The 70206-nt window shown below is 51.4% G+C and overlaps 2 protein-coding genes across 2 annotated transcripts in view; both read right to left on the bottom strand.

The window, feature by feature from the left end:
* The window catches only part of FOXN1 (forkhead box N1), a 12914-nt gene extending 3028 nt beyond the window's left edge, over nt 1-9886 (bottom strand). Inside the window, exons 1-5 of the mRNA XM_065897513.1 lie at nt 9764-9886; nt 8914-9372; nt 6491-6601; nt 4563-4693; nt 3117-3213 (exon numbers count right to left, since the gene is read on the bottom strand). Of these exons, the coding sequence (XP_065753585.1) occupies nt 3117-3213; nt 4563-4693; nt 6491-6601; nt 8914-9372; nt 9764-9886 (921 nt within the window). The remainder of the gene's footprint in view (nt 1-3116; nt 3214-4562; nt 4694-6490; nt 6602-8913; nt 9373-9763) is intronic.
* A 19662-nt stretch (nt 9887-29548) lies between these two features.
* SLC13A2 (solute carrier family 13 member 2) lies at nt 29549-51206 on the bottom strand. The gene is made up of 12 exons (XM_065898166.1): nt 51046-51206; nt 37792-37920; nt 36876-37012; nt 36566-36780; nt 35830-36010; nt 35606-35728; nt 33538-33756; nt 33237-33325; nt 32828-32949; nt 31535-31696; nt 30764-30901; nt 29549-30271 (listed from the first exon to the last, which is right to left on the bottom strand). Exons 1-12 carry the CDS (start codon nt 51145-51147, stop codon nt 30101-30103), a joined length of 1788 nt encoding a protein of 595 aa, XP_065754238.1. The 5' UTR covers nt 51148-51206; the 3' UTR covers nt 29549-30100.
* Between the last annotated feature and the right edge of the window lie 19000 nt (nt 51207-70206).

The raw sequence follows: 70206 nt of genomic DNA, 5'->3' as shown, positions 1-70206 counted from the left end.
CTATCTGGGCACAGAACTGCCACCCACTCTGGGGCTTGTCGTCCTCGTCAGCACCCAGCCCACACTCGGTACCCTTCAGTAGTGGGGCAGGGGTGGGCAAGAACCTTGCTCACAGTTATTAGCACCTAAAATCTGCCTTCGTCCTACTCCATGCCCTTCAGAGACGGCTGTAGGTGGTTCATAAAGGAAGGGCTGGTGGGCGCTACGGACGGCCCCGCCCCTCCCCAGCCTGCGGTTGGGCCGCTCCCCACTGGGTCCTCAGGCCTGTGCGTGGACCCGTCTGTGGAGAGGGACTCGCTACGCTGAGCTCTCCCTGCTGTGAGTTTGTCTCTGGGGTGTAGGTCTGTGGAGTCCTCTGAGTATGAGGGCATGTGTGTCCCTGAGAAATGAGTATGTGTGAGAAAGTCTCTCTGGGTGTGTGTGTGGGTATCCATGGTTGTCTGTGTGTGTGGCTGTGAGTGTTCATATGTGTGTGCCTGGGGGGCGTGGCCTGATGGGGAGGCCAGCCCTCAGGCGGGCGGTGCTCATGCCAACAGAATAAACACCCATTAGGAGGCCTGGTCATGCCACCAGGGCAGTAATTGCGCCCAGGGAGGGTTGTAAAAACTATTAGGCTGACTCAGTTGGGTGAGAGGCAGTGGCGGGGGTGCCAGGGGGCACCCCTTTTCCCCCCACCTCCAGCTCTGTCCCAGGCTCTGTGACAGCCCTGGGCCCAGCAGGGGTGACTGTGGGCAGAGTGCCTGCTCTGGCTGGTGAGGTCCCTCTACCCTCGCCCCTCGGCCCCTCTCCCTTCCAGCTCACAGTTTCTGCTTAATGAGGGGCAGCCACTCCCTCCTCCCCAGCTCACTTGCCCCAGGGAGCAGTCAGGCTGAATCACGTCCAGCAGAACTGGGCCCTGATGCCAGCGTCGCTGCAAGTTGCTCGCAGAAGCTGCTGGAGCCTTTCTCAGGGGCCGCTGGCCTGGGTCAGGGGCCTGGTTGAGATGACCCTCAAGGCTCCCAAGGTCATGACAGAGAATTCTTGAGCCACTGGACCAGCCAGCTGGGGAATTCAGCTTCAACTCCCACGACAGTCCCTACTAGGAGTCAAGGCTGTGGGCAGAGTTAATGGGCACTGGGCCCTTTTATGGCCCCATAAGTCTGTGATTTGGGGGTGCCAGGGCAGCCCCCACCCCAGCCACTTCCTGTTTGGAAGAGGGGTGGTCAGCGCTAGCAATTATGTCCTGTGGCTGGAACTTCCCCAATCCCACATCTCTGACTCACAGGGCTTCAGGACGCCCATCTCAGCTGCCTTGGGCATGAGTGCTGCCCACCCTAGGGTCCACACTGTCCTTGCCCAGAAAAATGACCTTCAACTGGGGAGTGAGTGATAGAGGGGGCAGAGGATCTTTGAACTAATTTCTTAGGTGGGTCAGAGGGGAACGGTGAGAGTTGGAAGGAACTTACGCGCCAACAGGTTCAACCTGACCATTTTACAGACTAGGAAACTGAGGTCCAGAGAAGAAAGGGTCTAGCCCTAGATCACACAAGGAGGTGGTGACAGAGCCCAGACTCCAATTCTGTTCCCTAACTAAGGGCCCTGCCCAGCTCACCCCATAGGACTGCTTTCACCATCTGGGGCCTGACCCATCCTCACAGATGCTTTCTCTCTGAAATGTAAACTTGGGAGTGAGGGAGTGATGTAACTGGCTAAGAACAACAACTGGACCCGAAAAAAAAAAAGCAGTTAGACCTCTTCACTACTCAGCCCTACAAAACAGGGATTACACAGCTCCCAGGAAAAATAATTAAGCCAGGAAGATGAGACGTAGGGAGGGGCTGGGAGTTGGCGGGGAGGACAGGCTGAGAGGAATGGGGCAGGGCCCTCACTTCCCTCTCTCTGGCCTGGCTCCTTGAAGCCCTAGGGGACCCTCTAAAAGCGTTATAGGCCAGGGAGGCTTTGGTCCCCTGACTTGCTGGGGTAGAGGGGCAGCTCTGGATACTGGCTTTGATGCTTCTTGAATCCCAGTGACAACTCTCCTTCCTCCTCTCCCTTCCAGGACCTTTGATGGATAACCATACTTTTTCATTCTTGGCCAGAACTCTGACCACCTTGCCCACTCCTCATCTGATGGCAGCTCGGCAAGTACAAGCTTGTTTGAATATCAGCCTCAAATTACCCCCAGACAGCACAGCTGGGAAGATGGTGGGGCCAGAAATCACTGGCAGGTGGAGCTGTGTTCTGGCTTACCTGGGCCGCAGCTCCCACCTTCTGCCTGGGTAGAAGGTGAAACTGTATCCACTAGGGTGCAGGCCTTGGAGAAGGCACCCCTCACACACAAGCTCTGACCTCCCCTGCACCCACTCCAGAAGAAGGGGTTTTTGTTGGAGGGCCTGGGGAGCATCAGACAAGGGAAGTGGGTGGTGTGGGAAGCCAGAGAGCTTGAGCCGGCAAGTGGTCCCACTTGATGTTTGGCCTTGAGTAAATGGAGAGACGGGCATCTGTCCTGCCTCTAGGGAGGGAGTTTGCTAGAGCCCCAGAAGCCCCTTCTGTGGGTGATAGAAATTATTGGTAGATCCCGTCCATGGGAAGGTCGGGGGAACCAGCCAGTTCCCTAGGACACTCTAAGACCATGAAGCCCACACTCTGATTTCTGGCAGAACTACAGCTGAGACTGCCGCCCACAGAGGCAGATCCTAATCTCTCCCGGGAAGGTAATGAGTTCTGCAGCCCCAGCGTCCTGTGTCACCTTGGCTGGCCGGCTCCTACCCCAATTCCTCCAGTCCTACAGCATCCCGGGGGCAGCGGTGGGAACAGCCTCGCATTTCTTCCCAAGCTCTCTCTCCCCATCTGGGGTAGGTGGACGTTCCTTGAAGCCTATCAGAATTGCCACGTCCACCTTCCACCAGCATGAGGTCTGACTCCAGCCTGCTGTGTGACTTTTGGTGAATGGCTTGAGCTCTCTCTTCCTCACACAGAACTGTCCTTCTGAAGTGGAGACAAGGGGAAACATGTGGGGGACACACCCTCTCCTGGCTTTCACTCAAACTCATCTCCCACCTCCCAATGGAATCCTCTGGTTCCAGAGAGGCCTGGCTTGCCTGGGGCTGGTGGGGTGCAGTGGATTTGGGGCTCACCTTGAAGTAAGGAAAGTGCTCCGTCATAAAATTGTAGATCTCGCTGACGGGAAGGCTCCCGGTTTTACTGTTCTTCAGGGCCATGAAGATGAGGATGCTGAAGGCAGAGAAAGTTCTGAGAGTTTGAACCTCTGACCTGGCCTGGAGTCTTCCCCCCGCCCCCGCCCTGGCTGGAGTAGTCAAGGAAGGATAGTCTGCTGCAGAATTCACACGTGAGAGGCCCTGTGAAGTCCAGAGGAGAAGGAATGAGAAAGTGTCCACCGAAGTCGGGAATTACTGATGTACAAGGGTCTCGTGGCATCTGAGAGAGCTGGGTTACAATCCTGGCTTTGGCCACTCACTAGCTGTGTGACCTTGGGTGAGTGCCTTAACCTCTCTGAGCCTCAGTTTCCTCAGCTTTGACGTGAAGAGAGTAATAGCTGTCTCAGAGTCGTGAGGATTAAGCATGCTGCCTAGCACATAGAAGGCACTCATTAAATGGAAGCTGTCATTACCAGTCAGCCTTCAGCCGATTGCATGAGTGTTGGATAGTAAGGGAGGGGATTAAGGTTTTTTGAGTCCCTAAAAAGTGCCAAGCATATTCTCTCACTTAATCCATCCAAAGGCCTGAACATTGCAGTTCTCTCTCTCTCTTTTTTTTTTTTTTTTTTAACAGATGAATAAACAGAGGCTCAGAAAGATTAAGTAACTTGCCTGAGGTTTCACAGCTAATAAATTCAGAGCCTGGAGTAGAACCCAGTTCTACTGGACTCCAAAGATTGCATGTGCTCCTTTCTGCTCATCATCCGGCCTTCCACAAACCCCTTCTCTGTGCTCCTGGATGATGTTTAAGTTCCTTTTCCTTCTCCTGAGCTCATACTGGCTGATGACCTGACCCCATGAGGGGCCTGGCACACAGGAGGTCGAGTATCGATGCTGGTTAGATGAATGAAAGTTCAGATGGAAGGTCTCCCAGATGGGCTGGGTGCTGCTGGCCTGGTACTTATAGCCCCAGCGCCAGAGAAGTTGCACCAGATCTGGCAGATGCTGGATAACGGAGCCGCATCTGCAGACCTCATCCCTCACTTACTTCCAGCAGAGCTTTGGGGTGAAGCTTCTCTCTATATCTAGGGAGGGAGGGAGAAGGGGGGAATCATCCCCCCTAAACTCTCAGTTTCAGGCCCTGGGCCCCAGGAAGCTAGAACTTAGCGGGCTCATCCAGGGCACCAGCACCTGCTGAGTTGAGCCACAGACATGGCTCCCCAGGGTGAGATGAGAGGTCAGAGGTGAACTAGTCAATCCCCCTGCCCCATGCTGGAATCTTCTCTATAGCATCCTTTGGAAGTCCACTAGCTATGACTTCCACTCCCTGCCATTACCCTTATACCTCAAGGGATTCCATGTCTCAGTTTCCCCAGGGTCCTCTCAGCCCTCTTCCTTCTACCTCACGAGTGCTGAGAAACGTACCTGTAGGAGTAAATGGGTTTTGGGAAGAGAGACTGGTGCCCGTCGGTGCTGGCCTGGGGTGCAATCCGCTGGTATGGATAGTGTGAGGAGCCCAGGTAAGGTACAGGGTAGCTGCTGCCACCTGGTGAGTACTGTAGAGGTCAAAGGGGCAGAGTGGTTGCCATGGTAACCAGTCTTCCCAAGGAAGGGGGCTCCCTGCCCCCATTCATATACATCCAGAGAAGGAACTGAGGCTAGATTCTTCTCTCATGTGCTCCACCACAATGGTCATGGGCCCCAAAGAGCTATCTGAGGATGCTGGCCAAGGATGCAGCTATTCAGGGGCCTGTGAGGAGATCCACATTCCAGAATTCAGGGTCTAAGAGGCCTCAGAGCTCCCTTCCTCCAGCATCTTTCTTTCAGGTCTCTAAGTATTCTGGTTGCCATGGTGATACGACAGGAGTTGAACTAGAGAGTGTGAGGGGTAGCCCAGGCCCTTGTACCCTTCTGGGCAGGTGCTCCAGACCTCTCTGGTATCTCCTGGAGTGGTTGGGCTGGAAGTGGGGTGTCCAGCCTGGGCATTTGCTGGGCACTGCCACCTTTTATGAGTTTCAGTGGCTCCTTGAAAGGGCTGGTCATGATGGTGGGCAGGTGAGGGTAGGAGGTGGTTTTTATGGCAAAGGGAGTGGCTGCGGTGCCAGGGATGGTGTTTTACGAGGGTGAGGGTGGGTAGGAAACTCTGACTCCCCCATCTGCTCCAGGCCGAAGTGATCTTTCCAGGTCACCCGAGAGACACTCAGTGACTGAGTCACCTCTCTGCAGGTTCCATAAAGCCCTGGGTGTGGCTATCTTGTTCGAGGAGGGGGTGCAGAAAATAGAGGGCATCAAGACAGGGCTGGGCATGACGAGGCCGTCTAGGGTCTGGTAGTCCCTTAGCCCTGCTGTGGCTCAGTCCCTGTTGGGCCGGGCTGCCTCAGGGACATTCCTACCCTGGGTCAGACTGTGACCCTCAGGAGGGCTCAGCTATTCCAGCCAGGCTCGTCATGGAGTGAGGATGATCCCTCTTGTGTTTCCTCTGCTTCCCTCCTTCTCTTTCTTTCTCTGCACTAAGCAGGCAGTCTGACCAACACACCCCCATCCCCCGCCCACTTGCCTGCCTCCCTGGCTTGGCCAAGATCAAGGCCAATGCCAAAGAGCTGGGAGCAGAACCTGCTCCACAGGCAGGGCCTGTCTCAGTGCCAGGCTGCAGGTGGATGAAGCTGGGTGCTGGGCAGTCACTTGCTCTGTCTTGCCCAGCGACTCCTGGGAGCTGCTTGGCTATTCTAGGACTCTTTTCTTTCTCTTTTTAAAAACCTCCATCCCATGCCAGTATGGGTCAATTACTTGGCTTCCTGTACGTCTGGGAGGAGCTGAGGCTGGGCAGTGGGGTGGGAAGGGGGATAGGGCCAGAGATGATGGGGACCTGTAACCTCCAACTGGGAAGGCCCCCTAACTTCACTCCTGGTTCCACCCTGTCTAGGCTAAAGGGAAGTTTGAGGCCAAGGCCACATAAGATGGTGGCTGACCCAGACGAAAGCCCACTGTTCCCTGGTCTGCTCAGCCTTTTGTGTCACCCCATTTACTCCTTTTCTCTTTGCTCAGTCCTTTTCTAGCTCTCCTCTTCTCTCCCTTTTTGGTTCACATCCGGCCCTGTCCCAGTCTCAGTCCCACTCTCTTTCCTAAGACCTCTCAGGCACTGCCAGGGTCTCAGACAAGCCCCACCCCAAGAGAAGGGCGATTGCTTCCTTCCCCATGAACCCCTGTTCCCCACCCCAGGTGGCCCAGCCTGGGATTCAGGGCCCGGCTGTCCCTACCTGCCCATCCAGGTGTGCACACACACACCCACACACCACACACACATGTAATATCCTGAGACCCTGGGGAAAATTGCCCACCTGCCCCAGACCTACCTGGTGGAAGGGGGGCTGGGAAGGACAGTACATATGCTGCAAGGGGGGCTGGTAACAGTACATCCCTGGACCGCTCTCCAGAGGTGGGGGCTTGACCTCAACTTCTGACTCCTGCTGGAAGGAAAAAATAACAGATGACCGAGTTGGACCATATTTTTTCTTCCTTTTTCTCTTCTGTGTCTCGAACCTTACACAAAAGCAACCCCTACCTTGCCTCCCCCACAGCTTATTCCTGGAGAACAAATAGGGAATAGAGAAGGGCAGGGATTTTCCTGAGGGAACTCAGCAAGTTAGTGGTGGAGCTGAGGCTGGAACTGACAGGGCTCCCATCCCCCCACCTCCCTGCAGGTGAGAGACTGAGGCTGGGCTGTCTGGGGACATGGGGGAGACTTGTCATTGGTCACACTGAAGCTGGGGTAGGACCAGAGGTCTCCCTGGAATGGCACAAGGGTGCACTGCCTGACCCCACTCACCAAGCCCGGCTCAGGACTTGCTTGCTGGTTCGGAGCCACCAGCCCCTCAGAGCAGTCTGCAAAGGACCACTGCTCTAGAATTCCCATTGCAGAGCCATGGTGAGGGGAGCACAGGAAGTGGCCAGAGAGGCTGGTCCAGCCGGGGCCCCCAAGGTCCTGACACTTCCTCTTCTGCAAAGCCCAAGGGAACTCTGGCAGGCTCTCTGGAGGGGGCTAGCGAGTCCCCTCTGCTCTGGCCATCCCCAACTCAGAGCCTCTGCTCTCTGCTCTGGGGAGTCTACGCAGTTGCTGGTCTGCTGGAGCCCCGTGGCCTTTCTCACTCTGGCAGAGGGAGCCTGCAGCTGCTGCTGCTGGTGGTGGCCGGATCCTGGCCTCCCATGGGTTGTGAGCCCCACGTGGAGCCCCCAGGGGCCAGCATGGAGTAGGGCCAGATAGAGTGTGCAGCTAGGTACGGGAAGGTAAACAAGGCCAAGAGCAGGTGGACCATTCTTCCTGGGATTCCCAGGGGCCTTGGGAACCAGGATCTGGGCCCAGAGGGTCAAATTAGCTGTGAGCTCTTTCTGGGTGTGCCCGGGATTGCTGATGCAGAGATAACCCCAATCATAGAATCTCAGGTCTAGAAGGGCCACAACCACTATGTCCAGCCCTATCATTTGGCAGATGATGGGGCTGAGCCCATAGAAGGGAAGTGATGTGCCCAAGATCACTCAGAGTCAACCAGCCTGCTGTGGGTCTCTGGGCCCAAACTCTTCTCTACATTGTGTGTGTGTGTGTGTGTGTGTGTGTAAGAAAGTGGGCTCAAACCTCAGCCTCACTTCTTAGAGGCTGAGAGACACCTTGGGCAAGTCATTTGGTCTCTATGGAGCCTCAGTCTCCTCATCTGCAAAATGGGGTTAGTGGGAACTCTTTAGAGGGTTGTCGTGAGGATCAAACAGGGCACTTGAAAGAAAGCATCTGGCACAGTGACCATGGGCTGGCACTGAGTGGACATTTAGGGGGAAGTAACTGGTATGATGGTCCCTTTACTGGGGGCTGCTGCCACGTTCAATGGGCCTGAGGAAGACGCCGTCAAAGGGCCCCAGAACCAGAAGCAGACTCCGTCTTGGCCACAATTGGTAGGGGCCCAGCGCCTTCTCTATCTTCCACTCCTGGGAAACAGGCTTTTTTTGGGGGTGGCTTGTGGATTGAATGGGAGCCTGTTTGAAAGCAAGAGGTAAGGAGAGCTGGTGGGCATCTGGAGTAGGCACAGCCCAGGCTGGGGAGTGGGGAGCAAAGCTCCCTTTAGTCTTCCTCTTCCCAAGGCAACAAGCCTATGAGGCACTATTAACGATACTTTTCTGATGAGGCTCAGAGAGCTTAAGTGACTTGCCCAAGGTCACACGGCTTGTGGGTACGGCTACGAAAGGAAATGAGCTTTCAAGGTGCTTTCAAGGTATTTCTATGAATATACCCAGGCCTCACTCCTGGTAACGAATGGGACCAGAGTGTCCTTTGAGAAGAATTAAGTCCTCTCTCAACTCTGTAGGCTGATGCTGGAGAGAACATTGTGCCCTGTGGCTCCTCCCTAAACCCTTTCTCTTGGCCTCTGGAATGTGTTTTTCTTCTCACATTTGCATATGGGCCTGGCTGGAGATTCTTGACACTTAAACAGAGAGAAGCTACACACTGGAATCCTGACTCAGGAGCCTCTGGGAAGCTTCCACCTTCCTCGGTCTGACCGGCCTCCCCAACCTTGTCCCCTCCACACCAGGCCAGGGCAGCGACCCTTGCCCAGCTGACCTGGAGGCCCAGAATGAAGCCTAGAGTCCCCAGCTCTCTGAGCTTGCTGCTTTCCTGGTGCACACTGACCCTGAGTGGAAAGTTCTGGAAAGGGATGGTGGGGGGTTTGTTCTGGGCTGCCAGGAATTGGGATGGGGGTAGGTGGGATGGCTGCCGGCCACTGGTACTCACCAGGACTTGGGGGCTGTGCTCCCGGCTGGGGTAGGGGAGCCCGTCGCACCAGGCCTCTGCTGGGAAGCCGGGCAGGAAGGCCTCACGCTCCCCCACATCTGTGGGGATCTCCTCAAAGGCCTCCAGCGCCCCTGGGGTCTTAAAGGAGTGTCCAGCGAGGGCCAAGGCGGTCTGGGCCTCAGGGAAGATGTCGTCATGGAAATGCCGCTTGTACGGATGGAAGGGCACGTGGCCGCCCTTGAGGAAGCGCCCGGGGCTGCTTGCCGGGCCCTCCTCAAAGCCGAAGCCGGGGTACTTGTCTGAGGGTGAGAGCCGGAAGGGGCCCAGGCCAGGGCCAGCTGGGCAGTGGACCTGCTCGGGACCCGGTGACGCGGCGCAGGGGCTGTGTGGAGGCAGTGAGGGTGCCCTCTCTGGAGGGCCGTCGGGCACAAATGATGAGCAGCTGAAGCCGGCATGCTTCTGGGGTGGACAGAGGGTAGAGAGCCTGTGAGCGGAAGCTGCACCGGGACCCTACTCTGTGCGAAGGTAAAGGGTCTGTGGCTGAGCTCTGGTGAGACATGGCCTGCCCTTGGAAACCCCAATCTGACGAGAGCACACTGCTTCTAAACCTGGGTCGCCCCCAGCAGGATGGATGCACAGCCCTGCCCTGGGAAAGCCCCAGACTGAAGGGACAAGCAGAGGCCCAGGTCTGACACTTCTGGATCTGGGAGTCACTGGGTACTCATTTGCTGGTGGAAGGGACAAGACAGATGCAGGCAGGTCCCTGGGGGGTGGGGGGTGACAGTCCACCTGCTGCTCGTGCACCTCTCAGGTCTTGGCCTCAGCCTGGACCTAAGTGCCTGGTACTTACGTTCTGTGGGGCAGGGGAGCCTGGGACGCCCGGTGCCTGCATGTGGTCCCCTTGGGGCTCGCCCTCCAGTCTGGTGGGGCCTGGCAGCGTGACGTCAGACTGCTGCAGGAGTAGCGACACCATCACCCAGTCCTGGCCTCGAAGAAAGCCAGCTCTGATGAGTGTGAGGACCACCGTCCAGGGCTGACCAAGCCCAAGTCCACCACCTCCACTCCCACCCCATCCCCGGGCTGGGACCCTGACTCCAGCCAGATGTCTGATGAGAGGGGGAAACAGACAGACAGGGACAGATAAACAGACAGACTGAGAGCAACATTGGAAACAGAAGGAAGCAGATAAACAATGGGAGAGACAGAGTATGAAGGACAGAGAGGGAGAGAGAGGTTGGTGGACTCGAGGGGACTTGGATGCCTCGTGGCCCCGTGAGCCTGGCCGGCATCCCCCAAGGCACTGGGGATGCCACCACCGGCCCACTGTGGAACGTGTGGCACATTTGGTTTTCTCCTATGTCCTCCACACTCCGAAGTACCTGTGACTTTGTGCAGGCCAGTGCCCTTTCTGAGCTTTGCACTCACCTTTCGAAAAACTCAGGGCCTATACTAGGTGACATGGAGGGCTCTTGCTGTTCAGACCTTCTAGAATTATAGGAGAACTCTGTACCCAGCACAGTTGAGTGGTTAAGAGGACTCAGCTCAAAGCCAGCCTTTGCCTTTCCTTGCTAGCTGTGTTAGCGAAGCTTTCTGAGCTTCCGTATCAATCATCTGCAAAAACAGGGAGAGAGAGAGGGCCGCCCTCATGGGGATGCCGGATTAAGTGAAACCATGCACATGAAGAATTTAGCACAGTGCCTAGCATGTAGTAAGTGCTCAATAAATGCCAGCTCTCGTTATTAACATCATTATTAGTATGGTGCTTTTTGTTCAACATCTTTATTGGAGTACAATTGCTTTACAATGGTGTGTTAGTCTCTGCTGTATAACATTAGTATGGCTCTCACTACTACTACCCTCACTTCTCTGCCTTCCTTCTCCACCATCTGCAAAGAGTTTCTCCTGAATTTATTCCTCTTTGCCCAAGTGGTTTCTGAGAAAGGCCACCCTTTGCTGAGAGCCTGCTCTGGGCTGGCCACTGTGTAAATGACTAGGAGAATTTTCTCATTGGTTTGTCAGAATAATCCTGTGAGTGAGGGACATTATTAACCTCACTTTCCAGATGAAGAAACTGAGGCTCAGAGGGGTTAAGTGACTTGCCCAAGTCACATAGCTAATCCTTGATAGAGTCAAGTTTTGAACCCAGATCTGTCTGACTCTGAAGGCTACACTCCTCTCAGTCTCTTCATTTGTTGGGGGTCAGAGTGGGGGGTGCGTGGGCTAGGCGCCAAACAATAAGAAAAGCACGAGGTTTACACACACACAGGACCCCCTCCGGCAGAGCAGGAGAACTGCATTTCCCCAGCCCTGCTCTCCCAGGAGCTCTGGCGGGGAGGGAGGGCCGTGGTGGCCCCATGTGCCCAGCCTGGGGTTGGTACATCTTTGTTAAATAAGCTCTCTCCTTCATTTGACAAGGGGGTAGTGGGGACAAAGAAGGGAGGGCAATTGCCCAAAGTCCCTCAGAGGATCAGTGGCAGAGGGGGCTAGGAGCTGGGGTCCAGGTGGGGGCCTGGTGGAGGCTCTCCCGCCCCTTCAAGAGTCTCCACCGCCCCTTCTCCATGTCCCGGTGCCGCTCACTCGGCAATGCTAAATGTGGCGTGACCAGGGAAGCGCCGAGCTGGCCGTAACTGGACACCACGGTGGAGCAGGCCTGGGGCCCGAGGTGCAGGGCAGCCCATCTCTGGCTCTGCATGATTGCGCGGCCCGGCCCCTGCTCCCTGGACAGCCCCTGGACAGCTCGGGCCCGCCTGCCACTCCTGGCCCTGGTCCAGAGGTGCTTTCCCAAGGCCTTCTCCAGGCCTACCAGAGGCAAGCCTGGGCCCCTTCCTCCCCCAGGTCTTGGGCTTTGTAACACGTGGGGCGGTGGTCACTCTCCTCTCCAGAGGCAGAAGAACATATGGTTAAGAGCAAAGGTTTGGGATCTGGGCTGACCCAAGTTTGAGTCCCAGCTGTGTCACTTCCTGGCTGTGTGACTTTGAAAAAACGGTGCAGTTCTCTGTATCTCCTTTTGCTCCTCTGATAACAGGGCTTGTGGACCCCCCTCCCCCCTTGTGGAGAGAGGGATGAGGCTGCCTTAGTCCCTGACCCCTTTCTCGAGTAGCTGGCGGAGCTCTTAAAGTTACATTATCTAGTTCAGAAGCTCTAGAGTCAGGATTGGGTTTGAATCCCATTTAACAGTGGGACTTTGGTTGGGCAACTCGCTCAGCGTCCTTCCTCGGACCTCAGTTTCCTCATCTATAAAATAGGGCTAATAGTACGTACCTCTCTGGAGGGTTAAATGATATATTGCTTGCAAATAACTTAATGCATAGGATGTGCTCAGTAAATGTTAGCTATTATTAATAATTAGCAGTGGGACAGAGTTATTCTAAATGATGAGCTCTGTGGGTAAGGACCAGGAGAGCAGAGGGAACTCCTCTTTCCTGCCTCCCACCTCCATCTCCCTGACATCATCCTCCCCCATTGGCAGAGGCTACACTTCCCTCCTCTTGACCCTCTGGCCTCAGAGATCATCTTAGCCTTTCCCCTGAGGGAGAATGTCTGCAGAAACTCCCAGGGATTAGAGTAGGAAGGAAGGGGAGGTGACTCTTGCTTTGGATCCCTCAAGAGGCCTCTCTGACGGTTGCAGTGCCCGGGCTCTGGCACCTGCATTCGCGAGGAGTCTTTCATTGATGACTAATCTTTACGCTACCTGCTGCAGTTTCAGGGGCCACAATAGGATGTGTGTCTGCAAATATCGTCAGCAAACCAGTGCAGGAGGACCAGTCAGCTCTCCTCCTTCCTTGGATCCCAGGAGCTATCCCTGATGGCACTCATGACCCTGCCACTCAGTGTGGGCTTCCACAACCCACAACCTGCTCTCTTTTTGGGCTAGAGCTAGGCCAGGGCTCTCAATGGTGGACAGTGCCCTGGGGTCCCTTGGACGGTAAGGACTTTCCTAATCACAACTCCACATCTATAAAGCACTCTGCAGTTTACAAAGCACCTTCGTATCTATCATCTCATTTCATCCTCCCTTTGCCCCAGAGAGTAGCAGGCAGTGGTGTGCTGGAGCCAGCTGCTATGGACTTGTTAGGGCCAACTGTACCCATCTCTTTCCAAATCCATTTTTGGTGAAATTGGACCAAATTGGCCTTGATGGGAATATTTACCCAAGGAAATTTGCAAATGCTACAAATTAGTCCTTTTTTTTGGAGAGCTGGTGGGTGAGCATTTATCATACACCACTGGTAGGGGAGAAATGTCATTAATCCCATTTTTCAGGGGAGAAGATTAAGGTCCAGAGAGAAATGACATGCCCAGGGCCACATAGTTAAAACTGAAAACCACATCTCCTGCGTCTCAGGCCTCAGAGCCCGAGTTACGCCCCCAAACCACTCCAGGGGTGCAACGCTGGCAAAACTTTAGCAGAACACCACTTTAGTATCCAGGTATTCTGTCTACCCCTTACTCTCAGAACTTTTCCTTCTTCCATGATCCTTGAGGAGTGGGAGGGCAGGGGTAGGGATAGAAGAAGTAGACTTGATCTTTCCTGGAGTCGGAGGGAAGAAAGAAATGCTAACCTGAGTAGGAAGCATGACGAGGAAGAAATTCCTCAGAAAGAATGAACACAGGATCAACAACCAGTGTTATCAAATCTTTGCTCTGTGTCCTTCTCACAAACAGCCAGGTCTTTTGTCCCTTCCACCCAGCATATCTCCCCACCCCTCAGAGACTCTTTTCCCAGTACCCCAGGATTAAGGCAGAGGGGGCATTTGTGGGGTAGGAGCGGGGGGACACCCTGTTGGCTGGTTGTGTGACCTTAGACAAGTCACTTCCCCTTTTCTGTACTCAGTTTCGTTATAAGTAAAATGATGCGCTGGGACCCATTTGCATCTAAAGATGTTGAAGCTGGTCCTGTGGATGTGTATATGGTTCACAGAGCTGTCAGTTAGGCCCTCATCTCTGCTTTTTCTTCAGGAGGGACCTCTCTGAGGAAATCCTCAAGGGGACCAGGAACAACTGGGTGAGTTATTATACCCCAGAAAGGAGGTGCTGTATTATCACCCCCATTTTATAGACGAGGAAACTGAGGCTCAGAGAGGTTAACCTGACTTGCCCAAGTTCACTCAGCTAGTAGATGATGCTCCCCAGGATTCAGACACAGCCTTCAAAGCTAGAGTGCTTAACCACTATGCTACACAGCCCCACCTCAGGAACACCTCAACTTCCTCGCTCACACCTGGAAGCCAGATTGGCAGGTGAGGGGCAAGGTTGGAGGTTTCCTTGGGAGGGTCTGTCCCTGTACCCTACGTGGGCGGCTGAGTCACAGAGGACACTAAGGGCCCTCACTGGGCTCTACACACTCCCTCCCATGCGGGCTGCTCCTACCTGCCCTTTACAGAGAGGAGGAGATGGTAGAGTTCCACCTTAGTGGTTTCTGTTGCTGGCTGTGGCAGCATGTTTTACAAGGGGTGGGGACCGTGCCCAGTGCTGCCTGTGGCCCCACCCAGGCTCCACCCTCCCGGCTGCTGGGAGGGGTCCCCTGGAGCAGTTTGGTAGGGGCCACTCCTGAGGCTGGACACCCTGGGTACTGGGAGTCTGGGTTTCTAGCTCCTCTGCTTCCATCAAGGTTGGGGGTTCTGAGGCCAAAATCCTGTCCCCTCTGGCTCTTGACCCTGACTCGGTATCAGGAAGTGGGTCAGCTGCCCCTGCCTTGAGATCTGATTAAAGCGCTCTGAGAAGCAACTACAGATGTAAAGGGCAGGGGGTGGAGTGGGGAATAAGAACAAAGGATGAAGAGTGATCATGTCCCCCATGTGATGCTCTCCTCAGATCTGAGCCACGGACACCTGCAGCTGAGTCATTCCCATTCCCCAAACCAGGGCTCTCCTGAAGCCACTTCAGTCATCCCTCTGCCTCTGGACGTAGGCTTGTCTTAGAGCAGAACTCGGTATGCCCGTCCTGAAAAAGCACTCGAACCACCTCGCACGTCTGGGGCCGACCCTGAAGTTCTTCCTGATGTCTAACCCGTAATGTAATCTCTCTTGTAATGTTAGTCTTCTTGCCGTATCCTTCCTGCCGTTCACCAAGGGCTAGTAAATGGCAATGGACTCATCCCTCCTGCAGGGTGGGTCCCAGCCTGGCTGTGGATGTCGAACTCCAACAGCTTCCGGTTCCCCCATTCTCCTTTGCCCAGAACCCCTTCCTTTCTACCATCCCTGACCATCGTGGGCAGCTTCCCATCTCTCCAGCCCATTGCCAGCCCCTGCCACCCAGCCTTGGCCCCAAAGGAGCTGAATCCAAGCACTCACAGTAGGCTCTGGGCCATGGCCACCATCACGGCTTCTTCGGGGAGTCATTCAGCCCAGGAACTCCCCAGGAGCTTCCACTGAGGTATAAATACTCCCACATGCCTGGACCAGCCCCCTGCCTGAGGGCCGGGGCGGGGCTGCCTCCGCAGGCCAGGCAGGCAGGTCACATGCCCCATAAATGCCACTGGACCACAGGCCCTTCCCAGCAGCCCTGGGGAGACCAAGTGGGGCCTGACCTCCTTGGATGGATGGATGATGGATGGATGGAGGGAAGGATAGGTGGATGAATGGAAGGATAGGTGGGTGGGTGAAATGGACAGATTGATGGGTGGACAAATGACTGGATGGAAAGCTGGACAGACGGACAGACAGGTGAATGAATGGACAGTGGGACAGATTAATGGGTGTCCTTGAACTGCCTATGGATGCTCATTTGGTAGATGGGAAGAAAGAGGTGCTGGTTTCAAGGAAGTAAGAAATGCTATCCTTCAAAGCTCCCATCCATCTCTTTCTGAGACACACTTACCAGGCCCCCTTTTCTCCTCTGCTATGGACACCTGATCTGAGAGACTGGCTCTGCTGGGTTCTCCCTACTCCTTAGGTGACACTTCCCACCTAAACACCCACAACCCCCAGGAATCTTTTGGTCTTTGGTGTCATTCATGCTCTGTCTTTTCCTCCCTCCTGCCTCCTCTGGAGTTCCGGCTCTGAGGCTGTGAGCCCATCTCCAGATCTTGTGCCCAGGAGCAAGGTCATCTTGCCCTCCAAGTTTAGCAGGGGGACGGGGAGGCAAAATTCTCTCTTCCAAGATCATGAGACCCTTACATGTGAGATTTAGGGAGAAGGTGACTTCCACCCCGCACCTTCCCCAGGAATTTTTAAAGGCATGACTGGGTCTGATGGTGAGAATAGGTCTGGCAAGGGACTCGTATGTGAGCCAGGTGACCTAGAGCCCCTGGGGCCCGACTTGAGAGCTGGGCTTCTGAAGGGTGGGGATTCCTTGCTTGTTTAGTCCTCCCAGGGGGCAGTGTTCAGAAAACAGTAGTCTGATTTCCAAAGAAAGTTCCTTCTAATCCCCAGTCTGCCTAGCTGTGAAAGGGATCCAAGAGTGGATGGTGAGGTGGGCAGTGACTGAAGGAACAAGAGGATTTTTCATAGATGGTAACATATGGTCTTCCTCCTTCCTTACAACACGCTTCTTCAAGCCACTCTGGCTAAAGAGGGTAGGGGAATGGGTGGGGGGTGGGGGGTGGGATGAAGTTGGTCTCCTCTGAGCACCCATTATCTCTGTGATCCAGTGTCCCAGAAGTCCTTCCCCCATAACAAAGTCGCTCAGGGCTGAGCCTGGTGGTCCCCCCTCCGGCCTCCTGTGGGCTGCTCTGATAACTGGCTGTGGAGTTAATTGGCTGTGCTGGTGATTGGTGGCTGAGGATATGAGAGGTGAGACCCACAGCGATGACTGGGACCTTGTTTCACCTCATCCCCTAGATTGGCATTTATTATCTCAGAAACCCCCAGCTGCCTTACAAAGCCCGCCTGTTCCCGCACAGGGAGTCCTCCTGACCAAGGACCCTAGAATCTCCTCTCCCAGCTCTGCCATCAGCGTGGGCTAGTCACAGAAATTAACCTCATTGCCTCCTTTATAAAATGGGATCCTCTTCTTTGCCTTACATACCTCACCTGGCTGTCCTGGGGACTGAGTGAGAAGCAGGGTGTCAAAATCCTCTGAGGAATATAAACTGACACCGTCTTGCCTGGCGCCCCTGCCTCCTCCCCTGGGGTCCCAGGCCCATTGGATTTCAGGAGAGGGACGCGGGCTGAGATCTTTGCCCCTTCAACCATTTGCCCCTCCCTGGGTGCCCTACATAGGACGGGTCCAGACCCCTTTCTGCCTGCTCACCTTACTGGGGGCTTGAGATGGCTCAGGGACTTACCATCCCTTGAGCCAGGGGCCTCTCATGCTCTGTCCATATTATTATCAGAAGGACTGCTCATTATTACCAATCTATTATTAGGGATATTAAATTAATCCCACCACCACTACTAATGATACAGATCTAGTACCAGACAAATACCTACTGGTGGCACCTCTCCTCCAAAGCCACCCAGAGCACACGTACGCACACACAGATCCTCCTGGGCTTGGCATTGTCATCCCAAAATCCTCATGCACATCCTATGCCTTCCAAGAATGACGGGCTGGTGTAGTCTGGGACATGGCTGTGGAATTTACAAGTGTACGTAAGATCTCCAACTGTCTCCGGGTGATCCGGTTCCAGGGACATGCCCTATTCTGGGTGTGTGTGTGTGTGTGTGTGTGTGTGTGTGTTGGTGCCTGCCCAGGTTGTCTGTAGTTTATCAGAAGCAGTAGTTTCAGGCTGGGGGAGCAGGGCTTGAAGTAGACTGATCGTGTGTCCTCCCATGAGCACGGGGTGGAGGGTTAGGGTCAGACTTCTGGGAAACTCGCTGTTGCATCCTGGGGGGTCTTGAGTGGTACCTACCCTCTGCACCTTCCAGAGTAGCCACGAGAGCATGGGTTTCCTTTTCTCTGTGACTCATAGCTGGCTCTTGAGTCAAGTTCCCTGAGAGATCACGATTCAGCTAATTCTCTCCCCGGCTCTATTAATCTGAGCTGACTAAGCAAGAGCCACAGGTGGGGTAGAGACTGGGGATGCTCAAGACTGCAGTCATTCCTAAACAACCCAGCAGGCTTCCTTGCTTTAGCTTCTGTCCATCTCCTTGCCTTGGGCCTGGCCATGCTTAATAGGATCGGTTATGCTCCCAGCACCCCCCAAAAACATTGCCACTGCCTCCCTTTGGGGCCCTCTAAGGACGTCTCTTCATCTCCCCACTTGACCTGCCACACACCTGCAGTGTTGAGAGGTCCATCTGGACATCAGACTTGTCTTGTTGCACCTGAACTCACTTTTACTATTTGGCCAGCAACGAGCCTTTAAAGTTCAGATAAGATCAGGAAGCTGAGGGTTTCTCCAGGGATGATCCTATCCAATCCATTTTGTCCTGAACACTGGGAGAATGTGGAGGACATACCAGGACCTGGCGGGGGCGCCGATGAGGGGCGCTGACCTCCAAAGGGGATCTCTGGTGTATGGAGAGATCCATCCTGGGGAGGTGGAAATGGTGTGGGATGGGAAGATGGAGTTAGGGATGAGGATGAAGTTGGGGCTGAGGAGGTGAGGAGAAAGCAAAGAGAGAAATAAGGTGGTGGAGGTGGACTTGAAACTGGGGTTGGGGATGTGGGTTGGATAGGAAGAGGGCTGGATTGGGGTTAGAGATGAGAATGGGGGTAGAGTTGGGTTGTGAAAGGAAAGACAGGTGGAGTAGAGAGGTTATGCATGCAGTGGGGTGGAGGTTGGAGATGGGCACAGAGATGGAGGAAGGGGCAAAGGATGGAAAGGAATAAATGAGAAAGAACAAAATCACTCAGGGACCTTTGATTAATGCTTCTGAGACCCACTCTCCCAGAGGTCATCTTGTCATTCCCCTGCTCCCGGGCATGTCGCCAGCCCAGCCACACCCATCACAGATCAATGGTTGTCTCTCCACTCAGGAAACCACCTCCTGTGGTCACATAGTCCAGGTAAACTTAATTTAAAATGCTGAAACGTCTCTCTGAAGTCTAATGTCAATCTCTCCTGCTGCAGAAGCCAATCTCAGCTTGCTAAAAACTCCCTCCTGCAGGCCTCAGCAGGGACGGTGGGCTGTGACTGGGAAAGAAAGAGGGGAGGCCATATCTGTGGGCCCTCTGTCCCTGGCATCCCTCTGTTATAGGGGAATAAGGGGAGGCAGGCAGAAATGTCTCCCAACAGCCCCCTCACCAGGGTATGGAGCCAGAGAGACTAATAGAGGGGCAGCGGGCATGGGGCCTTATTTCTGTCCCTTCCTGTACACAAGGTCTTCAGAAATTTCAGTGTGACTTAGTAACAGTCTTTAGCTAGGTGCTTGAGCCCTGTGTAGGCAGTGGGGGCTCTGCTGGTCCATGAAGACTCAAGCTGGAAGGAGGGAGGTTAGACAGCAGGAAGGACTTCCTGGCAGAAAAGGATGGAGAGCCCATGGGAAGTGGTACTTTCTTAGAGGGCAGATGGAACTCTCCATGGGGGCCAAAGGAAGGCATTCCCTGAGACCAAAGTGGGGACATAAGACATCTTCCCAGAAGGCAAGTGTCACCAGTGGGCTTCCCCCTTTGTCTTCAACTGTCCCAGGCCTTCTCCCGTCTCACAATGAATGAAGGTACAGCTGTTGGTTGGGGTCCTATGGGGTTAGTGTGTAGATGAGACAGATATGGGGAGCAGGGAGGGTGCCCCAACTCTCTAATCTTTCTCTTGCCTTCCCAGGAGCAGAATCAAGAAATAAAGTCCTCTACTGAAATAAAGTCCTTTGAGAACTCCCCGGCATTCCCGGGAGAACAGGTTCCTGGCCCTGGGAGGTGAGTGAGGCGCCGGGCCTGGGGGGGCAGCGTGCCTCGGCAGGCCCTGGAGCCCGGAGCTGAGCTCCACAGAGGCGGCATGGGCGGGGCCAAGCAGGGAGCTGAGAGGACATGTGCCTCTCCTCACAGTACCTTCACTCCTGAGGACCAGAGCCTCCCCAGGACCCAGCCCCACTCTGGCCCTACCTGGCCCACCACGAGAGTGGGGTCCAGGAACAGAGGTGCTGCCCCAATCAGTTGGGGATGCCCTTCTACTGCCTGCATCCTGGGGGTCAGGGAATGCCCAAGGTGGTAAAAGGGCCTGAGCTGGGCCCGACGGGGACAGGACTGGAGTGCAATGCCACCCAACCCTTCTCACCCTCCCATCAGCCCAGAGGAACTGGGTTTTATCAGCAGGGAAAGGAGAACCCTATGGGGGCGGGCAGAGCTGGATCCTGCAGCAGCAGGGACTTCAGACTCCAGGAAGGACTGACTTCAGGACTGTGAGTGAATGCCCGAGTTTCCTCCCTCAGGATTAGGAAAATGAGGAGGGGGCAGACCTGCCTGGCTCGGGAAACGACCAGCCGAGAGGCAGGTGGAATGGATGAGATGATTTCTCGAGAGGACGCGCCCTCTCCACCCAGGTCCTTTCCCGCTGACCAGCCGTGACGGGCCACAATGCACACGCAAACATATCTTCCCCACACCTCGCGCAGAGACAAGAGGCAAACACGCCCACTCATTCGAGTCTATTCTTAATCTAACTTGCTTCTTTGGACATTTGGGGAGGGCCTGGGGACTCCACGGGGAATGCCAGAACCTTACCTGATCAGATAGGGGGTGGGGAAAAGCCATGGGAGCCAGAGGGGTCTTCCTGCTGCTCCGGCCAGTTCCCTAAGGGCCTTTGCTCCCTAGACCCCCAATTCCAGGCGTCCAGCTCCCTGCATATCCCAGGTTTGCTCACCAGGCCTCTTGGTTTCTGGGGTCCAGACCTCCCGGGGATTCTGCCTTGAGTACAGCATCAGGTTGTGGCCGTAGCACCTGTTCGCCACCTGTCTGCTTCTCCACCAGCTGCACCCTCTCCTTCCTGCAGCCCAGTCCTCTGTGCAGGCCGGGGCATCTAGACCCCAGCTGAGGCTGCTTAGGGGCAGTGAATGATTCCTTGATCAACAGACACCCTTAGCACCAACTGGCCACCAGAGCTGGGCTCTCCCTCTCCACTTGGAAAAGCCACTAAATTGGGAATCTGCCTCCTTGTCTTTCAGCTCTAGTTTTCCAATTTTAGCCCCTCTGTGTCCTTACTTTTTCCCAGCACAGGGTGGCTAAGCACACCCTCTCCAACACACAGAGACACACAGAGAAAATCCACGAAACACCAGAACGAAAAACCACACTACAGCAAGAAGGATTGAAGTTAGACAACCTGGAACAGGAAGAAGAGGGAGGAATAAGGAGAAGGGGGTCCTCCTTGCCCTCCAGGCACTCACCCCACTTCCTGATTCTCCCTTGAGCTGCAGCGAGAAGAAAGGGAGCACCCAGGTGCTCCCAGTCACTCCCAGGACCCATTAAAAAGGCAACCCCCCTCCCCATTGCCTGGCCCAGCCCTGCTGGCCTCCACGGCTGACTTAGGCCGGGTCTCTTCTTACCGCTCAGTGAAGCAGGTCGGCGTGGGGGCCGGGGTCTGGGGGGCCAGGAGCTCCGTCTGTCTATCAGTCCGTCAGCTCGGCCGTCCTGGGTCTGTGCTGACATCAGGTGAGGGGAGGCAGCTGCTGGGCGAGCCAATAATTATGATATCAGCTTCCCCTTGCCCCGAGGGGCTGATGCCAAAACGGGGAGAAGAGCAAGGTGACTAAGAACCTAGTTTGTTCCTTGGCTCTTGTTTGACAGGTACCGGCTCCTGTGCCCGCCCTGGCCACGCCCTGGTCCCCCCAACGCCTCCCTCCTCCCGGACCAGGCTGGGCCCCTTGGGCACAGCCTGTGGCCTGTGGCGGAGGGGGCTGTCCTGTGGCCCCTCCCTGCACTGCAGAACAGGGATGTCAGCCCCCATGGGTGGGGCACAGGCCTGTTGGGACACGCACACGTGTGTCAGGAGAGCTGGGCCACCGCATGTGTGTTCAAGGAGCTGGCGAGGGGATTCTGAGGAGCAGTTTGGGTGGCAGCCCGGGGTTCTCAGGCCTGCCACGGACAGGCAATAGTTGTGACCCCTTGAGGGCCAGGCACAAGCATAGGTTTGCTGGGGACTGTCTGTCCACGAGGTCCAGCCATCTGCCTGTCTCTCTACAGTCCCTCTGACACCTTCAGGGTGTCTCCCTGGGTGTGTGGGTGTGTGCACCACATGTACATGTGTCCGTGACTCCCTCTGTGTGTCTGTGGGTACGTGAGTGTCTCCATGTGTTCGCACATTTGTCTCCTGGGCTGCTGTGCGTCTGCATCTACGTCTTTCCCCATGTCTGTGTGTGGATCTGTGTCCCTCTATCCAGGCCTGTGTCTGTGCCCTCTCGTGTGTCATCTGCGTGTGTACACCCTTGTGTCTGTACACATGTCTCTGGTCTGGGTCAGGAATCCTGCCCTGTGTGTGTATCTGTGTGTCTGAGCAGGTGGAGATGGGGGCCCCTGTTCTGTGTCGTGATCCCACGGCCACTCTTTATGGTCTGGAGGATGGAAACAGAAATTTATGTGGTTGTGGCCCCGGTCCTGGCCCCCTCAGAGTGGACCCTGTGGCTCAGAGTCCACACTGGATGTGGAGTGCCTGGAGAGCCCTGGAAACTGGTCCCCACTGCTCCCACCAGGACTCAGGCTCCCGGCCCAGACCTTGTCCCCACCTCCTACTCAGTGTTCCCTTTTCATCTTCTCTGCCCCACCCCTGTCTCCTATCCCCGGCCATTCTTTCCCTCCTCTCCCTCCCCGCTTGTTCTGGCCTCTGAGCCCACGTATATCTCTTCCTAGAACTAAAGGCTCCAGGATGTAGTGGTAGAGTGCCCAGCAAAGCCTGGGATTTGTCTTCTGGTTGGAGAGTATGGATAGGTCAGCTCCACTCTACTTATTCTGTCTCATTCCAAGGAGGGAAGTAATGTCACCCTTGGTAGGGGGGTCCTGGTGGCCATCTGGCACCAGTGTAGAGTAGACTAAAACATTTGGAAACTTCTTGGTCTCGGCAGGGGATACCCATTTCAAAAAGAGGGTGCTGAGGCAGATAACAATGAACTCATCTGTGAGTGAGGCTAGCTGTGTCATCTTCCATACTTACCACTCTGTGCCTCAGTTTTCTCATCTGTTAACGAAGGAACGATATTAGTCACCCACAGAATTGTTGCGGATTAAATAAGATTACGTTGAAAGTTCTCAACACTATCCCTGGTATGCAGTAGATGTTCAACAGACCTGTGCCCCCTTTCTATTTATCAAGCCCAGTGGCCCCTGCTCGCAGCAACTACAGAAAGCCCGCGTGCAGCGATGAAGACCCAACGCAGCCAAAAATACACAAATTAATTTAAAACAAAAAGAAAGCATAAGGAGACAAAAGATCCAATTCACGATAGCAACAACATTACAAAATACCCAGGACTAAACTTAATAAAAAGTACATAAAATCTACATGAAGAAAACAATAGAACTTTACTGACAGACATATAATAAACTCTGAATAAATATAAAGGCGTATCATGTTCCTGAATTGGAAAGCTCAATATAATATTGAGCAGGGGCTACTCGTTGTGGTGCGCGGGCTTCTCATCGTGGTGGCTTCTCTTGTTGCAGAGCACAGGCTCTAGGAATGCGGGCTTCAGTAGTTGTGGCACGTGGGCTGTAGAGCTCAGGCTCAGTAGTTGTGGCGCACGGGCTTAGGTGCTCCTCGGCATGTGGGTTCTTCCCAGACCAGGGATCGAACCCATGTTCCCTGCATTGGCAGGGCGGATTCTTAACCACTGCGCCACCAGGGAAGCCCCTGAACTAAATGTAATTTAAATCAAAGGTCTAATTCCCCACTCCCCGAACTTGACAAGTCGACTTTTTTTTTTTTTTTTTTTGGCAATGCTGTGTGGCTTGTGAGATCTTAGTTCCCTGACCAGGGATCAAACCTGGGCCAGGGCAGTGAGAGCACTGAGTCCTAACCACTGGACTGCCAGGGAATTACTTTTTAAAGTTTAGGGAAGGATGGGACTTCCCTGGCAGTCCAGTGGTTAAGACTCTGTGCTTCCACTGCAGGGGACGTGGGTTGGATCCCTGGTTGGGGAACTAAGATACCACATGTGGTATGGTGTGGCCAAAAAGTAAAAAAAAAAAAAAAAAAGTGTGTGTATATATATATATATATATATATATATATATATATATATACACATATATATATAGTTTAGGGGAGAGTAAATACATGATAATAGCTTAGAAGTTTTTGAAAAAGAAGACTAATATAGAGGGAACTTGCCTTGCTAGATTTCAAAATGTTCAATAATGCTTCTGCAATTAGAACAGTGTGATCTTGGTGCAAATTAACAAATAAATTAATGGAAGAAAATAGAGTCCAGAATAAACTTAGGTATTTGTCAGAATTTGGTATATGATAATAACATATTTTAAAGCAGTAGTAAAGTATAAAAATTCAATAAGTGAACTTGGGATAGTGAGTTTTCCATCTGAAAGAAATAAAGTTAAATCTTACTTCATGTTATACATTAAAAAATCCAAAGCAGAAGCTAACACACCATTGTAAAGCAATTATACTCCAATAAAGATGTTAAAAATAAATTTTTAAAAAATCCAGATGGATTAAAGATCTAATGTAAAAGGAAAACCATACAAATAAATAGAAAAATATAGGAGACATTTTTATAATTATGGAATGGAGAATTCATTTTTAAAGCATGACCTCAAGTGCAGAAAACATAAAGAAATCTTTGTTGATTACGTAAATAACTAAATATTTCATTAGGGCAAATGTACCATAAACCAAGTTGAAAGACAAAAAACAGCCTGGAAGAAAGTTTTGTAACATATGTAACAGACAAAGGGTTAATATTCATAATATATAAAGAGCTCCTCTAAGTAAATAAGAAGACAGTCTCACAGAAAAATGGACAAAGTCCATGAATAAGCAATTCACAGATAAAATGCAAACGGCCAATAAACAAATGAAAAGTTTTCAACTTCATTAAAAATCAAGGAAAGGCAAATGAATTTAGGGGCCAAGGGTCCCAGGGAGACGCTGATGGTTTGGCAGGAGAGACTGTGGTTTTCACCTTCCTATAGTGAGACTGATGGCTGAGATGAACTTCTTTCCCTCCTGAGACGGGATCCCACCTCTGCCCCAGGAATGGGTGCGGGCTCTGACTCCCTCTTTCCTTTGGGAAGTACTACTTCCTTATTGCATGCAGTTTGGGAGTAGAAGCAGGAGCCTTGGGAATTGAGACTGAAAGAGGATTTGTGAGGTCATTCTTCTCATTCTCGGCCTCCAGATAGGACCATCCTCTCCTTTTCTCATCCTCTCCAGCCCCTCAGAGTTCTCTCCTAGACCCAGAGAGTCTGTCCTGGTGTCTACCCTCAATGCTAGCTATTGCAAGGTCGGCTCTGCTCCCCTTGGAAGCTGCTTCCATCAGGAGGTTTGGTCCCACACACTCCAGCACCCTAATTTCAGGACCTGCTGATGTAGCTGAGCTGGGCTCTGGCCTGGACGGGCTGTAGCTCGGTGTTTAAACAGACTGGAACCGGGGGAAGATTTGTCTCTCTGGAGACTGGCGGTCAGAACCGGTTCGCTGTCTGTTGCTGAGCTCTGCCTAGGGCTGGGATGCTCTGAGCCAGTAGCAGCCCTGACTAGGGAGGGAAATTTCTCTGGCCACTGTCTGCCATGAGGCAGTCTGGTGTCCCCAGGGAGAAGGAAGAGTATGTTTCCACTCTTGGGAGTCCCAGGATGATGGAAGGGGGGGCTCCCTCCTAGCACCCCATGTCAGGACTGGCTATCTTCTGTCTACTTGTGTGTGTGTGTGTGTGTGTGTCTGTATGTTTTAAGAGAATGTGAGCTTTTTTTTAATTAAAAAAAAATTATTCATTATTTATTTTTGTCCACACTGCACGGCATGTGAGATCTTAGTTCCCTGATCAGGGATCAAACCCGGGCTCATGGCAGTGGAAGCGCAGAATCCTAACCACTGGACAGCCAGGGAATTCCCTGTCTACTTATGTTCATGTGAGCTGAGCTTGTCTTCCAAAAGTGAGTTCCCAAGACTTAGCCTGCCACTTCCCAGGCCTTCCAAGTCTCACTCCATTGGCGTGGAAGACCCTAAGAACATCTGCAGAGGGACAGGGCCCAAGCATGGCTGTCAGGAGGCCCTGAGGCCCGAGGATCCCAGGTCAAGGAAGGGCTGGAGAGGTCTGGAGTTAGTCAGGACGGGCTTCCTGGGGGAGAGCAGGCAGCTCCTTGGCTGTAGATGATCAGAGGAGCACTGGCCAGGGCCGTGGAAGGTGTGTGACAAGGGCGCTGGGTTGGGAGGTCTGAGCCGGTTCTGGGTGGCTGACCCTCTGGGAAATCCAGGGAGTTTCCAAGCCGAGAGCTTGGTAGGGGGGACCAGTGGTGAGGGTTGTAGCTAGAGTCCTGCTGGGTGGGGAGGGCAGGCTTCTCCTGTCTCACCTTAATCCCTCCTGCTGCAGGAGGCATGGTTGTGGAGATGGGGAGGAGCAATGCCGGTGTGTGTGTGTGTGTGTGTGTGTGTGTGTGTGTGTGTGTGTGACTGTGAGTGTGCAAGTATTTACATTTCTGTTATCATGCTCACATGTGCCTCCATGGGTGTGCATTAAGTCTGTGGAGCTATAATGTGATGCTGGGCGTGTCTGTGACAGAATCTGTGTCTCAGTGCGTGTGAGCTTCTCTGTACTTCTGGGAACACTCAGGTCTGACACTGTGTGCATGGGCATCCGTGTTTATGTGAGTGTCTGAGTGAGTGTTTGTACAAATGTCTGTGACTGTGTATGTGTGTGTGTGTCCACGAATGACTCTGGGTGTCTGAAGGGCTATGAGTACCTGTGAGTGTGTAACTATGTACGCAGGTGTTTGTGCATGTCTATGTGTTGTCCTCTGTGTGACCCAGGAATCAGTGGTTCTCTGTATAGGTGTCTGTGGGTCTCCCCACCTTTAAGAGCAGCTCTTTTGAATCTCTGTCACAATCTTCCCAATCAGGCTGCTCCATCTGTCCTCAACTGCATCCCCTCCTCTCCCCCTTCCTTTCCCTGAGGTTGAGGCTCAGCCTTTTAAGCCCCCTAGAAAAACCTCTTGGCTCTGCTAATCGTGACTAATGGGGCCCAGACAGGGTGGAGGCTGCAGGGGGCACCCTCTCCAGGCTGGCACCCACCAAAACCTCACCCATCCCAGTCCTACCCCATCCCTCACCCTGCATCCCTGGCTGCACTGCCCACCCGCCTGCACAGCTCACCCCTCCCATTTCATGAAGCAGCCTCCCCTCTGAGACTTTGGGTAGACAGGGGAGTCGTGGCCTGAGCCCCCAAGGGGCCTACTCTGGGGTTGAGGATCCTAACCCACGGAGCTCCCCTTGACCTAAAGCCCAAGTCAAGGTGAACCCAGAGAGGGGGATCAATAACCCTACTCCCACCTTCTGCATCCCCCTAACAAGCACACATGCCAGGTTTCGCCTTAAAAACTTGTCTTGATAGCTCTTTGCTGGGCCTTCTGGCTGCTATGGTTCTCTGGGGCTGGGGCTGGGGCTGGCCAGCAGGAAGAGGGGGGAGGGAAACAGGGACATTCCCAGGGCCCTAGGGGACAGGGGCAGGGGAAAACTGGGCCTATCTGATGAGCCTAAAAGGTGACATTGGCTCAAGGTCACATAGCACTTCACATACAACAGTCTGGAAAAGGGCTTTGAGGGCAGACTTCCCTCCAGGAGCAAGAAGCCCCCCATCCTTCTGATATATGCATTCATTCACACAACAGTCACCGTACCAGGCCCTGTGCTAGGAACTAGGGACACAGCCGCATCAGGCAGACTGTCCTCAAATTGTTCCGGCCTCATCGATCTGCTCTAGCAACGGGGAGCTCACTACCATAGAAGTTTTTGAGTCCCAGCACTGTGCAAGTTCAGCTCGTAGGAGACACTCAAAACCCCTTGCTACCTTCCTGGAAGCCACGGCGGGAAGGGGTGTGAGTGGCCAGGCAGGGAGGGCATAGACCCCCATCCCCGCAGAGCCCCATCCACCTGCAGCCCAGAGTGTGTGTGTCCAGGAGGGGCTGAGCTGCTAGGCCGCCCGCAGCCTGACCTGGGTTGACGGCCCTTTCTTCAAAGGCCCAGTCCGTGCTTCTTTATTGCCCAGCTAATGACAGTGATTAGGACAACAGGTGCCGCCTGCCTCCCGTACGCCCTCCCGCCTGCTGAGAAGGATGGATTCTAAGCACCTGGGGGAAGCCTGTCCTGAGCCCTGCCAGGGCACCCACCATAGCAGACCCCTCCACCCTTAGGCCAGTTTTCATCCACCTCCTCGCCTGAGAAGGAAGGCAGGGCCAGCCCAGTCATCCCCTGGGGCTGCTGTGTGGTCTCAGTCCACATCTGGCCCTCTCTGAGCCAGACTGACGGGGAAGTGGAGAGGTCCAAAGGGGAGCTGAGAACAGTGGAGGCCCATGTGTCCCCTAGGAAGCACACCTATCTCTTCCGCAGCCAGGGCTGGACTGTGGGTACCAAACCAGGGTCCCAAAGAAAGTAGCGGCAGAGGGTCCTCCTTGCAGATGGGGCTGGGACTACTCCTTAGGAACCCACTGCGGGTAAGCCACTGGTGGAGTCCCACCACTCTGGGCCTGGCCCACTCCCAGTGGAGGGGGCTGTCGCCTGGGGCCTTGGGAGGGTCCGAGTGTGGGTCTGGGTGGGAGCCGTGATTTATGACTGTGCTTCATGAGTGAAGAATGCCAGCCTGGGGGTCTGGGATGGGGGCAGGGCCCCTCTCCTGACACTCCTCATTCTGCTGGATGTCTGGCATGTCCTGTCAGGATCTCCTGTGCCCTGGGGACAGCCATGTTCTCCCCCATGCAGCAGCCCCCTCCCCCAACCCTCAAACCCCCAGCTCTGGGAGTACTGAGTGCAGGCCCAGCCCAGAGGGGAAATCCAGAATTAAATCCTTTCTGGTTTTCTTTCTTCACAACTCATTTCCCTGTTTTACGGGGCATGAGAGTGATGGTAAAGATCTCTTTTTATTCTCCCACTGCAGCAGAAGGGAACTCCTGGAAACCTCCATCTAGATGAACTTCCAGCCAGGAAGGGATGTTGAGCTTCCAGGATGGATGATGGATGTGGTGACATCGTTCCCCACCCCCACCCTGCCTTGCCAGATAAATGAAAACTCTGGAATTCATGAAGGAGGAGAGGCAGAGGAGTGGGGGAGGGGAGGTTGGGAGGCAGAATGATCCAGAGTGCAGTCTGGTCCTGGACTCTGAAGGCCATAGTTTTGAACCTGTTCCTGTGAGTCTCACCTGTATCCTTCTTGCCGCAGGTTGCCATTTGGGGTGAGGGTCCCTCTTTCTGGGCATCTAGCATGGGTCAGCCTGCCTCCCCTGGTCTGGTGGGACTGGTTTTTCCAGCTGTGGAGGGGTCCGTGAGGAGTTGGCAGGGGCAGAGGGTTTTACGTAAATGCCCAGGGAGGGCTCTGGGAACGAACGGGGAGGCTGGTTTTCTCAGAGACATGCAGGGAGTGGAAGCTCCCAATTAGCCGGGCCGGGTGGTGTCAGTGCTGCTTTCCTGGGTGGCTGCGTCCACTCCGACAGGCCTTGGCAGAGCTCCCTGGCCATTACCTTCTCCCTTGGGTGGGAGGGGTGCCAAGGGGGCCGCCATACAGGACAGATGCCAGGTCCCCTCCCAGCGTATTTCCCAACCTGGGGTCTGAACCATGTTGGGGAGAAGCCCTGGAAAGTGCCGTGAAAAACCACCACAGATTCTACTGAAAGACTTTAATGGGGCTGATATTTGAACCTCCCCCCAGACCTTAGAGGCTGGGGGGAACTCAGTATGTTGGGCCGGTCCCAGAGACTGTAGCCATGGCAACTGCTGGTAGGCTTTGCTGCCCAGGCAGCTCCAACCCTGAGTTTCAATAAATAGAGGACAAAAGGGTCTGGTCACCCACCAAGCTGGGGAGACAAAGACCTGGAGTGCCAGACAGAGCACGCTGTCGCGTCTGTGACCTCGCAAGTGTACGTTGTCAAGTACACACCACCTAGGATCAGCACACACACAAAGCCGCCTTGCAGAACATCCTCACATGACACACCATCTTTACACACACACACGTACATACACATACACGTACACACACTTTCCTCAGACACGTAGGACTGAGCTCACATACATCTCCCTCGAAGACACACATGAGGTTAGGTATACATGTGCCTTTCTCTCAATGTTTGCCTTGGAGCCTGGGTTTCCCCTCCCAGCTCAGAGGAATAGGAACGAGGTGGGTCTTCCTGGCTTGGGCCAGATTATACCGTGCTCTAGGGGCTGGGTGTTGTGACGTTTGCCTGGCTGACCCCACAGAAGCCTGTGGTGTTGGACTGGGCCCAGGAGGGGAAGCTGTGCAGGTCGAACATGGGGATGCTCCAGGTGTTGATGGCCAGCGTGATGACCAGGACCCCGATGATGTTGAGCATGAATCCTGCTCGGGCCTGGGGTGAGGAGAGCCAGTCTGAATGAGTGGGTGTTGAGCTGGGCCAGTACCCATCCCTTAGGTGTTCATAGGTGCTCAGGAGCTCTCTCACTAGCAAACCTCTCCCTGGGAAGTCCTCCCTTGGGTCTAACCTGCAGCACTAGGAGGTGCCCCTACCACCGGCTTTAATCCCAGTGCTCACAGGGGAAAGGGGAGCTTCCAGAGCCCTGAGTCATTCTCTCTGAGTCCATATCCCTGGGTCCGGGTGCCTGGCATCTTGGTGCCTTCCCTAAGTTCCTCACCCCTCCTCTCCCTCTCAGTGGCCTAGGGCTGGCAGGACCTGAAGATACTCCAACTGGGGATCACGTTCCAGCCTCCCCCGCTGCCACCCACCCCAACAGGGTCCACTCTAAACTCTGAGAATCTCAGCGGCTTTAAGCTACTTTGTGGTCCACCAAGATGGAAAGACAGAGCAGGGAGTGCTGAGGCATTGGAGACCCCTGCCACTCACCATGTCTGTCACTTTGAGGCCTCCGAATGAGAAGGCGATGGCGTTGGGCGGGGTGGCCACAGGCAACATGAAGGCCAGGGAGCTGGAAAGCGTGCAGGGGAGCATGACGTAGAGAGGGTGGATGCAGATGGCCTGAGACTGGAGGGGGAGACAGTGGGGCAGAGCTGATCGCAGTCTCCATCCCAGAGGGGAAGGTGTGGCCCCCATTCTCCTGCTCCCCTCTCTGAGGGACAACCGCCATCCCCACCCCAATATACACTCTGGCCATGAACCCACCACTTCTGCCAGAAGGTACCTGGTGACCTGGAAAGGGCCCCTTGACCTCTCTGGAGGGGATAAGTGTGCAGCCCTGCCCTGTGGGGCATGGGAAGGGGAGGGACCCATAAAACGGATCTCAAAGGGGCTTGTGGGTGTCATCATCAAAGGCCTGGAGAAGGGGCTGGGGACACTCCGGGGAGCAATTTCATGCCGTCACCTCAGGAATGACAAGAACAGGAGCTGGCCCAGGGAGGTGGGCGAGGCCACCAGTGATCCCCATCAGGATACTCCAGGGGTGATATCATCAGGGATGGAGTGAGTCAGGGGGCAGAGGGCCTTGGGGCCCAAAGTTACTGAAGAGCCTGGGGAAGGGTGGAAGCTCAGGGGTCTTTTCCCAGAAATGAGAGGAGGTGCAGACAGGTCATTCTGACCTTCAGGCAGGGCCCCACACTTCTGCAGGCAGTGTGGGCAGAAGGGCTGCCTGGAGGAGGTGTGTCTGCAGGGCCAGCTCACCATGGAAGCCAAGATGGGCAGGAAGATTGTGGTGGTGGCCACGTTGCTGGCGCACTCAGTGAAGGTGGCGATCAGGAGGCAGAGGATTAAGGCAATGGCGGGAGGCGGCACGCTCTCCAGCGGGGTCAGCTTGTCCCCCAGCCACTTCGACAGGCCCGATTCCTGTAGGCGAGGAGAGTGGTGTGTGGGAGGCTGGGCTGCCTGGGGCCCCGGAGTCCCCTGCTGAGGCTCTGGGAGGGTCCTGCTCCTGCCTGCGCCTCTCTAGAATCTTCAGAGACAAGGGCAGCTTGGGAGGGAAGATGAGACCCAGCTGAAACCTGGGGGCCCCCTCTACTGCTCTTGAAGGACAGTTGGGTGTGGGCAGAAGGGTCAGATGGGAAGCGAAGGGGCTTTCTTGGGAAACCTGGGGCTTGGGGAGAGTAAAGACCTTTGACCCCATTTACTCCTGCTCTCCTGACCTCTCTTCAGGAGGTTCCTGGCCAACCTGAGCCCTCTGCCTGCCCCCTCCAGCCTAGCAGGTTGGGACAGGGGGCGACCTTGCTCCCAGAAGGGAGGGAGAAGGGGAAGGGCCCTGGTAGAGGCTGGGAAGAGGCCAACAGGGGGACGGGGACAGTTCACAGGGTCAGAAGAGCTCCAAGGTCTTGCCTTGCCCACACCTATAATGCCAGACTGTGAGCCCCAGGGAGCTGGGACTTTAGTATATACAATGTTGCCCACTTAGCACCCAGCACCCAGCACAGCGCTTGGCACAGTCAGTGAGCGCTTGATAGAGGAACTAACCAATCCCTGACCCAGGATAGCTCCTGTCCGTGCAGTGAATGAGCTTAGCCAGAACACCGAGGCCTGGGGGTGCAGGTTCAGGGATTTCTTTCTTGGATGGAGGCTATGGGGAATGACGACCCGGTCCCCAGAGCCTGGCTGGGTATGATCATGGTGCCCCCTGGTGGCCTCAGCCGGCAAACTGCGTCAACCCAATGCCAGCCAACTACTCCCTGGTGCTAAAGCTTTGGCATTCTCTGTCTGGCAGGCGGTGAGGGGATGGACTGGGTGATCACCGAGTACAGTCCCTGCTCACCAGAGAAGCCCCCACTACGGAGAGGTCCCTATGGCTTGTGTTTCCTCCCCCTCTCTTAGGGCTCTAACCTGTTTCTCCAGCTGCTGCAAAGGCTCTGCCCACCAGGGGGCTCCTAAGTGGGGGGTCAGGGCTCCCCTGTGTGGGAGAGAAGCAGGGCCCCTCTGTCCCTGTCACAGGGTCTCCCTCAAGTGGGTTGGGGAGGGGGTGGGGTCTGTCACCTCACTGCCCTTGGCCAGGGCAAAGCCGCCGCCCAGAAGGAGCACGATATTCCAAGGCATCTTCTCTTTAACTATTTTCCAGTTGAGGAGGGCAGGAGGGGCCTTCAGCTTCCCTGGTTTTCCTACTCCCCAAGCAGAAGAGGATGGGTCACCAAGAGCCAACAGGCTTTCCTCCCCTTCCCTCCCCCCCTCTGTACAGGCGGGTCCCTATCAGAGCTTAATGCATGGAAGAGAGGGACCCTCAGTTCTGCAACATCACGACTTTGTCCCTGAGTCCCTGTGCCCTTGGCAAATCACCCCAGCTTCTCTGGGCTTGGTCTACTCCTGCCGAGTGTGGTTGAAGGGACGTCACATGCCAGAAGGCGGGGTCTGCCCAGAGGCCCTTCTCTGCCCCAGACCAGGTGCTTACCTGGTTCCTGAGTCAGCCCTGGGATCTTGGAGGGCACGATGAACAAAATTACACCGATTAAGATGGCTACTGTCCCATCGGATGGCATGCTGCGGGCGGGGCAGGGAGGGCAGGCTTAGCGGCTTAGGGCTGCTCAGGGTCACAGGATGGAGGGGGGCTGGAGAGGAGCCCCTCCCACAGATGTGCCAACCCCTCCTGGCAAGTTCCCCCCACCTCAACCCAGCATTACCTCCTGTTCTGCGTTGGGGGCCCTGCTCCCTTCCCTTCTGTTGGAAGTATTTCTCCTCCCCGCAGTGCTCACCTATTCCCATTCTCATCGGAAAAAGCCAGGTTACCCCAGCCGGTGAAAAAGCCTGGCTCCCGAGTGAACCAGAGCACCACCAATAAGACAAAGAGGATGGTGACAGCCTTTTCTGCAAAGGTCATGGGGCCCAGCCGCTTGTGCTCTCTCCGGATGACTTCGAACGCTGCTCGCTCTTGTTTCCTCATCTGGTCCCCCAAGCCACAGCTCTTCCGGAAGCTGCAGGTAGGGATGGGGACAGCTCGTAAGGGCACCACACCAGGCAGGGGAGCAAGGGGCTGTGAGTGCCTGTGGTTTTGTTGTTGTTGTTGTTTTGGCCGGTGCCACGCGGCCTGAGGGATCTTAGTTCCCAGGCCAGGGAGTGAACCAAGGGCCACAGCAGTGAAAGTGCTGTGTCCCAACCACTGGACTGCCAGGGAACTCCCATGAGTTGTAAATGTTCCCAAGGTTCTGGAAGAAGAGCAGAAGACTCTGGGGTGTCATGGCTCTTATTTAGCAGAGGGGAGGCTGAGGATGGGGGATTGGGTTTCCCTGTGCTTGTCCCTGCTCCATGTGCCCTATTGACCCCTCTGTCCTTCCAGGAATTCTCTTTTGCTGAGCCCTCCCTTGCCCAGAGTGAGGAGGCCCTAGAGGCCTAGACCCCAGGCCTCCTTCTGGCCCTGACTCATCTCTCCCCGCCTCCAATAGCCTTTCAGGAAATCCTCCGTTCCCTCTCTTACTGCTTCTGGGCGTCCTCTGCCAGCCTGGGCCCCACCCACACTGTCCTCTGAGGAACAGGAGTCTGCAGCCCACTTCCATGTGCTTAACTCACTTTGACTTTTAACTTTTCACTTGGGCAAATCTCAATTCCCCTGCTGGACTTGTGAGTTCCTCAAGGGAAGAACCGTGCTTCACACATCTTTGAATCCTTGATGTAGCTTAGCACTGTGCTGGTCTCTTTGACTAACACTTTGCTTTGTACCATCCCCAACCTCAATCCAGCCTCCTTGCACCTGCCCAAGCAATGTTACAGCAGCAATGCTTAAAAACTCTCAATGGCTCCCCACTGCCTGGGCAGGATGGACAAATAACAACTTATACCCACAATAACAGTCATACCACCACTCTTAGCCTGTACTATAGCAGACATCACTAATCAATCCCAGACTTGATTCCAGCTGAGCTCCAGCAGGGTGTCACATGATTTTCAACTCAGAGCTCTAGTGACTACTAGTAATCAAGGGCTGGAAGTGGGAATAGAACCTCTTTACTACTCTTGGCCTCAAGAGCAAGGTCCATACTCTTTATGTGGCACATGAGATTCCCCATAATCTTCCCCTGCCTACTTCTCCAGCTTCATACGCTGATCCTCTTTGTGTTTCAGTCACACAGAACTAGAGTTCCCCCAAACCCAGCATGTGTACAAAGGCCCTTTGTACACAAGCTCTTCCTGCTGCTGGAATGACTTTACCTCGTTCTCTACCTGGCTGACTTCTAACTCTACAAGATTCAGTGCAGGCATCATCTCTGCCAGGGGACTTCTAGAATCTTCACTGTCCTGGGCTGTCCTCCCACAGCACCTGGGCTTTCCTCTGTCACTGCTCCTACCTTATCATCACCCGTTAGGTGGTGAGCTCCAAGGACAGGGACTGTCTAATGCTTCTAGTGTTCTCAGTGCCTAGCAGAGGGCCAGGCACACAGTAGGAGCACAACAAGGACTTTTGTAACCGACGATGCTCACAGCGTGTGCTTCTTAAGCACCTGCCAAAGGATTGGGGATTGTTATGGAATGGGACCTGGCCTGGGCATCAGGAGATCTGGTTTTCAGTCCCAGCACTGACACATCTCGCTGTGTACCATGTCTTGAACCTCAGTTTGCTCATCTGATAGATGGGCTAATACTCTCCAAACAGTAATTCCCTCAAATGGGGGGGCGGGCCAAGTGCACAGAAGGGCCTTGGGAGGGAGAGGCCTTCTCACCGGGATGGTGATTATGCCCTTTTCCGCAGGGCTACCTGGGTACCCAACTGGAAGCTCCTAGAGGGTAAGGGCAGGCACCTGGGCAGCTCTTACCCACTCCACCACTTACTTGAAGCCTAAGAAGAGGAACTGCAGCCACACCCAGGAAAGCAGCAGCAAGATGACCATGGTGGGGAAGGCAAAGAAAAACCAGGAGGCGAAGTTCACCACGTTGCCATTTTGGGGAAAGATCCTGAAGAGGGATTCAGGCTGCTGTGTGACGTTTCCCGGTGACCAGCCTGCTCCACTTGCCCCCCAGTCAGAATGCAGACCCCCTCCCACTCAGTCACTCACGAGTTGACCTGGCCTTGCAGTACCAGGTTTGTTGTGGTGCCGGTCAGCGTGGCGATGCCCCCGATGCTGGCCGAGTAGCACACACACAGGCTCATGCCCTGGGTGAAGCGGAGCTGCTCCTCGTTCTGCTGTGCCCTGGACTCCGAAGGAACAGGGTGGGCAGGGCCATCCTGCTTGTTGTCTGGGAACAAGGGAGAGCTCAGGTTGGGGATGCGTGCAGGGCCAGTTCTGGGGAGCATGGTGGGAGCTCCAGGGCCTCTGGGGCACCTTGTCACTGAGCAGCCTAGACCCAGGCTGGGGGGAGGGCAGAGGCTGCTTCCAGGTCTGCAAGGGCCAGCACTCCCTGGAGTCTCAGGCCGGAGTGATCCCCCCAGACACCACCTGGCCCAACCCCTCTTCTGAGAGAGGGAAACTGAGGCACAGAGAAGGGAAGAAGACTGTCCAAACCACACAGGAAGAGTGGAGCCTGGATCCCTGACAACCCACCCAGGCTTCCGCTCTCAGCTTGCCAGGGTGACCTAGCATCTTGGTTTGCCCAGGACTGAGGGAATTCCCTGCCTGTGGGACTTTTCATTTCAAAACCAGGAAAATCCCAGGCAAACCAAGGACACGTTGGTCACCGAACTTCTTGCTTCCCTCTTCTCTCCCTAAACGTGCCAGGATGACTACTCCTATCATGGGCATCGCCTCAGACCCTCCTCAAGGACTGAGGGTTCGGGGCAGGGCCTGGCGTCACCTTTCTCATCAAGCTTGGTCTCTTCCTTCTGGGGACTCGGTTCCTGGAGCTCAAAGGCGGGGTTGTTCCTGCCCTCCTCAGCATCCGTGCCCGTGGGTGTCTCGTGCAGCTGATCCAGAACGGCATGGGCAATGGGCACCATCATGGCAGTGGTGGCCGTGTTGCTGATCCACATGGACAGGAAGGCCGTGACCACCATGAAACCCAGGATCAGCCTAGCGACGGACAGACAGACACACGGGTGTTCCAGCATCCCTTCAAGGGCACACCGCCACCCCAGGTCCTCCAGACTTGGTCTGTGGGAACTCACAGGGAGGGCCGCACCCCGATGGTGAGAAGCACGCGGAGGGCGATGCGCTTGTGTAGATTCCAGTGTTCCACGGCCAGGGCCACTAGCATCCCCCCGATGAATAACATGTTGCTGTCCTTAAGGTACTCAGTGCTGACCTGGCAGGCAGGGACATTTGAGCAGGAGGAAGGGGTCCCCCCATGCCTCTGGGCGCACAGGGTGCCGACACTGATATTCCCGCAAACGGAGGTTGGTCCCCTGGGCTCTTGGACCCAAATGGAAATGGTCTTTGGATCATCTGCCATTTAATATTAACCAGTGTCCTGTCTTCCTGCCAAAGTCATTCTTTCTCCCCTCAGGAATGACTGAGACATCATCTAACCTGAATTCACTCCTGTTGCAAGCCATTGACTAGGAGATAAAGCATTTAATGCTCTTTCTAGAAACTAACGCAGCAGTTCTCAGTGTGGTCCCTGGGCCAGCATCATCAACAACCTGGAACTTGCTAGAAATGAAATGCTTAGACCCTGCTCCAAATCTCCTGAGTCAGAAACTCTGGGGTAGAGCCAGCAATGTGTTTAAATAGTTCTGCAGGTGATCCTGATGCATCTGCTCAAGTTTCAGAGCCACTGAACTAGAAGGATACAAACTCTCTAGCTGGCTGTCAAGGCCCCCTTTTCCTTCCCTCATCTAGGCCTAGTTGCTCCCACTTTGAATTAACTCTTGACACCAACCATGCACCTGGCATTTCTAGAATGCCTTCCCCCCTGTCTTCTAGTTGACTCCTTCTTCAGTGCTCCCCAACCTGCCAAGCAGAGGCAGGGACCCCTCTTCCGTGTGCCCTGTTCTGTGGTGAAGCTTCCTCCGTCATCAGCGTCCTAGGGCAGACCCCCCTCCATCCCTGGGAGCACGTCGTCCTGTGGGTGGGGAGGCTTACCACGGAGGCACCCATTATGCCCATCATGGGGAACATGACGGTGGGGAGGAAGGCGGTGACAGCCAGGGGCAGAGCCTCGGTGCACCAGAGGAACGCCATGAGGATGATGGTGTAGGCACAGTAGGCTTCCTGCAGGCGGGAGGGGAACAGCAAAGCTGTTGGAGGGGGCAGGCCTGTGTCCCAGAGTCATGTCACCTCCTGTCCCCAGAGAAAACAGGCCGTTTGTAACAGTGTGGGGAGAGCCTGTGAAACTCACAGTCCTTGATTCCTGAGCCCAAGGTCCCATTTAAAAATAGAAATAGAAAACAAAGCAAAACACTTACCACCTTGTCTTTGACCTTGGGGAGCCTAGACATTATAATCCAGCCACTGGATTATAATCCAGTCCCCCTGGGGACGGCAGGGGGCTCAGGTGAGGATCCTTACATGAGATGGGGGCTCATCTAGATGAAACTGGGGCCTGGGAAATGCGGATCCCTGCCCGGTACCCTGGCCTTCCCTGCTTCATCAAGAGCCTGTAAGAGTATATTTATCTGTATGACGATTTAAGTAGTATTTGTTCCTTCTGCTAGGAGCTGAGTTCCATGAAGACAGAGTCAGTTTTGTATCTGGATCCTTGGAGCTCAGGACCCAGGAGGCTTCAGAGCAAATCTTTTCTGAATGAATAAACCACTGAAAAGTTTTAGGAATAGTGGGGTCTCCTTCCTAGTAATCCTGGCATGACCACTGTTTCACATAACTCCCCTATCCCCGCCTTGTGCGGGGAATTGTGGAGTAAACCCTGAGTCGTAGTCTTGTGAGTCTTGGGGTACCAGAGACCCCCCTTTCCCTCATGAGGCTCCCAAAGCTAGAAAGGCCTGACCTCAGGTCTGGGAGGGGACCTGGAGCAGGAATGAAGTCAGACAACCCCAGATGTCAGGGGCCCACCCTCCTTGACAGAGCCTCTCCCCAGGCCTGGGGCGGGAGGATGGGGGAATCATTAGCCAGAAGGAAGCCTCCAGGGAAGGGGGTGCCTGGCATCCAACCCTCCTTGGGACACCTGCCCACTGTTTGCCAAAGGAAGAGGCTGCCTGCTGGGACTATGGGCTGGGGGCTCCTCTCTTACCTGTCTCTACTGCCCTGCCCCTCTTGCTTTCTCCACCTGGTATAGGCTGGGCTCACCCCTTATACCTCACGCCTTTAGTACCCTGAAGCTTGAAGGAAGGTCTTGGGGAGAGGAAGCTGCTGTTTACTGAGGAACTCTTAGGAGCTGGGTGTTTTCATGTTTGTAGTTACAGCCGTGGATGTGTGTGGTGGTCTTATGTTATAGATGACCTCCAGAAGGTATGTGGCTTGCTCAGGGTCACAGAACTAGGGAGTGGCAGAGCCAGGTTGGAACCCAGGCAAGGTGTGCAGGATTGCATAATTCTAAGAGCACTCCCCGACTAGTCTACATCAGTGGCATCCTGGGGGGTGGGGTGGCACCCAGCCTGCCCAGCCAAGTCCTTCTGATGCCAGGCTCAATTTCTTTCCATGAAACTTCCACCACTTTCTCACCCTGGACATGAACTCATTGGCACAAAGGGTGGGGCCACCTTGATCCTTGAGCAGAGACCCACCCCTCCTCCTCCCCCAGCGGGCAGTAGATTCTGCTGAAGCTGCTGTTTCTTCAACCATTTTCTCACCTGCAGTGTGCACAGCCTGTTACCCATCTTCCCATGGGGCTAAGGGCAAGCCAGCCCTCTGAACCCTGGTGTGGCCCCCATGCCCTCACCCCCCAGAATTCTCTGGCCAGAGAAAAGGGGTGGGGGCTGGGCCGGATGCCTTTGCTGATTCAAGAAGAAAGCTCTGCTAATAACGACAGCAGAAGCATCGTCAAGGACTACTCCATGCCAGGCACGGTGCTCTATGCACTTCAGGTGGTTTTTAATGACATTTAGTTGCTCTGTGAGGTAATGACTATTGTTCCCATTTCACGGATGAGGAAACAAAGGTGCAAATAAATTAAGTAAATGTCTCAAAGTCACACAAATCAGTGAAGAATCCAGGCCATCTGGTTCTTGAGCCCCAGCTTTTTGCTTCTCCCCTGAGCTTTCTCCCTTGCTACTGGAGGGTGTCCCCCAGCCTCAGGTGCGCTGTGACCAGCAGGGTGTACGGGACTGAGTTAGGGCTCTGGATCCAAACGGAACTGTCTTCGCTGGGGCCTGCCACTTCCTGTTGCCCGGCTCCGGGCAAGTTCCTTCACTTCTGGGTCCCCATCTGCACCCTCCAAAGAGAGCCGTGAGCATCAGTGTGTTGAATCTGTGGCTCCTCTACTCCTTTACAACTTCCTGGTGTCCCTCTCCGTGTCTGTCCGTCTGTCTCTGGATCAAAACCAAAACCACTTTCAAAGTTCCATTCAGAAGCTTACTCTGGCCCTGGTGGCTCTGGCCCCATGTCCCCATCCCACCCTCCTGGGTAGTCGGTCCAACTGTAGAGTTAGTTGGTCCGTAACTCGCTGACCTGCTTTTCCTGGTTCATGGGGCTCTTAAATGGGGCGTGGAATGCCAAGGATTCATGAAGTTGGATGGGAAAACAATTTCATCTTTTAGCTAACATCTAACTAAGGTTATGAACAGAGGCAACCAAACCATAGAGCTGCTGTTTTGTGGGGGTGGGCGGGGTAGGAGGGGGTGCCTCGCCGTGCAGCTTGCTCCTGTTCCCCGAGCAGGCATCGAACCCCGGGCCCACAAAGCGCGCCAAGTCCTAATCACAGGACCACCAGGGAACTCCCAACACCACATAGCTGTTAACGTTGCTATGGGCGATTTTGTCACAGATACTTGATTGTGGCTGTCAGCTGTTTGGTACCTGCACAGATTAGTGGTTGCAATGGACTCAAAATATATCCCAAAATATTGTTTACATTCATCACTCTTTTGAAATTATGGTAGCTATTATACCAACACTAGATCTTTTTTAATGCTTTAATAAGGAAGCATCTGTATTTCTGAATTGCAATTAATTTTTTCATAGTTTTATAACTGTATTTCAAAATGGTTGGTTTCCTTTGTCATCCTATACATTTTATTTCGTGCATTTCAAAGCAATATTCTGAGAAGGGCCCACAGTCTTCACCAGACAGCCAGTGGCATTCATGGCTCAGAAACGGGAACAGAACCTGGGGGATCCTTTCTCCTTGGCCCCGCAATGTGTCTGATTCCACGATCTGTATCCCCAGGGTTAGAAGTGGGAAGTCGGGAATCAGACCTGGGCTCCAGGGCCGCCTTATACCCTCTGCCTTGTTGCCCAGCTCAATGCATCTTGGGCTGGCCAAGCTCAGCTGGTGGCCTATGGCATGGGCCCCAACTGGCTTACTCCCCAGTCATGCTACATTGCACGACTCCAAATGCCATCGGCAGAGGGCACAGCCTGCACCCTGTCTGAGGCAGCCCCTTCTGGAGCTCAGATACCAGCAGGGAAGAATTTTCTCTGGGCGGCTAATGCTCTTCTTTCTACCTCTGTCAGTACGTCCTCCTTCTGCGGTCCAGCAGGCTAGTTGTTCCCCAGCTGTTCCTTGGCTGTAGAATGTACTCCTTTCTCAGCCTGGGCTCTGAAGGACAGGGGTCAACTTTCTTTTGCCTCCCTGTCTCTAGCCCCTCCCTCTTTTGCTGGTGCTGGCCTGGGTCTATAAATCCTTCCTTCCCACTTGGGCCCCTGGCCCTGCTGTGCCAGGAAACTACCGTGGTCAGATCCCCATTCCTCTCTCCCCCCAGGCTGTCCCTGCTATTGAGGGGCAGACACTGGGCCTCCTGCCTGCTCATCAGGCTTTCACTGGACAAATAACCTCTCTGCTCCAGGTCTCCAGTCCTGCTGGTTCAACACCTCCAATGCCCCCCTTTACTTCTCTCCAGCTCTGGGCCAAAAGCCTGGTCCAAGCCCCTGCATCTGTTACCAAGATTTCTGCAAGAGCTTCCTTATTCACCTCTAGCTTCCTCTTTTGCCCCTGAAATCTCTTCTTATTGCTGTAGCCAGAGTGATCTTGAGGCACAAACCTGTTTAATCCACACCCTGTCCCCCAACACACACACACACACACACACCCCTAAAAGCAGCTCAAATCCCTGCAGGCTTTCCCACTGCTCTTAGGAAAATTTGGGGGCTGGTCTGTGCCTCTCCTCCTTGCTCTCTCTGGTCCAGCCACAGTGGCCCTCTTCCAGTTTCTCAAATGCTCCATCTTCCCTGTAGCCACAGGGCATTTGTACCTAATCTCCTCTCTTGTCTTCCCTCCCCACTTTGCTCACCTGATGTCTACTCATTCTTGAGATCTTAACTCAAATATTCCTTTTTCAGGGAAGCCTCCGTGGGTTTCAGGGGTATATTCCCCATTTTTCACAGCCTATGCCCCTGTACCTCTTCTGCATAGCACTCATCACGGCCTGTAGTTAAACATTTGCTTGTACAAATTTCTCATGATGAATATCAACCTTTGTCGCCAGACCTTACTCTCCAGGGAGCAGGGTCTGGGTCTGTTTCTGCTCACACTAGCAGGGTGCCTGGCACCTCTACGGAGCTGACACTGGATAAATGAGTGAATGAATGTCAGACACTGGGGTACAGACATGAATCAGACCTGGCCCCAGCCTTCGGGGAGTCTGAGTGCCCTGTGTGGGCTGGTCTGTAGTCATGGCGGGCTGCCTGGCAAAGCCAACAGTGAAGAGAAGAGATAAAGCCTCAGATGGCTTCCAAACCCCAAGGCTGGCAACTTGCTTCTTTTGTGATAGGAAACAAAGGTCAGAGGTCAGGAAACCTGAGCGCCCAGGCCCAGTTTTATTGCCACATGTCCTTGGGCAAGGTATTTAACCTCTCTCAGCTTGGGTTTTTTTTTTTTTTTTTCATAAGAAATATTGAGCATTTCTAACTATACACACATTACTGTCTTTTATGCAGGGTCCTTTTCTACAAATGGGAATAAGAGAAACACACTCCTTGCTGGGTTATTATGAGGATGAGGGGTGTGACTGAGGAGGTCTAAGCTGTAGAGGAGTGTAGATGGCAGTGAGCTGATTGCTGGGTTGGCCTTGGCGCAGAAACCTGCTCCCGGGCTGCTGGGGAACCAGGGTGGATACATGACATACAAATGAAGATGGTAGTGCCAGGGAATCCAGGGTAGACTCTGGACACTGGGTGTGAGCAGGGTGGGGACCTGTGGGCATCACAGCCTTTACCCGTTACGGGCACAGAGCAGCCTGTGGCCATTGGGCAGCAGTAAAAACGCCCACACTCTCAAAGGTGTCACATCTTATTCGTCCTGGTGATTGAAGGTTAGCCCTGGGGTGGGCTACTCCCACTGCCCCTCTGCGCCTGGCAAGTAGGGATGCTGCTGGGGAGTGAGGCGAGGCCCTGGGTGGCAGCCAGCACCATTGCAAAGGAGAGACCAGAGAATGGAGTCCCTGAGAAGGGGCCCCTTCTCTGAGCCTCCCTCCATCTGGACTGAGGAAGGCTTCCAGAGAGGGCACACTGAGCGGGTACTGAGGGATGAATAGGAGTTCTGTGGGTGGGCAAAATGTGTTAGCATGAGGGAGTAAGCACAGAGGGAATGGAATGAGGCATAAAAGATCAAGATACATTCTTGTGGGGGAAGGGATGTAATGCTTGCCTGCCTGCCAAGAGAGGAATCTAGGACTTTATCTGGAAGACAAAGGTGAAAACGGGAGGAGGCCCTTGAAGGATTGTAAACCGAGAGGGTGACACTGTCAGGTTGGTGTTTCTATTAAAAGATTACGCTGATGCCACCATATGTATTTTTAAAAAATGTGTCCACAGGTGTTTGTATACACATAGGAAAATCTCTGATTCAGGGATTCTTACCCTTTTTTGGTACCAGGATTCCCTTAGCAGCCTGATGAAGCCTTCCAACTCCTTCTTAGAATAATGTTTTAAAATGCATTAAATAAAATGCACAGGATTACAAGGGACACCAATTATATCAAAATACAGTTATTAAAATATGAAAAAATGGGTAAGATAGTGATATAATGTGACTCTTAACTACTAAGCTCTTCACAGGCTAATGACTACTGTAATTTCAAAGTCATGGTTAACATAATATGTCAAGGGACTGGCAACAGCTCTCATACGATTTGAAAATATCTCTGATACCTACTGGTGGCAAAGTCAAAAATATCGTTCTTTACTATCGTGGTTTGTTGTCTACGTTCGTCACAGAAGGAAACGTTTCACCCTTTTGTGCTGTTGGACTTCGTGCAATGTGCATGTATCACCTAATTAAATAAATAAATCACCTCAAGATGAAAATAGGGGGCTTACACCTGCGGTACTGTGGCAGGTGGATTGGCAGACACAGAAGCTGGGAGGTGACAGGTGGCCCTGCTGGGATGTCCAGTGGGGAGATGACAGGGGCTCAGAGAAGTCATGACAGTAGAGATGGAGAGAGAGGACGGACTCCAGAGATGTTAGGAGATGGAAGACAGAGGGTTTGAGTGATGGCTGCTGGGTCGGGTGGGAGGAGGAAAACTCCAGGTGCCTTTCCTGAGTGTCTAGGTACATAGTGACCCCAAGGAGAGGAGCCATGAGACAGGACTTGGGGAAGGAGGTGCAGAGTGGGCTGGGTGTGTGTGTGTGTGTGTGTGTGTGTGTGTGTGTGTGTGTGTGTGTGATATTCATTCCAGGAGTAATAGGCCCATGCAAATGCCGAATACCTTTGAGAGACTACACATAAAAGGCGACAATGGCCAGTCCATACGCAAATATATGTCCTACAATCTCTGCGGTAACCAGCCCTGTAGCCAAACTACCACCTGCATAGCAACTGACCCCAAATGGGCAGGATTTGCTCAATGACTACCAGCCTCCTTAATTTTTGATCCCCACTCGCTCGCTACCTCCACTTCCAACTCAGGAGTAATCAGTGAAAGCCAATGTGCTCTCCTGACAATCAGAGAGGATACCCCACTTCTAGTTAGCCCCCCTCCAGCTCCCCCCTGCCAACAACCTCCAGTCAGGGCACACCTGAAGGCTTCCCTCTTTCCACTCTAAAGCGTCCCCACCCCCTGCCTTTGAGGCTCTGCCGAAAGCAAGGATGGAGGCTGATTCCCTTCCTAGCCTCGCCTGATCTCATTTGAGTGATCTTTGTTTAATTCCGCACCTTAATGTGAATGCGTTTGTTGCATCATCTTTTGCTTTAAGAGGCCAAAGGGAAAAACAATGGGTCTGAGTGTCAGAGAAAACAAAAGTGCGGGGGAGAGTCCTGACATCACAGTTTGGGCCAGGGCCAGGGCCAGGGCCAGGCCCGCCTGCATCCCCTAAAGAACAAACCAGCAGGCGGGAGTTGAAGATGAGAGAAGCGTTCCCGCACTCCTCCGTGCATCCGAGCCCTACAACTGCCCTGGGCCCTGCTGCTGGATTCCGTTCAGGAAAGCGTACCGCTGAAGAGTCTCCTTGGCTTTCCCATTCTTGACCTTCACCTAGCAGGTGCTGGAAGTGTGGACATGATTTGGTCATCTGGGGGGTGAAGTTCGAGTTGGGGAACCTTCTCTCTCTTCTCCAGGGATCTCCCTGGCTTTGGAGGCTGGCCCCTACTCCCAGGACCTTCCGAGGCCAGAAAACCAGACTTCACGCAGTCCAGCGCTGATCGTGGCCACACTTAAGGACCACACCTCACTGCCCTGGGGGTGTTGACCAGACACACCCCGCCTTCCTGTTTCATTAGTGGGAACACCAGGGCCCTCATGAACAGAAGAAGTAGTCTGTGGACATAAGTCAGGGCATCTACACAATGCCCGAAACTCTGTGTTGTGTTTTCTAGGGGCCCGGAATTCAGACAAGGGGCAGAGGGTTCAGGGAAGCATTGTTTATCAGGGAAGATAGAGGCCTTCCAGGCAGGCCCCGGAAGCGAGGTCCAAATTCCTTGCACAGTTTTCGTGCCCACAATCCTGGTCTGTCTTTGGGGTTCAGGAATAGCTTGCAGTAAGGGTATTTTAGTCACACAGATTTGAAAGCGCATGTGCACGCACACACCTACTGTTCTTATATCCTAGGAATGCAGGGATTCAGAGTAAGAAATCCTGCCCTCTGTTCTTAATGTGAATACAGTCTGGATTTCAGCTAAGCTCTGTTCTGGCAAACATGGCACCACGGGCAGATCGTTTTCACAGATGAGTCTGTTGGGTCCTGGGAGGTATTTGCATTTTCGACTCTAACTTACTAGCTCTTTGACCTCTGAGTAAGTATTTATCCCTCGTGACCCTCAGCATAAAATCCTCACTCCTTCCCCGGACGTTATAGGGCTGACATTGACTGGCCTCTCTCTACCTCTCTAAACTCACCCTCAGTCATCTTCCGCTCACTCAGGTCCACATGCCGTGCCGGCCTCAGTTATCCCTCCACCTTGCCAAGCTCACCCCTGGCCTTGGGTTTTGCGCTACGTGTTCTGCCTAGATGGCTCCTGGCCCAGAGCTGTGCTTGGCTAGCTCTTACTTGCCAGTCAGGCCCTAGGGAAATATCAGTACCCCAGGAGGCCGTCTCTGATCACCGCATCTAGAGCAGCCCCTCCCCAAGCCATAGTCACAGCCTGCTGTATGGTTTTCACTGCATGGACAGTATATGCTTTTTGTGTGTCCCTCCACACCCCCCGCACCCCCAGGATCGCAAGTTCCCCTGAATCCTACCTCCCACCCCCTGCACCTAAACAGTACCTGTCACACGATACTTGTTCCCTAATAAATGAATGAACGGAGGAGTGAATGAATAGATGTAAGGTTGCTGGCACACCGATGGTGCTTCTTGGGTATCTGGTTGCAGGGGGTGGGGAAGCACTGAGAAGACCTCAGGCCTCACTGGCTCCCAATCACTGGGACCCCGCAGTGGGTAATGGGCATTTCTAGGATTCTCTTGCTAACTTCTCAAACACTCCTTACTATTTCCAATCCCCACGCCTTTGTTCCTGCCATTGCCTTCACCTGGCCTGCCCTCTATTGATGCCTCTGACTGTTGAAATCTCGCTCAGCCTTCAAGTCCTAACTCAGATTCTCCCTTAACTCAGATGGAAGGATTTTCTCCTTCCTCTGAGCTCCTGCAGACTTCTGGCTATAATCTGTGTGGCATGAACATGCGGTCCTCTAGATTGAAAGCATCTTGAGGACAGAACATCTGTATTCCTTTTTGGTAACCCCCAGCACAGAGCAAGAGCTCGACAGACTTCCCAGACTGAACGACAGTGGAAGGATTGACTGACGGCTGGATGGACATGGCGGTAGATGGCTCAAGTGGTGACTCACAACAGGGGACTACCTTGCATCCTTAGACAGCCTTAGCCAAGGCCAGATTCCAGTTCAGACTTTGCCTTCTTCTAGCTGGGACTTGAGGCAAATTCCTTTATCACTCTGGGCCTCAATTTACATGTCTGTAAAATGGAGACAACAGTCGTAACCTCACGGTAACTCAGAGGTTATTTCGAGAAATAAATGGGTTAGTGTTTTGAAGTGCTTGGTACAATGACTAGCACACACACAAATACCGAAGACATGTCAACAAGTATTATATGGACACAGGCCTGAGCCTAGTCTGGGCCTCCTCTTTCCCACTTCAGGGCCCAGGGCCATGGAGGTAAGCTCAGGATCCACTGCAGAGAGCAGGGACTCAGCAGGAATTCACGACGGGGCCCTCTTTGCCCACATTCACTCATTTGACAAGTATTTGTTGAACACCTACTATGTGCCAGGTACTGGGGGTTCTGCATGGAAAAAGACAAAGTCCCTGCCTTCACGGAGACTACATTCTAATGTAGGGGGGGGTCAGAAAATAAATAGAAAATAAAGGGATACAGGGCTTCCCTGGTGGCGCAGTGGTTGAGAGTCCACCTGCCGATGTGGGGGACGCGGGTTCGTGCCCCGGTCCGGGAAGATCCCACATGCCGCGGAGCGGCTGGGCCCGTGAGCCATGGCCTCTGAGCCTGCGCGTCCGGAGCCTGTGCTCCGCGACGGGAGAGGCCACAACAGTGAGAGGCCCGCCTACCGCAAAAAAAAAAACAAAAAAAAACATCATTTCAGATAGCGAAAGCCCTTTAAATAACAGGTTTTTGTAATAAAAATGACCGGTGCTGCTCAGAGAAGCCTTTTCTGAGGAGGCGGACTTCAGCTGACATGTAAGAAGTTAGAGGGAGGCCTCTGGGAGAACATTCCAGGCAGGAAGATGAGCAATTTGAGGAAGAGAAAGGCTGGAGAAGAGCAAATAAGAGACAGGATACGGGGCAGGAGCCCCCAACGACTCGTGGCTACCCTGAGAGGTTTGGATTTTATTTTAAGTTTGACGAGAAGCCTCTGTGGGGTTTTAAGCAGGGTAGTGATCTTATGTTTGGAATAGATCATCCTGGAGTTTGGGTGAAGAACCGTCTGGGGACGTAGAGAACAGACTTGTGGTTGCCAAGGGGGAGGTGGAGGTGGGCGGGGGATGGGCTGGGAGTTTGGGGTTAGCAGATACAAACTATTATATAGAGAATGGATAAACCACAAGGTCCTACTGTATAGCACAGGGAACTATATTCAATATCCTGTGATAAACCATAATGGAAAAGATTATGAAAAAGAATGTACATATATGTACAACTGAATCACTTTGTTATACAGCAGAAATTAACACAACATTGTAAATCAACTCTACTTCAATTAAAAAAAAAGAGAATGGTCTGGGGAGGAGTAGGGATGGGAGAGAAAAGATGGCGGCCAGGACCAGAGTGGAGGTAGTGGAAAGCGATTCCATTCAGTGTATTTTTGGCGAAAACACTGGTCAACAGGACCTGCTGGTGCTTGTGGAAGTGAAGGAACGAAAGGCATCAGGAATGGCTCTGAGGTGGACGGTTGAGCCATATCTTGAGGAGTAAGATCGCAGGGAGAGTCGGCTGAGATGAGTAATCAGGGCTGTGATCTGGATATGCCAATGTGTATGTGTCATAAAAGGAAATGTTCAGGGCTTCCCTGGTGGCGCAGTGGTTGAGAGTCTGCCTGCCGATGCAGGGGACACGGGTTCATGTCCCGGTCCGGGAGGATCCCACATGCTGCGGAGTGGCTGGGCCTGTGAGCCATGGCCGCTGAGCCTGCGCGCCTGGAGCCTGTGCTCCGCAACGGGAGAGGCCACAACAGCGTACCGCAAAAAAAAAAAAAAAAAGGGAAATGTTCAGCAGGGAGGTGTCCAGTGTTAGTTGGATAATACAAGTTTGGAAATTAGAGCTGGGGTTTCAGATTAGGGAATCATCAGCGTAAAGATGCTTTTTAAGGCAGGAGACAACAGATCACTGGCAGGCGAGGATAGGGAGAAGTAGCCGGGAAAAGTGGTCAAAGGAAAAGGAAAACCAGGAGAAGCACAAAGAAGACAGCATAACAAAGAGGAGGTGACCAGCTGTGACAAGCGCTGCCGAGGGGGTGAGGGAGGTGAGCATGGAACAGTGGTTTGGTGACACGGACGCTGATGGGAACTTGACAAGAGCCCTCTTGCTTGGTAGGGTCTTGGAGACTGGATCTGTCTGTCTAAGGAGAGATGGGTAGTGTAGTCAGTCTCTGAGGCCTTCTTTTGGGAGAGAGAGCAAAGAAAGGAGGTATCTGTGGAGGGACTGTGGGACTGAAGGAGGGTTTGTTTGTCTTTTCATGTGAGAGGGATTAGAGCTTGTTTGCATGCTGATGGGAGAGATGAGGCAAAGAGGGAAAAGTTGATGATGCTGGAGAGGAGAGGATAATTACAGGAGCAAAGTCCTTGAGAGGGGCTGGTAGCCAGGGCCCCAGTGGAGGGGCTGGCCTCCGCAGATGGAACCTGGGACAGTTCATCTGAGTCAGGACAGGGGAGACAACATCTGTAGGTGGGAAGCAGGCGGCAGGGAGGGGTACAGCACAGGGAACACAGGGGCTCCTGACACATCGCACTCCCACAAGGAGGCCTGGCTTATCCTGACTCAGGCTTTCCTGAGTGACCGAGGGCAAGTTTCTAAATCTTTCTGGGCTGTACCTTCTTGGGGAGTAAAATGGGCGTCACAGTTCCTGTCTGTCCTTCCTTCCGGGATTAACACACTTGGCTCAGCCTGTCTGGAAACTGATCTGATGGGTCCCTAGCATAGAGATGCCACTGGCTTTGGCCTGGGATGAGGGTCATCTCATAGGTCAGCCAGGCCCTGTCACCTACCGGGAGCTGTGCCACTACCTCCTTAGTTCCTTATCCTTCTGGGATACCTCGAACAGAAATCTTGACTCGATTTCCCTGTCTGTGACTAAAGGAAGCAAATGGCTCAATGAACAAGTGAGGGTGGGGCGGTGGGTGTGGGGTGAGGCCAGGGCCAGGATTAGGTCTCAGCCTTCCGGAGCACAGGCTTTGTAGCCAGACCACACCCCCAGCTCTGCCACTGCCTAACTGTGCCACTTGCCAGAGGGGGGTTTCCTGTGAAGCTTGGACTTCAAGGCCGCCTCCTGGACCTACCCTTCCCAAAGTCCCGTGTTAATTTTAGATTCAAGATCTTGTCTTCTTTTACTTACAAGGGGGGGGCCCCAAAGTGTATACTATCTGACCTCCAGAAAACAGGATCTGCCCTGGGATTTTGGGTGACTTAACTTCACTTTCCCCGTCTGTAAAATGGGAGGCAGACCTGCGTCATAAGATGAGAGAGAGGGTTCCTGGGTACATGGTACAGGGTGTGCAGTGGGGGGCTCCAGTAAATGAGAGCCGAAGTTATGACTCCTGCTGCTTGCGTGGGGTGGGCAGGAAGCAGTGGCATTTGCCCCTCCATTCAAGGTGTGCATCTGTATTGCCCACTGGCAGGATGTCCTCCTTCAATTCCCACCCCTCCTCCGCAGGAGACTTAGCTCTTGGGATCACAGGTGAGTGCCTCCTCTTTCTGTTTTTACTCTTAAATGCACAAACTGTCTGAGGCCAGCTTCCTTCTAATCCCCTTCCTTCCCTCTCAAGCATCTAGCCCAGCTCATACCCTCCCAGTCAACTCACCTGCTTCCACCTGCACCTCCTTTACGGCGTTAGGTTTCCTGCCTCCCAAGGGAGTAGATACCAATTGCACCTAAGCAGTTCACATTGGGTTCCTACTACTGGGTGCCGAACAAAAGCCTCCCATTGACCTCTTACTCCTCAGGCCTCAGGAGGACCAGGCGGTGACAGCCTAGGCTGTCAGGCTAGGAAGGATGAATGGGTGATGCTGGTCCTAAGGATGCCCAACCCCAGGGCCACACGGCCCCTCCCCTGCTCCCTTGGAGCTTCTCTGTGCCCAGGACCCCACGTCCTTACCTTAGTCGGGATGAGGATGGGCAGAGGCAGCAGGAAAATGGGTAGGAAGAATACAATCAGGTAGAAGCGATAGGCCCACAGGCCCTGCCAGCAGGTGGCCATGGTGTGGATCCACGTGGGCTGCCGGGTCACCCTCCAGATCCAGGGAACTGCAGGACCGACAGTGTAGCAGGTAGGTGGCTAGGCAGGCTTATATAAAGCCGCTGGAGGGTTAACCATTGACCCACCCTGGCAATCAGAGCGTTTTTAGAGTCCGGGAGGTGACAGTCAGGAAGAGGGATCTGCAGGGAGTGTAAAGATCAGGAAGACTTTGCAAACAAAGGGAGGAGGGCAAGATCCAGGGATAAAGCCTTCAGTTTCTTTCAAGAAGTTGAGCCCAGAGTTAATTCCTTCTGTGTGTGGTCTACTAAGGGCTGAATATGGAAGGAGCAGGAGAAGGAAGGGTGCCTGGGAAGCCTCACAGCCGGCATCCACGGAGCAAGACCCAGAGCACGCTCCCCAGCCCAGTCCCCCTCTCTCTTACTCCTCCAAAGAGGAGTTCTCTGAGCAGTTTATACAGGGCCTTGGGTGGGGCAGCCCAGCCTCCAGAGACATCCTGCCCTCTGGGGGTTTCCAGTCTAGGACTGAGGAAGAGCTGCAGTAAGCCCTTCTCCTTCCAGGTATCAAGGAAACTGTCAGAGCCACTGGAACCGACCAACTCGTATTCACTGTGTGCTGTGTGATGCCCTGACAATCATTCTTTTGGCTGCACTGAGTAGCACGCGGGATCTTAGTTCCACGACCAGGGCTTGAATCTGCTCCCCGTGCACTGGAAGTGTGGAGTCTTAACCACTGGACCGCCAGGGGAGTCCTCTGCAAGGACTTCATTTGGGAACAGCCACTTCCTTGTTGATGTATGATAGGGATACAGTAAAGGCTCACTTTTGTAGGTTCTTCCCGGCCCCCCACTCCCAACCCCAAGCTCCCATGGAACACTGGCAAAGATTGTTTCATTTTTTGGAAACACATTTAATCTCTCCATCCATCCATCCATCCATCCATCCATCCATCCATCCACCAAACAAGTATTTGACACTGATTATATCATCAGCCCTGGACTCGGTGTTAAGGATGCAGAGAGATTAAAATGCCGCTGGTAATAGTTAACATTTGCTCAGCATTCAGTACAAGCGTGTTAGTTTACTAGTTCATTTACTCTGTACAACCACACCAGGAGTTAGGTGTTACTATTCCATTTTACAGTTGGGGTAACCGAGGCCCCAAGACACAAGCCAGCCAGAATTCAAACATGCTTTAGGAGTGCCCTGGGGAGGTCCAAAGCAGTATGGCAACTCCAGGTGAAAGGAAACAGTAGGAGTATTGAGCAAAGGCTCTTGGAAAGGGTGACACCTCAGTGAAGTCTTGAAGGTTGAGTCTAATTTGGCCCCAAGGTGACAGAGGTATGATCACAAGCAGCGGCAAGAGTGAACCAAGACCTGGAGGATGGAGTGTGTGGATATATCTACCCAGAGCCTCTGTCTCTTGCTACCCTCCCACCTCCCCACCCCGAACAGCTCAGAGTAGAAGCTCAATCCATATTTCTGTTGATTATTCAAGTGTGATGATCCGTGTGCCAGGACAAGAAGGCAGGGTGTCTCAGGGAGATGGTTTCGGGAAGTCAACACAGCCTGGGCAAAGATGTGAAAGGAAGGAGGTTCTGAGTGGTTGGAAAGTGGGTGTGTGGGACCAGGTCTGAGAGCTGGTGACCAGGGAGTACAGCAGCTTGGCCTGGGCGGCAATGCCAATGAGATTCTCCTAGAGCCAGTGAGGTCTGTGTGACACAGACCCCCCCACCTTGCCCCGACCCCAGTGCCCTCTGCAGGGTGGGCAGAGAGCTAGGCATGGATCTAGGTCAAAGGGCTCCTGGGGCCAGGCTTGGTGGGAAGCTACAGTGCAACGAGACAGACTGCCCTACCCTATCCCCCCGCCCAGCCCCCATTCAGGCTATTTATGGCCTTTCCACTCCCACGCAGCCAACCTGCCACCTGCCCAGGGCAAGGTGAGGAAGAGTCCAGAAGCACGGGGAGAGACAAAGGGTTTCAGAGAATTAAGACATTCCCTGATTTTGTCTCGCCCTTGGAGGAGGCCTCTCCCCTGGCCGGTGCCTCTGGAGGAGCCACAAGGGGAGCAGGGCTGAGCCTCCCCCAGAGGGACAACATCCACTATGTGTGTAATCTGTATCCCAGTTTACCCAACTCTCCACACCGACCCTGTGGTATAGGCTCAGAGCAGTGAAGTCCCTTACCAGGGTCACACAGCACGTGTGAGCTGAGAGAGAACCCGATTCATATCTAAGACCATCCATGCTCTTTGCCTACCCTCCGGGCCCTGGGCCCCTGTGATGGTGCTGGGACAAAACTCAATTTTTCCAAATTAGATGGCTCCTGTGGGGGAATAGCTCAGTGATAGAGCGTTTGACTGCAAATTAGATGACCACTCTTTCACCGAGAGCCCCCAGCTTTGTACGTACAGCCCCCTTCAAAGTCATAGACTCTTGGGACCCTTGCTGACTCTCTTTTGCGGACTGGTGTAGGGGGACTATCACATCCCCAGCAGCCAGGCCCCATCAGTGACTAATTCGTCTCAAAGGCGGGAAGTCTCCATCTATCACGTGTGTTCCAAGAACTTTCCCTTGCCCGGCAATCACAGGTAGGGCCCTCCTCTACCAGGCTTAGTTCAATTCTCATTTGCCCCGCTTCCTTTTCCTTCAGTTAATGCTATTAATAACTATTCTTGTTTCTGTGACCCGTAATGGACTATGGCAGGTGCTGTGACTATCCTTCTTCTGTCCTCGTCACCCTTTGGGTGACAGGCGTCAGCGCTATCTCAGGGAGGAGTGCCCTGTGACCATGGACTCTCCCTGAGAAGTTCATCTAAGAACAGCTGAGGAAGCCCTAGGGTGAGGAGAGATGCTTTCTGGCTCACAAGAACCGGTTTATCCTCAGGAGCAGTTGGCAGATAAGCTGGTGATAGAGCTGGGGCTGAGGCTGTGGCCCAAAGGTGAGTTTAGGAGTTCACACCTGGACATGGGAGCCAGACATTCAGACAGAGGCTCCTGAGGAACTGGGTTGAGCAGGTTGGGCCTGGGGCCCACAGGGGTACAACCTAAGTGGACCTGGAAAGACAGGGATGGCTGGACACAGCAGGGAGCCCCAGGAATGATTTGTAAGACCTGAGACTACCCAGCCTAGAGAAGAGAAGACAGGGTGTTAGGGTTGTCTTCAAATCCTTGATTGAAGATAGAGGGCAGAGGTATTCTGAAGGACAGAGAGAGACCACAGGTAGCAGGGTTAGGGAGCCTCACTGGTGCTATTTTCAAGGAATCTCCTCCCCCCAAGAGAAAAAACAGAGCTGGGTGGAAGGTGATGCATTCCCCACACCGGAAGTGCTCCTCCTGGGTGGCTGGCTTGCCCTGAGACAACAGGGTGATGTGGACAGGGTCCCACGCTGTGCAGGGGGCCGAGCATCTTGTTCACCCAGAATCTGACCCCAGGGGCCCTGATCTCTTCCCCTTTCTTCCACTGCCTCTCAAACTGGGTCCTCTCATTTTGTCTTATACATGTTCACATCCCCCCTCAGCACCTTGCAAGGTGCTTAAACAACCCTACAAGATCCTCTCCTTGCGTTCCTCTGCCTCAGCTCTTACCACTTCTGCCTTGGCTCAACTGTTTTCAGATCCTTAACTGCATTTTCTACGATCTCCAGGAAGTTGTCTATGCCCTTGCTTCTCTCAGACACATTCTCCCTGCCTCTCTCTCCCCACTTTACTGGTTAAGTCTTGTTAATCTTTCAAGTCTCAGACTAAAACTAAACTTCCTTTGTGAACTCTCATCACAGAGTGAAAGAGAAAGCAGTTACAGTTGCACTGCTCCTAAGTTAGCACTAGAAGACCCTGTCACAGCACATATCACACTGCATTTTATTCTCCTGTTAACCTCCCTACATCCCCCACCAGAGTAGGTTCCATGAAGTCAGGGTCTGTCTGTATGGGTGTCCATATGCACCTCTTCAGCCTCTTGAGCTGATACTCAAATACATTTTGAAACAATGGATGGGTAGATGGATGAATAGATGGGTGGATGGATGGATGGGTGAGCAGATGGGATGTCCATAGGATAATTTACAAGGTTCATACCAGAGAGCCAAGCCCTCCTTCCAGCATGTTCTGAAGCTGGTCCCTGGATCTTCAGATAGGACAGATGCAGGTCATTGGTCAGGCAACAAGGCAAAGAAGTGGATGGGTTTTTACCACGATCAAGACTGTAAAGATGGGGCTTCCCTGGTGGCACAGTGGTTGAGAGTCCGCCTGCTGATGCAGGGGACATGGGTTCGTGCCCTGGTCCGGGAAGATCCCACATACCGCCGAGTGGCTGGGCCCGTGAGCCATGGCCGCCGAGCCTGTGCGTCCGGAGCCTGGGCATCCAGAGCCTGTGCTCCGCGGCGGGAGAGGCCACAACAGTGAGAGGCCACAACAGTGAGAGGCCACAACAGTGAGAGGCCCGCGTAACCGCAAAAAAAAACCCCCCAAAAAAACAAGACTCTTTTCTATTCCTGTTACAGGTTGTTTACTGAGCATTTCCATCAATAACAATATCTGCCTGTAGTCAAATTAATAGATTTCTTTTGACAGTTCTTTGCATATTACAGAAGTGGATTCACACAGTATGTACTCGTTTGTCTCTGATTTCTTTCCCTCAGTGTCATGTTGGTGAGATTCACCCATATTGTTGCCTATAGTTGTAGTTCATTCATTCTTGCTGTTTATAATATTCCCTTGTGTGTATACCCACAATTTCCCTGTTTTGCTCCTGATAGACATTTGAGTTGTTTCCAGATATTTGGCTATGTTGTCAAGACTTGATATTTACTTTCAGCTCTTCAGGTATGTAGTCACATTGTATTGTGGCTTCATTTTGCAACTGCTGGTGACAAATGAAGTTGTGCAATTTCTCATATGTTTATTAGCCCATTTGAATATTCTCTTCTGTGAAATGTCTGTACAAGTCTTTTGCCCATTTAAAAAATTACATTTTTCTTATTGATTTTTAAGAGTTCTTTATATATCCGAGATGTGAGTCCTTTGCCAGATAAATGTATTACAAATATCTTCTATTCTATGGCTTGCATTTTCACTCTTTTAAGGGTGTCTTTTGATAAATAGAAGTTTTAATTTTTAATATAGTCTAATTTATCTATTCTTTCCCTTATAGTTAGTGCTCTTTGTGTCCCGTTGAAAAAAACTCTTTGCCTACTCTGAGGCTATTAAAGCATTTTCCTATGTTTTCTTCTAAAAACAACCCATCTAGAATTTATTTCTGTGTAAGGTGTAATGTAGGGGCTAATTTTTTTTTTTCTATATGGCTTTCCAATTGACCCAGTACCATTTATTAAAAAGACTATCCTGGGAATGGAGATCTCAAGAGATATTATTGTAGCTTATGAAGGGGATCTTTGAAAAATGTAAGTAAATATTAGGATTACTTTTAATGCTTTTGGTTGCTAGACTGTTGTTTCTCTGCAATAGAGCCCCAAGACGAGGTGCGGTGGAGACAGCCCCAAAGCGTACTTTGTTGCATTCTTTATTTCTAGGTGGAGTACTAAATATCTATTTTTAAAATTTGGACTTGATTCTCGCTGATAGATTTACTGTTAAAATAATTGAGCCTCAGAAATCGAGAATGCATTCAGTGGACAATCCTCGGGTCCCAAGACCTTTTACAGTCGGCAGACAGAAGGATCTGAGGAGCCCAGGGTGGGAGATGGGGAGACCTCTGGAGGGATAGGCCTGAGCCTGGGTATGATGGACTTTGGGGTTAAAAATATGCCTTGGGAGTTCTCTGGCGGTCCAGTGGTTAGGACTTGGTGCTTTCACTGCAGCGGCCCTGGAGCAATCCCTGGTTGGGGTATTAAGATCCTGCAAGCCGCGCAGTGTGGCACAAAAAAACGAACAAACAAACAAAAACCCCTTGATGCCCTCTCAGTTACCTTTCTTCCTTGGGATGCTCTTCCCTTAGCTGTTTGGATAGAAACATGATTTGGTCAGTTTAACCCTATTGATTAAGATCTTGTTTCCCCTATTCAGTGCCAGGCACTTGTTGGACTATTTACTTCATTATTTAAATCCTCCAAATAATCCTGAGAGTTTAGTATTTTTGTCACCATTTCATAGATGAAGAAATAGACTCAAAGAGCTTAGTTGGCTTTCCCAAAGTCACAAAGCTTGCAGATGTCCTAAAATTATATAATTTTCCCCTCTCCTACATCTCTGTCTCAGCAACTGATATAACAACTAGTCAGAAAATCAGCAAGGATAGAGAAGAACTAAAAAACGCCATAACTAACAGTATCTAATTGACATTTACAGACTACTCTGCCCAACAACAGCAGAACACGCATTCTTTTCAAGCGCCTGGCACTGAATAGGGGTAACAAGATACTCTGGGCCATAAAACAAACTGTAACACGTTTAAAACAGTTGAAATCATACAGAGTGTGTTCTCTGACCACAGTGGGATCAAATTACAAATCAACAACAGAAAGATAACAGGAAAATCTCCAAACACTCAGAAAGATAAACAACATATTTCTAAATGGTCCGTGTGTCCAAGCAAAGTCTCAAAGTAAATTTAAAAAACACATTGAACTGAATGAAGATGAGGCGTATTACAACATACCAAAATTTGTGGGACACAGCTAAAGCAGTGCTGAAAGGGGAATTTACGGGACTAAATGCTTACATTAGTGAAGAAGAAAAATCTCAAAGAATAATCTAAGCTTCCACCTCGGGAACCTAGAAAGAGTGCAAAATAAACACAAAGCTAGCAGAAAGAAAGAAATAATAAAGATAATAAAGAGCAGAAATCCATGAAATTGAAAACAGAGAATTTATTTATACTTAACAAAGTGTCTTTAATGTTTATTTTTAAATTTAATTTAATTTTTTATTGAAGGATAGTTGATTTACAACATTGTGTTCGTTTCAGGTGTACAGCACGGTTTTATATATATATATGTGTGTATATATATGTGTGTGTGTGTATATATATATATATGTATGTATATATATTCTTTTTCAGATTCTTTTCCCTTATAGGTTATTATAAAACTTTGAGTATAGTTCCCTGTGCTATACAGTAGGTCCTTATTAGTTATCTATTTTATGTTGTAGTAGTATGTATATGTTAATCCCAAACTCCTAATTTATCCCATAAGTTTGTTTCCTATGTCTCTGAGTCTATTTCTGTTTTGTAAGTAAGTTCATTTGTATTTTTTTTTAAATTCGACATATAAGCGATACCATATCATATTTGTCTTTCTCTGTCTGGCTTACTTCACTTAGTATGATAATCTCTAGGTCCATCCATGTTGCTGCAAATAGAAAACAGAAAATTTTTAAATAGAGAAGGTCAAATGGGAGGAAGAAAAGCTGGTTCTTTGAAAAGATCAATAAAGTTGAGAAACTTCTAGCAAAACTGACAAAGAAAAAAGAGAGATCACATTTTTGCCTGTCCAGAATAAAGCAGCGACTATCACTACAGGCCCTGCAGACATCAAAAGGATAAGTGAATACTATGAACAACTCTACACACATAAATTTGACAACTTAGACGAAATGGACCAATTTCTCAAAAAGCACTAACTAATATAACTCACCCAATATGAAACATAAAATTTACATAGCTCCATAACTATTAAGGAAATTGATTTTGTAACTTAAAAATTCCCCCAAGAGGAATCTACAGACCCAGATGGTTTCACTGAAGAATTCTGCCAAATACAGGTATACCCCGATTATTGAAAGTTTACTTTATGCCACTTTACTTTTATAAAAGACCTACATTACTACCTGTTTTCGATAAGCAAAAGAAATCTGAAGAGGATTTTCATTTTTACAAAAGAATGCTAAAAGCAAAAATAGTGTCCAGAGTTTGTTTTGCAGCAAGCGTCATAGAAGCAGCACACATCCCTGGGCAGCAGGAGTGGCACTGCCAAGCTTCTTTTCTGGTAGCTACACTCAGCATCTCAGCATCAAGCTGCCATAGCTCTGAACTGTGCTTGTGAGCATCTGTGCTTTATCTCAACTTATTTTGTGCATCTGTTAGCACAATGCGTCCTAAAGAAGAAGGAAGATGTGTGTTTCTTTGATGTATACCATTTTAGCTTAGGAAAGTTTTCATAGGAACGCTCTACTTCCAGATAGCGGGGGAAACTTGTATATAAAGAAGAATTAACACCAATTCTACAGTCTCTTCCAGAAAATAGAAGAAGAGGGAACACTTCCCAATTCATTTTATGAAGCTAATATTACTCTGATACCAAAACCAGACAAAGACGGTACCAAAAAAGTAAACTACAGACCAATAGCTCTCATGAATATAGATGAAAAGATCCTTAAAAAAATAGCAAACAAAATTCAGCAATATATAAAAAGAATTACACACCGTGACCAAGAGAGGTTTATTCTAGGCATGCAAGACTGTTTCAGTATTTGAAAATTAAACAATGTAATGCATCATATTAACAGGCCAAAGAAGAAAAATCACATGATAACATCAATCATTGCAGAAAAAGCATTCGACAAAATTTAATATTTATTCATGATAAAAACTCTCAGAAAAATAGGAATATTTAGAAAATAGAAAATAGAAAAATTATTCCTCACCTTGATAAAGAACATCTACGGGGCTTCCCTGGTGGCGCAGTGGTTAAGAATCCACCTGCCTGGGCTTCCCTGGTGGCGCAGTGGTTGAGAGTCCGCCTGCTGATGCAGGGGACACGGGTTTGTGCCCCGGTCCGGGAGGATCCCACATGCCGCAGAGCGGCTGGGCCCACGAGCCATGGCTGCTGAGCCTGCGCGTCTGGAGCCTGTGCTCCGCAACGGGAGAGGTCACAACAATGAGAGGCCCACGTACCGAAAAAAAAAAAAGAATCCACCTGCCAATGCAGGGGACACGGTTCGAGCCCTGGTCCTGGAAGATCCCACATGCTGCAGAACAACTAAGCCTGTGTACCACAACTACTGAGCCTGCGCTCTAGAGCCCACGAGCCACAACTACTGAAGCCCATGAGCCACAACTACTGAAGCCTGCGTGCCTAGAGCCTGTGCTCCACAACAAGAGAAGCTACCGCAATGAGAAGCCTGCACACTACAACGAAGAGTAGCCCCTGCTCGTCGCAACCAGAGAAAAGCCCACGTGCAGCAACGAAGACCCAAAAGCAGCCAAAAATTTTAAAAAATAAAAATAATAAAAATAAATAAATAAAAGTAAAATTACAAAAAAAAAGAACATCTACAAAAACCCTATAGCGAACATACTTAATGCTGAAAGACAATGTTTTTCTCCTAAGACTGGGAACAAGACAAAGACTCTCTACTCTCACCACTTTTATTCAACAAAGTACTGGAAGTGCTAGCCAGTCCAATAAGACACGACAAGGAGATGGAAGACATGCAGATCAGCAAGAAAGAGAAAACCGTCCCTATTTGCAGATAACATGATTGCCTGTGTAGAAAGAAATTTCAAAGGGATTCACAAAAAGAAAGAAAAAGAAAGAAAGAGAAAAAGGAAAAAAGAAACTCCTAGAACTAATGAATATGTATTCATTCGTACATTATTACACTGAAATTTAAAATACAATACCATTTACAAGCACTCAAAAGAAAGAAAAAAAGAAATACTTAGGTGTAAACCTAACAAAATGTATACATCATTTGTGTGCTGAAAACTATAAAATGCTGAAGGAAGAAATCAGAGAAGATCTAAATGAATGGAGTACACAGAGCGTTTATATATTGGAAGGCTCAACATAGTAAAGATATCAATTCTCCCCAAATTAACATACAGATTTAATACAGCCCCTATCAAAATTATAGCAGGAGTTTTTGCAGATATACACAAGGTTATTCTAAAATTTATGTGGAAATACAAAGGAACTAGAATAGCTAAAAACAATTTTCAGAAGAAAGATAAAGTGGCAAGGACAAGTCTACCCAACTTCAAGAGTTATAATATAGGAAGAGTAATCAAGACTGGTATTGGTGGGGAATTCCCTGGCGGTCCAGAGGTTAGAACTCTGGACTTTCACTGCTGAGAGCCAGGGTTCAATCCCTGGTCAGGGAATTGAGGTCCCACAAGCTCATGCAGCGAGGCCAAGAGAAAAAAAAAAAAAGGTCAATAAACCCATAGATCAATGGAACAGAATAGTGAACCCAGAAGTAGACCCACACAAATATGCTCAACTGATTTTTTTTTTTTTTTTTTTTTTTTTGGCTGCTCTGTGCCATTTATGGGATCTTAGTTCCCCAACCAGGGATTGAAACCCGGGGCCTCAGTGAAAGCTCAGATTCCTGACTACTGGACCGCTACGGAATTCCCCCAACTGATTTTTTTATAAAGGAGCAGAAGTAATTCAGTGGAGGAAGAATAGCCTTTCAGCAAATGGTCCTGGAGCAGCTGGAGATACATAAGCAAAACAAACAAACAAACAAAAAACCTCAACCTAAACCTCACATCTTATACAAAAATTAACTCAAAATGGATCATGTACTATGAAAATGAAAACTATGCAACTTTTAGGGAAAAAATGGGACAAAATCTTTAGGATCTAGGGCTAGGCAGAGTTCTTTGATCTGACACCAAAAACACAATCCATACAAGCAAAAATTGCTAAGTCGGACTTCACCAAAATGAAAACTTTTGGTCTGTGAAAGACCCTGTTAAGAGGATGAAAGATAAGTGATAGACTGAGAAAAAAATCATTTGCAAACCACATATCCAACAGAGGACTAATATCTAGGATATAAAGGAACTTTCAAGACTCTACATTGAAAAAAAATCTAATTAGAAAGTAGACAAAAGATATGAAGAGAAATCTAATTGAAGAGAATATACAGAGAGAACATTTCTTATAACTGCACGTAAATCTACAATGATCTTAAAAAAGAGTTTAATTAAAAAAATTAAATCCTTCTCTACAGATTGCAAGCGTTTGCATGACAGAGGGAAGTAAAAATCCCTTTTTTAAAAACTGTTGGGAATTCCCTGGCGGTCCAGTGGTTAGGACTCCGTGCTTCCACTGGGGGCACAGGTTTGATCCCTTGTAGAACTGGTTTGATCCCTGGTTGGGGAACTAAGATCCTGCAAGGCACGTGGCGTGGCCAAAAAAACAAAAACAAAAAAGACTTTGTTGGACTTCCCTGGTGGCACAGTGGTTAAGAATCCACCTGCCAATGCAGGGGACACGGGTTCGAGCCCTGGTCCGGGAAGATCCCACATGCCGCAGAGCAACTAAGCCTGTGCGCCACAACTACTGATCCTGTGCTCTAGAGTCCATGAGCCACAACTACTGAAGCCTGTGTGCCACAACTACTGAAGCCTGCGCGCCTAGAGCCCGTGCTCCACAACAAGTGAAGCCACGGCAGTGAGAAGCCTGCACACTAACGAAGAGTAGCCCCCGCTCACCGCAACTAGAGAAAGCCCACGTGCAGCAAGGAAGACCCAACATAGCCAAAAATTTAAAAAAAGAAAAAAAAAAAAGACTGTTAATATTCTTCTACACACACACACACACACACACACACACACACACACACACACACACGACTCCGTTGATAAAACAGTCTGGTCAATGAATCCTTAATTAATGACCATTTGCAATGAGAATTCCCAGCCCCAAAGCTTTAACGTCTCAGAGGAATGACTCTCCTAGGGTAGGATTTCCAGCTCAAGAACAGTTCAGGGGGTATGGCCATTTTGTCAGGAGTCTCCCACAGCCCTTAACTCCCACTTGTAAATGTCCCTGGCTCTTGATAGCTGTGGGGCCTCTGGGCCTGCCCCATCTGTAAAATGGGAATGTCTACAGGTCTCAATGAGATAATATTGTTAAGTGTTTAATACAGTGACTGCTCCTGTTGGTTTGCAAACTGGTCCCTGAACACAGAGGGCAAGGAGAGACCAAATAAAGAGACAGCCACTCCAGAGGGGTAGGTGACAGGTTTAAAATCATGGGAACTTACATATCAGGCTTGTTTGCGGTGACTGCAAGAGGAGTAGATCTCCACACCCACCAGCCAGCATCTCTAAACTTTATGTAGAGGACTTATCTGGGCTCAGTTGTATATGCCAACCAGATGGTCTCAAAACGCTTGAGTATTTTAAGGCTGTGTCCTTGGGGCAACTTCCTGGGGGATGGGAGCAGGGAGAGGGAAGCTTCTAGAGGGGAAGGCAAGCTGAAGGCACATTCCAGGCACAGGGGAACGTGTGAGGAGCTTCCGCTTGCCCTGGCCTAGCTTGCGGGTCAGCTGGTGGTCCTGTCCTCTCAATTACCCCATCCTTCTCCTCCTCCACCTCCTCTCTTACCTCTTCTTCCTCCTTTTCTTTGAGAATAGGAACACCAATTACATGGTGATTGCAAATAGCAGGTCGTGGATTGAAGCCCGATGGGATCTGGAGAAGAAATGCTGGCAATCAAGTCTTTAGAGGATAAGAAGTCTTGTGATCAAGGAAGCCTGGGAAATGAGGTGTGTGTGCTGAGAAGGAAGTTCCTGGTAGAAGGGCATGTGATGTGTTGACAGGCTAACATTTCAATAGTGTGTACTTTTCTCTCCAGTGAAAAGCCCCACAGAACCAAGAGGGCTAGTCTCTGGGAGGTTCACTGAGGTTATGGTCTGACATTTGCAAGATTCTAGGAGAGTCCTGGGGTCATGCACTTCTACTCTTTTCAATAGAGATGACTTAGAACTGGCTTGCTAGAGGTAATTGTTCATATTCATACCTTTATAGGACCTGTCATTACATAAATCAACCCATTGAAAAGAATCTTCTCTTGACAATTATTTGTTTAGAAAATAACCTTGCTTAATCTGCTGGGTTCACTTTCAAGATGTAGAGTGAGGTCTCTATCTGCAGGTTGGGGACTTCTTTGGAGCTTGGAGAGCACCGTCATACTAGGTATGGCCACCAGGGGGCAAGCAAGAGAGCTTGGGTCAGGTCTAGAGAGAAAGTGCATTAGGAGCAGGATGCAAAGAGATAAGGAAGAGGACAGCTAAGGTTCCCAGTCACCAGGAAGCAGGGAACCTCCCAGGCCACGGAGATTGGAATTAGTCTTGCTGCCGAAGCCTGGTCCCTGGTGTTACCTGTGGGGTGGTTGTCACTGAGCCTGTGCACGGTCCCTAAGTCCTAGCCTGGGCCTTGGTGGGGTCTGCTCTGAAAAGACTGGTGCCCTAGAACCATACTGGCTGCCTAGCTGCATTTAGGACCATCTGTCCCAGTGCTGTGCTGTTCAGAAGAGAGCCTTGGGTAGACCCTGCTGGAGCTGGACCCAAGGTTACCCTTTGCAAACTGCACTTAATCTTTTCCATCGGGCTTCCTTTATCTCCGGAATCTATCCAAGTTGCAGCTGGATAGAGATCAGGGTTTTCTCCTGACTGGCAATCAACTCACCTTCTGATAAGAGCATATTGCCTGCACGCCCCACGCCTCACTGTGTACAACCTTGGGAGAATCGGGATGCCTCTCCCATGCCAAAAGGGGCACACGTGACCCGGCCAGCCCAACCAGCCTCTCCATTTCCTGGAAACTGGATTCTTGAGAGTAATGGAATAGGGTCACAGCTGCTTTCTCCTGACAACAGTGTCCAATAAAGTGTGTCTGATGGTTCCTGCTGCCTGGATTCCCAGAACTGTCCTGCATCTTGTCTTCATTGTGACCTGGCTGTTCGGCTTTCTTTGTATTCTGAGAGTTACACTTCCAGGGCCTTTAAACAAATCCTTTTTAAAAAGGCAGCCAGGGGCTTCCCTGGTGGCGCAGTGGTTGAGAGTCTGCCTGCCAATGCAGGGGACATGGGTTCAAGCCCTGGTCTGGGAAGATCCCACGTGCCACGGAGCAGCTGGGCCCGTGAGCTACAAATACTGAGCTCTGCGTGTATGGAGCCTGTGCTCTGCAGCAAGAGAGGCCGCGACAGTGAGAGGCCCGCGCACCGCGATGAAGAGTGGCCCCCGCTTGCCACAACTAGAGAAAGCCCTCGCACAGAAACAAAGACCCAACACAGCCAAAAATAAATAAATGAATAAATAAATTTATTTAAAAAAAAAAAAAAAAAGGCAGCCAGAATATGTTTCTTTTCCTTGCAACTAGAGAATGCTAAGTGACACATGGGCTGAATCTCACAAGATGACATCAAGTGTAAGGGATACTTGAAAGGGCCTGCAAATGGGTCCCAAACCCCTTGCACGTGGGCCAAATGGTGGACACAGGAGCAGAGTGTGAGATGAAAGCTTGGGGATTCCCAGAATAACACAGCAGGAGCCAGCAAGGCAGTGAGAGTGCGCTTCCCACCCTCCCCAATTATGGTTTAATTAATGAGATCAGGTAATGGGGACAAGCCAGGTGACGCTCATGCGGCGTCCTGTAGAGTGATCTGTTCCTGCAAGACAGGTCACTATGGGGAGGAGTCTGGAAATCCCTTCAAAGGAGGAATAATTGGAGGAGCAGAGTTGTTCAGCCTGGAGCAGAGAAAGCACGCTATCTTAAACAATTACTTATTCAATCATCTGACAGTTATTCCTGGCATGTCAGACACGGCTAGATAAGGAAAGACACATAACTTACAGTTTAGTGCCCTGATTCGGGGGAGCAGAGCTCTGTGGCTGTGCGTGCTCCAGATGGGGAGTGGGCTTCCTGGAGGAGGGGGGAATCTGAGGTGAGTCTAGAAGGATGTGTAGGAAGGAGTTATTCCAGGAAATAGGCAGGGAGGGAGTGATGGGCATGGGAGAGGGACTTTTAGGCAAGGGCAATAGCAGGTGCCCAGGGCTCTACGGGAAATGGTAAGAGTGCCTTGCATAGAGTGGGTGCTGAGTGTGAGGGAGCTGGCACCAGATCAGAAAGAGCCTCAGAGGTCAGGCCAAGGGAACTATTGAAGGTTTTTAAGTAGAGAAGTGACACAGTAAGATTTGCTTTGTATGTGTGTATATATAATATATATATATGTATATGTATATATATATATTATTTTTTTTTTGGCTGTGTTGGGTCTTTGTTGCTGTGCACGGGCTTTCTCTAGTTGCCTCGAGCGGGGGCTACTGTTCGTTGCAGTGTGCGGGCTTCTCATTGTGGTGACTTCTCTTGTTGCAGAGCACAGGCTCTACACACGTGGGCTTCAGTAGTTGCAGCACACGGGCTCAGTGGTTGTGGCTCGCGGGCTTAGTTGCTCCGCGGCATGTGGGATCTTCCCAAACCAGGACTTGAACCCATGTCCCCTGCATTGGCAGGTGGATTCTTAACCACTGGGCCACCAGGGAAGTCCAAGATTTGCATTTTTAAAATATCACTGTGGAGAAAGATTTGGAAGCAAATGAAGCCTAGAACGTATGAGACAAATTAGGAGTTAGTTGGAATAGTCCGAGGAGAGAAGGGGCCTGGGCTGGTGGAGTGGCAGTGAGGGCAGGGAAGAAATTGATGGGTGAGCTTATTGGGGTGGTAGAATAAGGGGGAGGAGAGGAAAAGAACAGGTCACGGAAGGCCTTGTCCACCAGGTAAGACATTAAGTGGTGAGGGTGGCAGCTGGTCTGAGAGCCATCCTGGCCATGGCAACAGAATCTTGGGCAGTCAAATGCCACTTTGTCAGGACAGCTAGACTGTATCTGGTTTTCAGAGGCTGACACGCAGTAACCAGGCCCATAAGGGACTGCCTCATAGTTCCAAATACCAATGTGTTAACTCAGTAGGGAATCAAACTTCGGAAAATCTAAAGAGATCTTTAAAGAGGGACGAGAGTACATGTGCCCGTCAACAGGCACTTCTACCCCACTCATCAAGGGCCCTGGAGGCTGGAAGGGTCATCAGGGGTCACCAAGGGAGAAGGAGAATGAAGGCGTGTGTGTGTGTGTGTGTGTGTGTGTGTGTGTGTGTGTGTGTGTCTGTGTGTAGACACTGTAAGGCTATTTATGAAGACTCTGAGCAACTTGTTGGCAAGGACTGTCAACTGAGGTCTCCATGTTGCCTGTGAAGTGAAGGCTCATGTCTGCCCAGTTCAACGTCTCTCATCCTGGAGTGGATAAATTACCAACTTTCAATAACAACCTATTGTATAGCACAGGGAACTACTCAGTACTCTGTAATGACCTATATGGGAAAAGAATCTAAAAAAGTGTGGATATATGTATAGGTATAATTGATTCACTTTGATGTACACATGAAACTAACAACATTGTAAATCAATTATACTCCGATAAAAGTTAACTTTAAAAATTATCAAATTTCATCTTTCCCTTTGATCTCCATTTCCTGGGTGTCTTCCTCGTCCTATTTTGGTCCACTCTTTTCATATGACACATTTTTCCACTACAAGAAGTGCCTTATTTCTTACATACTGCGGAAGTTAAGGATACAAAAGTTGATAAATAGATTTACATGTCATATGGTAGAGTCCATTCGTAGAGCTCATGAATGCTATAAAATTGCGTATTACATAAATGTTTATGAGTACTTTTTTACAACTCAGCATTGTTTAATTTTTTTTTTTTTTGCGGTATGCGGGCCTCTCCCTGTTGTGGCCTATCCCGTTGCGGAGCACAGGCTCCGGACGCGCAGGCTCAGCGGCCATGGCTCACGGGCCCAGCCGCTCCGCGGCATGTGGGATCTTCCCGGTCCAGGGCACGAATCCGTGTCCCCTGCATCGGCAGGCGGACTCTCAACCACTGCGCCACCAGGGGAGCCCAGCATTGTTTAATTTATACATGATTTTTATTATTATTTTTTTTGTGTGGTACGTGGGCTTCTCACTGTTGTGGCCTCTCCTGTTGCGGAGCACAGGCTCCGGACCCGCAGGCTCAGCGGCCATGGCTCACGGGCCCAGCAGCTCCACGGCATGTGGGATCTTCCCGGACCGGGGCACGAACCTGTGTCCCCTGCATCGGCAGGCGGACTCTCAACCACTGCGCCACCAGGCAAGCCCAATTTATACATGATTTTTTTGGAGAAACATTAAAACATTGTTTTTGCAACAAGTTAATGACATGAAAAAAAAGCAGACGCGGGGGATGGTAGGGAACGGAGAGACTGTTCCAGAACAAAAGAGATTTAAGAGCCGTAAGGTGCCCTTAAAATGCATTGTATGGGCTTGTTTGAAGTCTAATTCAAACACATCAGTCGTAAAAAGACTTCTTTTGGAAACAGTTATTGAATACCCAGTATTAGATCATGGCAAAGAATTGTTGTTATATTTTAAGGTATGATAATAACATTGGGATTATGTGAGAAAATGTCTATATGTTTTAGAAAGGTAAAATATGGGATGAAATGACAGAACAGAACGCCATAATGTCTGGAATTTGTTTTAAAATACTTCAGCAAAGGACAAAAGTGAATGAATCTGCGGCAAGATTTTGGTAATTGCTGAATCTAAGTGATGAGTATATGGGGGGTTCATGTACTCCTCTGTTTTGTGTGCCTTTGAACATTTTCATAATCATAAAAAGTTAAAGATGGATTAAACAGTAGCAGCAATGAAAATTAAATTTCTAGGGTAATTTCTTATCACCCTGTTTTCATTCTCTCGCCTTACTGAGGAGACACAGAAATTAATTTTAAGGTTGGGAATGAGGGCTTGCTGATGCTGATTTTTCAACAGGGATTTTGTAGAAGATTGAGTGGAAGATTGTGACGTGGATGTGTTTCAGTGACCTTTCTTGAAAATTTTCAAGAGGAAATATTAAACACTTCTTTGCTTGAGAAAGGACTCTAATGGGCTGGTTGCCTGCCAACAGTTTTGAAGACCCAGGAAGCAGCAGAGAGCAGTCTAGCTTTGGAAGCAGGCAGATAGGGTTCCAGTAATGTCTTTGATCCTTAATTACACAGGACTTTTTTTTTTTTTTGCGGTACGCGGGCCTTTCACTGTTGTGGCCTCTCCCGTTGCGGAGCACAGGCTCCGGACACGCAGGCTCAGCGGCCATGGCTCACGGGCCCAGCCGCTCCACGGCATGTGGGATCTTCCTGGACTGGGGCACGAGCCCGTATCCCCTGCATCGGCAGGTGGACTCTCAACCACTGCGCCACCAGGGAAGCCCTACACAGGACTTTTGATAAGTTACTCAATCTCTAAAAGCCTCAGTCTTCCCCTCTATAAACGAGAACCGTAATAACCACCGTGTAAGGTTTTATTAGGATTAGTTGAGATATTTCTGTGCTTGTCACATAGTGAGTAATCATTAACCATTAACTACTGTTATTATTCTTGCTGCATTTGGGTCACTGACATTTCTTTGTCGTTATTAATTTATTTTGTAATATGACTTTTTCAGTTTCCTAAAAAACATGCATATAGGAAAGAGTAGGGGAGATCCCACTCTCTGGAAGCTGGACAACCGCTCACATCAGTTTTTACAGGTTCTCTATTATTCGTGGGAAACACCCAAGATCTCTCTGCACCACTGCTGCCTTTCCAGAAGTTGTTTCAGGATCCATAGTGGAGGGACATCTTTGCACTCGCAATTAACAGACTTAGAGTATATATGGAAAGCGATTCAGGTCCACACTTTGAAAACAGAGGAAATGGAAATAGAGTAAAGAAAAGAAAATACAGACTTAAAAGGAGATTCAGACGTACATTTTGAAAACAAGAGGAATTGTAGTACACAGGTAAAGAATTTATCTGAAAGGAGATTCAGATACATATTCAAAAAGAAAGGAGGGGGGTCATGGTATTTGCTCTGAGGAATTAGGAATTCCTGCAAGAATCCTATGTTGGTATTCATCATCTGTGTTCCAGTTCATACCAGTGATCCTAAGGTGATTTATCCTGTGCTCCAGGTAGACGTTTTTGATCTTAATCCATCCTTTTATTTTTTATTTATTTTTTGGCTGCGTTTGTTCTTCATTGCTGCGCGTGGGCTTTCTCTAGCTGCAGAGAGCGGGGCCTACTCTTTGTTGTGGTGCGTGGACCACTCATTGCTGTGGCTTCTCTTGTTGCGGAGCACGGGCTCCAGGCGCACAGGCTTCAGTAGTTGCAGCACTCAGGCTCAGTAGTTGTGGCATGCGGGCTCAGTAGCTGTGGCACACCGGCTTAGTTGCTCTGCGGCATGTGGGATCTTCCCGGACCAGGGCTCGAACTGGTGTCCCCTGCATT

The sequence above is a fragment of the Phocoena phocoena genome, chromosome 19 (assembly GCF_963924675.1).
Source record: "Phocoena phocoena chromosome 19, mPhoPho1.1, whole genome shotgun sequence".
Classification (NCBI taxonomy): Eukaryota; Metazoa; Chordata; class Mammalia; order Artiodactyla; family Phocoenidae; genus Phocoena; species Phocoena phocoena.
Note: the sequence above shows the minus strand (reverse complement) of the source record. Positions and strands in the feature narration are given on the sequence as shown.

Excerpts from the sequence above, each read along its gene's own strand:
- SLC13A2 (XM_065898166.1), bottom strand. The coding sequence starts at position 51,147 with ATGGCCACCTGCTGGCAGGGCCTGTGGGCCTATCGCTTCTACCTGATT. Across the intron at positions 36,781-36,875 it reads ATCGGGGTGCGGCCCTCCCT|GCTGATCCTGGGTTTCATGG; the intron begins GTGAGTTCCCAC and ends GTCCGTCGCTAG. Across the intron at positions 30,902-31,534 it reads TGCCCATCTTGGCTTCCATG|TCTCAGGCCATCTGCATCCA; the intron begins GTGAGCTGGCCC and ends CTCCCCCTCCAG.